The sequence below is a fragment of the Megalobrama amblycephala genome, linkage group LG1 (genome assembly GCF_018812025.1).
Source record: "Megalobrama amblycephala isolate DHTTF-2021 linkage group LG1, ASM1881202v1, whole genome shotgun sequence".
NCBI lineage: Eukaryota > Metazoa > Chordata > Actinopteri > Cypriniformes > Xenocyprididae > Megalobrama > Megalobrama amblycephala.
Window position 1 is genome coordinate 58,297,465 of NC_063044.1, and position 72,089 is coordinate 58,369,553.

Here is a 72,089-nt window from a genome sequence, read left to right on the forward strand (position 1 = left end):
AAAAGCGCATGAACTTTGCTCTGGTCCTTCATGTGCAAACCCACTGAACCGTGCGAGTTCATTTTGCCATTCTAAACTCAACGTTTATTAACATTACATGTACATGAAAGTGGGAGGGATGGAGAATGGCTCGGTGTAGGAAAGGATTACTGAATAATTCAAAAAGAGAACAAGCACAGATGAATCAAGCAGGCTAATGCCTGTCTCACACACAAGCTCTATAAAATGGAGGATGCTACTCTTTTGTTGCACAAATCTGTCTCATATATTTGCCAGTGAGCAAGGCAGTGTCTTCAAAAGAAGCAAAAGCTTGGGTCACTAGATCTGAGTCAATAGCATGAATTGCATGTTGAGTTCTCTCGTCACCTACTTTGTTACAACTGAAGACTGTGAGGTTTATAAATTATTAAGTCTGCACCAAGGAATTCATGGTGTATGTAAGGTTTTTGGATCCTACGTTTTTTTTTCCGCAGTGCCTCAAAGGTTTAGCCTTTCACCGCCTCACTCTCTATCCACTGCCTTGCTGCCTGTGTCCTCGTTATGAAAAAAGCTGTTCCACTTGGCTTCAGAGTTAACCCTCTGCTGACTGTTGAGAAAAGAGAAAATGGGTCATGAGTGGGAAAAGGGGATGAATGGGCAGCAAGAAGCAGAAAGAAAGTGGACAAAAAGTCAAAAGAGAACTGGGGGATGAGGAAGAATCAAAAGCACTGTAAAAGGCAAAAGAGGCAAAGGTAAATACTAAACAGTTTGGATGATAGAAAGATATCAGAATGAGTTGATCATAAAAAGTCAATAAAGTCTTTGCAGCATTTCAGCTATGTCAGAGACTGCAGAGAAAACCTGTAAGACCTATAACCTTCAAGAAATATACTGGTAGTGCTCTTTCAGAACATTTAGGAAGCTTAGCTGGCTTCAATGGTGGGGTTGAAAAAAGGAAAGACATTTTATAGATTCTTCAGTCATATTAATCTCCTGATATTACTATTCAAGGCCAAATTGACAATATATATACACTGCCCTCCAAAAGTTTGGAAACACCCCTGGCAAAGTGTGGTTTTGGACAATATCAGCATAAATCCTTATCATTTTTTTGGTGCAAATACATTACAGTAACTTGACATTATCATTGAAGACCAGCAATAATAATTTTCATTATGATTACATAATAATGGCAATATATACATGTCAAAGTCAGACATGCCCCTTTGCCAGCTGTGATGCCTGGTTACTGGTTTAAACTTGGCCCAGGTTTGTAAAAGATTTTTGGGTCAGCTCACCTTAATAGCTTCAACAATTGATTGATAATTAAGTTTAGAATACAATGAACCGATTAGAACCCAGTTTAGGTCAGATAGCTGCTAATGGTGGATATTTTGATGAATCGAAAATTTAAGTTTTTTCTATGTATAAACTGTTTATGTAATAAAATATGTCTTCGTAGTTTGTGTTGTCCCTTATCAGTGCAAAATTATCACAAATTAAAAAGGATTCATGCCAATATTGTCCAAAACCCTACTTTTCTAGGGTGTTTCCAAACTTTTGGAGGGCAGTGTAAAAGTACACTTCCATAGTGTACTTAAAGTGCTCTATTTTCACGCACTAATTTTGTACCTAATATACTTAAAATTCTTCTTTAATACTTAAGATAATCTGAAGAAAATCTAAGTGTACTCAACCGTGCTATTTTGAGAGACCATGAATATGAACTATAAATGTGCTTTTAAGGTACTATCTCTATTTAAAAAAAAAATTATTTAGTTACCACTTGCAGTATACCATGGGTTCAAATGTACTACAAGTGGTAACAATACATTTTTGTGTGTGTAATAATATACATATATAATGTGTATATATATATATATATATATATATATATATATATATATATATATATATATATATATATAATTAGTGTACTTTTTCCCCCCACCTGGGTATGATAGATAGACAGAAAGACAGAAAGAGAGATACCAGAAACTAAATGTCAGTGTTAAATTTCAGTATGCTAAAATACCAAGAGCAGTTTCTTTTAAAATCATTTCATTTTAATTGCATTACTTTCGTTTTTTTACAATTATACAGTGGAACATTACAATTTAAAATTTATCTCAAATGTCCTAAGTAACAAACAGGATGGCCATACAAGACATACCGGAAAAAAGACATCTGAATTGTAGATATTAAAAAACAGTAAAATACATTAAATTCAGTACAATCAAAAATTAAGTTATATTGAAGCACCATGTTAAGAACATATTAAAATAAATATAATGAATACACTGGCTTTTTATAGACCAAGGCAAGGCTTAACACAACTATGTCAAAAACATGTAGGACAGCCCAGGGCTCTCATGTCTGCAACTGTTAGAACTGAGAAGAAGCCAATAAATGCTTCCATCTCTGACATGGACTGGGGAGGGAAAAATAATAATAAAAAAATAATAATATAAGTTCAGAGGTGATGTCAGGTTTGATGTCTTGGTGACCTACAGGGCTACAGTACATTATCGTAACAATATTCTATCAAGTGTTAAGCGAGTCTGATTAAGGATCAGCTCCAAAAGGACACTAAACATCTCTCTAGAGTAATACAAGTGGTAACTATTAAATTATGCATTTGCCCAATGTACCAAAGCAATACCCAATATGATACAAAACCCCATGAAGCTGATATAGACAAATGTTTGGAGTAAAAAAAAAAGAAAAGAAAAAAAAAGCATCAAACAGCAAAACACATTTGTGCTTGCAAAGAGTGTGTGATTTGTGTGGAAAAAATGGGATGCTATTCAAATACATTTATTTGAATAGCATCCCATCTTTTCCACTTTACGTCATTACATCCCAGATGGCAAGATCCAGAAATTTGTGTGATTTGTAAGCATTTAATGTAGCAGCTACTACAGTTCTCTTATGTGACATGCAGGAATCCAAATACAGGACACCTGAGAGCTGCTCTAATTATGTGTCATCATATGCACCATTGACTGCACACTCCTGTTCAACTTGACAAATCAAAAGCACATGAACTTTGCTCTGGTCCTTCATGTGCAAACCCACTGAACCATGCAAGTTGACATACACGCTTTTTTTTTTTTCCTCACATTTGATCGGACACATGTTCTTTTAACAACAGCAATCTAGATTGCTAACTCTGAACAGAAAAGGCTAGGAGGAAATAGAGTTTCCACATGGTGGAGAACCACATCCCCATCATGTGGCAAGTCTTATGTACTACAGGATCAACAGAATATCTATTTTCCTTTGTTTTTATACTTAGAGGAACCACTAGCATGAAAATATTGTATTCTATAATAATGTACTAAACAAACTCATTAAATGTAGCATACAAATAATTAAGCAAGTGTGCTAATAAAAATAAGTCTTTAAATATTTCAAGAAAGTTTTGATGCTAAGAACAGGACAATTTCCATAAATCCATATAAGTTTAATGAAAACAAAAAGAACACCTTATTACAATGAAGTTTCAAATAAATAACTTCTTAGCATATCAACAACAAAAGGACGTTATTAATCAGTATATTGTAGGTCCAGATCCACTGTACCGTCAGTCACCACAAGCCTCAGTCTCTTAGGCTTGCGATCCGTTATGGTGGTGCTTTGTGAGTGGGAGGTGGAGAAGTGTAGGGAATTATATGGGTGAGTTCCAGGCTGCCCCTGATGCTGCTGAACCTTTCCACTTTGGCCTCCGTGGACTTTAGACCTACTCACAGAGGGAGAAGGTGTGAAGTTTGAGGGACCACATGCTTCTACAACCAGCCTTCCTTGTGTTCCTGAAGGCTCCATAAGACAATGATAAGTGTAATTTGCAGGTCCTGAACCAGTGTAATTTAAGCTTTCACCATCGCCACTGTACCCCAGAGTCACAGAATGATCTCCAGTAAAGTTCACCACGTAAGACTGGTGAGGAGGCTGACTGTGTTCAAAGGTGGTTGACTGAGTTTTAATCAATGGGACCTCATTGATTGAGGTTTCTCTGCGTCCCAGATGAGGACTGCTGTGCTGCGACAAAGGAGGTGAAAGGGAGGAGCTGAAGTTGAAATCAGAAGAATCACAGTGAGAAACGTTTGGACACATCTGGTTCTTATTGGGCTGAACAGAAGACACTCCAGAAAGCTGAGTGTTTTGAGTGGGAGCCACAACAGCATGGGGTTTCTCCAATTTTGAGAGTTTGCTTTGTGTTGTACTGTAACATTGAGAACTTTGAGATGAGGAAAATAAATATGAGGAGGGCAGGGATGGATCTTTATCATTTCTTGAGATTGTAGGTTTCATACCTGCAATGTTCTTGAAAGCATTTGTTGTAGTTTTGCTAGAGCTAATGAAATAGACAGGGTGAATGTGATCACCTTGCTGACCGGGATTTGCAGGGTACTGTTTGGAAAGGATGTTCTTTGGGCTTTTTTGCAGATTTTCAGTAAATCTCGAGAAACCAGCATTAGGACATCTAGCCGAAGAATCTTTTCCACTGTGAGAACTTGATGGTCCGGGACAAGTAAAGATGCTTTCCAGGTTGTTGTGAGATTTTGAGCTGCCTGCAGCCATGGAACTTTGACAAGCATTTTGGCCTACCTCTGATTTTGGGACATTCTTGGGGTTTGGAAAAAAAGGAAGCTTCTTGTCATTGCTACGAAAATGTGCATTACCAGAGTTGAATGCACCTGAATACTCGCCAAGTGAGGTTGATTTATTTCCTACGTGAAGGGAATGGAAGGGTGTAACAAGGTTACTCTGAGGTCCAGCACCATGTAGGCTTTGCATTGACTGGTTTGAAACGACAGATTCGGACTTAGCATTTGAGCTATGCAAGTTGAGAGGTCCATGAGTTTTGTCTTTAGCATCAACTTTAGCAAGGCCTGACTGAGAGGACTTTGTGTTAACAATGGAATCAAGAAAGTTTAACTTTTTATCCTGAGGATGCAAGCGCACAGTTGAGTGTACAGGCTGTTTAGCACTTGTAGAAGCATTGTTAAACATGGTCAGGTCTTTGGGGAGAAACTGTGTTGCTGAATCTTCCTGCACCTGGAGATCTATGGGACTTTTTGACAACTCACCATCAGACAAGTACAGATCTTTCTCAGGGTCTTGAAGAGGAGCAGAACCTGTGGCTGTATTACATAACTTATCTTTGAAGAGCAGTTGAGGCGCACCAATAGATGAGGATGTGTCAGATTGAGCAAAGACAAGATCAGGGAAGCTTAAATCTTCACCGCTACTAAAGTTACTCACTGGGCTTGGGGATCCTAGGTAAGGGGTCTCTGGATTCCATGCATCAGTGGGACTTTGAGAGAAGGGGCTGCTGAAGGATCCCGTGTTATGTGGTTCACCAGGACAGTAATCTATCAAAGAGCTTGCCAAGCTGTTTTGTGCAGGCATCTGATCGTAGCTTTCAAGATTTAAACATGGAAAGTCAAGCACATCCTCTGAATAGTTACTAAAGCTGCACTCCGTGGTGAAGGGAGAGATCGGAGGAGACTGGTTCTGAGAGGAGGTTACACTAGTGTTAGTAGGAACACTTTTCTCGGATACCTGCGACTGGCTCAGAGCCTGGAGTTTTGACAGACTTTTATTAATCTGAAACAAATTGTGACTCAAGCAAATGTCATTCCTTCCTTTATTCTCAGTCCTACTAACTCCAGTCTTAAGAGTATTGGAATTGTCTGACACAGGCTCTCTTATATCCTCTTTTGCTTCAATACTCCTATTGACATTACTAACTCCTGTCAGCCCATCATAACAGGGAGAGTAAAGCGATAAAGGTGAAAGGGATAATAGTAGAGGTGAAGTCTCAAAACTCACTGGATCTTTGAAGGTCTCAGTCCCCTTGGTACAACTACGCACAGCCATTATTTGCTGGCACGGAGATGGGTTTTCCTCTTTAACTTTGCTGAGAGGCATCTGTTCCAGTATTGCTGCTGTAGAAGAGACAGATGTTAACTTCTTTGGCTCCCTGTACACAGTATTAACGCTCCCATCTTCATTTTGAACTTCTTTCCATTCCACCTCCCACTTGCCTTCAGCTCTCCTGCACAATCTAATCAGAGGTAACGGTTTAATGTCATCAATGTCCGTTTCAATTTTTGGACCAGATGAGTTTTGTTTGAGTTGTGCATTGGTAACATCGGGAGTGTCTTGAACAATTTCTTTTGGTGTGTGTTTGCTGCTTTTTTTGTTGATGCAAACTTTTGATTCTTTTTTTTTCTTAGTTGCACATTCTTTTCTGCAATGCTCCAACACGTCTTGGACTGCTTTGGTGGCTTTCTCCAAACCTATGCCTTTATCAGCCTCCCCATGACCCCGAATCCTCTCCATTTCTGCATTTAAAATTGAGACAGAATCCAAAATGGCCCTAAAAGGGTCACCTAAAGACAAGCATTGTTGTGGGCTTGATTTGTCCACAACACTTTCTGCTTCATCTGTGCTCTCCATTTCCCACTCCTTCCCCCTTTTCCTCTTAAGGCGGATTCTGACATTTAGCCTCTGGTCTTCTTCTGTCTTATCCAAATCCTCTGAGGTAGACAACTCATCTCTGATGGCATCTTCTATATTATCCATAATCTCACAGACCCCTGGTCCTTTAGTTCTTCCTTCTACTCCTTCCTCACTTTCCGCTTGGTTCTCCTCTCTCATGTTGCATTTAACCATTTCTTCATTAATTTTGGAAGTTTCACTCTTAAGGTCTTTGATTGTCGTCTCACAAACAGGTACATTACTTGTGCTATTCCTGTATTCAGAAACTCTGACACTGTTTCTTACTGGTCCACGCCGAGCACTCTGAAGACCTTTACAGCATTGTTTCAACTTGGATGGGCCACGCTTTTTGGACCCAACACCAACATTGCCTTTAAGAGTTAAACTTGATTCTGGTAATGAACATTTCAACGATGTTGTCTCCACACTGCTTTCACTTGGCTTAGGTAACAGATTGTCCAAATTGAGTTCTGTGTCGTTATTGACATCCGTACATGGTTTTGCAGGTGCATTAACATCCTGTTCTGGGTCTGTATCAAGTGATTCTCGAAATGCTCGCTTCTTTAAGGGTATACTGCTCTGGGGACTGTGATCCAGACAAACCATGGGTGGAGGCTCTGAGGAAATTGAAGTGTTTTCTGACTGTCTCACTTGAGCATCTCGACGTACATATGGCTGATCAGCTGCAGTGAGTCCCTGAATAGGGTGCTCATTTCTGTTAAGTGCATCATGCTTGTCCTTTGTCTCTTTGTCAGCAAGTGATAGTGTCTTCAGGTTATCAACTTCTCTGTTATCACTGTAACTGCATGGAAGTTGGTGGTCATCAGCATCTTTATCTTGTTGATTAAACTTGTCACTCAAACTCTTTCTAATATCCGTCAAGAGTACCTTTGCCTCTTTAACAACAACAGTCCTGCTGCCAAAACGTGCTGTTAACACTTTCTTTTTCAAGTAATTTCCTTCTCCCTGCTTCTTGACTCTTTCTTTATCTTGCACCTCAGCTATACCCTCAACATTTGTTTGTTTCTCATCCTTGTCTGCTCTTTTCCGTTTCTTTATAGAATCTTCTGATTTTTTGGGAATTGTGACCTCAACAGATGCAACAGTTACAACGTTATTATCTTCCTTACCATCAATTTCACGCTCATTGCAGCTATCCTTACCGTACACATCCACGAGTTCTTTCACAACAGGATGTGTTTTGCCAATCTCTAAATCACAAGTTACTTTTAAGTACTTATCTGCACTCTCCATATTTACTGGTGTGAAATACAACTCCTTTACCCCTTTCTTACCTTGTCTATTGCTTTCTTTGCTCCCATTTAACTTTGTGCTCTGCTGTACTGATGCTGCTGGTGGGGCTGTACCCTTGTCTTTTCTACTGTCTGCCTTCCTCTGACCTGTACTTTCGACTTCTGGTTTTCCTGGGATAGCCACCCTGACCAGACTTACTCTGAGGTAACGATTTGACCCTGAGAGGAAAGAGATAGAACTGTTAAGAGATGGTGAAGACAAGGAGGGTGTGACGCTTACAGCACCAGAAGAGACAGACTGCCTGTGGTTTTGCTTGTTATCCCCTGAGGTCTCTGAAGCTACACAAGAACTAACATCACCTTCCCTAGGAGTAATGGAACTGCTGATGTGTTTCCCGTCGCCAGCCACTTCCCTGAGGCGATCCCTAAAGACTCTCTGCTGCGCCTTTCTGATCACCATGCTCTCTGTTTGTGATGATTTGTCACTGTTAGCTCCAGCGTCTCCATCAATATGTAAATTTTTATCAGGACACGGTTTACCAGGAGAGATTAAAACAGCATTAGTAATGTCCTTGGACTCAACCTCACTTCCTTTTTTCCCAACTCTGGTCTCAGAGCATTCATTTCGGTCTGTAGAAAGTTTAGAGTTCGATTTGATCAGTCTGGTCCTCCTTTTGTTGAATCTGGAGAGTTTAGATCCAGTCCTTGCTCGGAGACTGCTCCAACGACTACGAAGAATATTCCTGGTCCTTGAGGAAATGCCCTTTTGGACAATTCTAACAGAAGATGCATCATTATTACGTCCCTTGGCCTTCATACCGTTTCTTTCATGTACACTGGAAACAGATCCAAGAGTGAAGGGTTTAAATCTAATGACAGGATCTGCATTTAACATTTCTCCATCCTTGCCCTTTCTCTCCTCTGGTCCATTTATGTTAGCACTGCTGGCTGTTGGAGAGACAAATTTGCTGTTCTTTGTGATCCTCTCTGGTTTTGGTCGCTCTCTCTCAATTAGGTAGAGCAGGGCCCTTTCTTTGCTCAAGGGGTCCTTACAGCTTAATAGGAAATTTGTGCTGTGCCGATAGAGGCAGATGCTCAGCTCCTTTAGCTCAAGGTGAGGAAAAGATAAGAGGTTCTGTGTTCTCTTTTCCACCTGTTTGCAATGCTCCTCCCTCCTCCGCCTATCAGTCTTTCTCATCTTGCTCAAAACAAGGGCGTTCCTCTTCGTCCGTTGGGAAAATGTATTCCTCATTGGCAAGACTGACAAAGAATCAAATGAGAAGAACAGATAGCCAGAGTTAAGTGGTTGATAATAGTGAGATTAGTTGACAATACTAGACAATACTAGCTTTTTCACCAGATTATTAGGAAATTGCATGGTATGTTTAATTATATCCTTTGTGATTGTACACTCAAAACACATACATTTTACTCTGGGACACAAATAATATAAGAAAAGAAAATGTGAATCGTATAACAAGCATACCAGAGTTTGATACAGTGAGAAATGGCTTTGGAGTGCCATTTCCCCTATTCCTGTTAAGCCTTAGATCGGTCTCTCTGAACTCATATTTCTGTCCTGAAGGATCCCCGGAGCAAGCCTCATCTGGTAACTGGTCTCTCTTCTTAAATGATCCCTCCCCTCTCCTGCATAGATTGGCATCATTAGACTTGTGATAAAAGTATATTTAAAAGGCTTTTAAATGGATTTCTGTCATTAGAAACCTAATTGACATTAAAAACTTAATACAGCTCAAAATAATTACATGCATCCATTGAGATAATTATGCATAATAGATCTAACATCACTAAAATATCAATAGCAGATGGCCTTAAAGCAGTATTAACAGATTTACTCTCACCTCTCACATGTGCAACATTCACACATTTCATTATTCTCCCCAAAAAAGCTGTCCCCATAGTAACAGGTAATCTCTTCCCCTGGTGAGATGGGCCGCACCACTTTTACACAAGCTCCATTCTTATCTCCCGGGACAAACTAACAGGAGGAACAGAAACAAACATTATGAGCAAATTACTTTTCAGTATAAACTGTTTGACTGTAATCTATTTAGTCATATGCCAGGAAACAATAAAACAAAGTACGTAAATAGGGGGGGGGGGGTGATTTCTGTGGAAACTGTGATGCATTGTTTTCAGGATTCTTTTATGAATATATGTGTTAAAAGAACAGCATTTATTTGAAATGGAAATCTTCTGTAACATTATAAATATCTTTACAGATACTCAATATCAATTTATTACATCCTTGCTAAAAAGTATTAAAATCTTACTGACTTTTGAACATTAGTGTATTTTTTCTATATACATCTATGTATAAGTTGTCTACATTTAGGACCCAGACTTTTGAAAATGATTAAAGACATAAACAGCAACAGTTCTATTAAGCTGCATTTACATTGCCAGACCGTATGTGCAGATCTATTGTGACTACTCTACAGAGGAGTTTAACGCATTAATTGTATAAATGTACATTTACGCTGCAAAATACACTACATATATACAGGATCTTTATACAACCAAGCAATTCAAAATATTCCCCATGAAAGCAAGAGTCATAACTTTGTGTCTTACCTTACAGTTGGGTCTGCAGTCTTCTCCAAACAACAAAAATCAAAAAGAGAAAAAAAAAGCACAATCAGATCATGTACTTTACCAAAGACCACATTTTGAAAAATTAAAGGGGCTCTATGTAATAATGACACCCAGTGTTCAAAATAGGTACTGCAGTCCAAATTCAAAATATTGTTTGGCCCGGCCCCTCGTTCAAAGACGCGGGTTGCCAGCTTTTACAGCATATGTTTGCCAGCAACAATAGGGAGCGCAATTGACAATGAAAGCTGAGGAGACTTGCACACTGTAAGCTGATGAGTTGATTTATCTGTTTGATATGCTGTTGTTCATAGAGATTCCGATTCCGATTTCCAATTTTTTTGTTAGTGTGATCGGCCGATACCTATTTTTTGCCGATTCCGATTTTCTTTCTAAGAACTATAATTGACAACATATACAAACAAAAATCTACTTTTCTTCAATGCAGAGTTTTATTTTCATAAAAACAAAACAAGTAAAAGTCAGTAATAAAATATAAACAGCTCAAATAAATGCAATAGAATAAAGAGAGCTATGAAACTAAGTTTTTCGGGTTAACTGGGTTTTTATTCAAGTAAGAAATACTACAGAAATTAAAGTAATCAAATGTAAACTAACACATTGTGTTATTTTGCATTGGTTACCTTAATTTCTGTAGTCTTTATTGCAAATAATTCTTACCATTAAAGTTATACAACGTATTCAGTCAAGAGCAGAAAGTGATTTTCTTTGTCTTTTGTTCTTTGATTAACATGACAGACAGCAGCAGGAATACTGGACTGCTGTCCCTTTAAGAGTTTATGAACGGTGTTCAACGGACCCAATACTGTTACACACAACATGAGTTCACTTTCTTAGCTATTTAACGATTAAAAACTGACTGTGTTTATCTGTGTACTCGCCAAGATTGCCTGTGCCGCTGGTTTTGACATATTTTTGTATGTATTTGACAGTTTAAGTGCAGGAAGGCGCTTATTTGGTACTTGTGACTCTGTTTGACTTCTGTCTCTGTTTGAGACTGAGCGTGGCTTGTTCGCTTCACTTATATAGATCAGTAGTGCGCGCGCTTTCGGTGTGAGCACGAAACCTGCGGGAATGACTAAAATTATGCGTAATACAAGCACTTAACCGGAGCGAATGAGACGAGAGAGAGAGAGAGAGAGAGAGAGAGAGAGAGAGAGAGAGAGAGGAGGCGCCCAAACGGGTGTGTGCCACTTCACCGTGACAGAGAAGAGAGCGGGAACATGCAGCTGACGTTATTGCGTGATTCTCTGACCCAGTTTGTTTGCTGGTTTCCATGGTTGCAATACGCTGTGTTTTCCGCCAACTGGCAACCTGTGATGTCGAAATACTATTGGATAAACTGCAGCATGAGGTTTCGCACAGACCAAAACAAAAAAAGACATTCCGACACAGAACGCACATTTTCAAAGTAGAATATCTGGCTGTAGCATTGTTTTTCTGAGAAACAAGTAGGTGAACTTAGCATGTTTCCTAAATATCTGCAAACATATTGGGGTATTTTTATGCTTTATTAAAGTAAAAATCTTACATAGAGCCCCTTTAAATATTACTGATGAGTAAAAGTATACAGGCTCTCTCACCATGATTAATGAAGGCAGCGGGCCCCAGCCAAAGCTGAGCACATCTCTTGCGCGTCGAGTACATGACACTGAAGTCATTCACTCCTGCTCTGAGCACGGCACTATCTTCAGGGCTTAATTCAGCTATACAGCCCTGCAGTACCTCCACCCGTTCTCCCACAAACCTGGAGAATTCAACATTATCATATCCTCAAATATAGTGGTCAACAAAAATTAAAAAGTTATGATTACATGTTAAGACATATTTATTTTTATAGCACTTTATACAATACAGATTGTTTCAAAGCAGCTTTACATTGATCAACAGGAAAATAATGATGATTTAATGAACATTAATTAAATCATTATTATTATATTTTATGATATATATATATATATATAAAAAAAAGTGTTTCTAACCAGTGCCGGGTGGATGTGATTTTGGCTCCATTAGTCTCAGAGGAATAGCGGTTACACGGCTCAATGTTCACTCCACTGTCCAACAGAAAAGCTGTCATATAGCGATACATCTAAAGAAAAGAGATGAAGTAGTTTTTAAAAGCACACTGCAACATTCAATAATTACCATACTTTGAATCAAACTAATGCTGTGCACTGCGCTTGTCTTTAATCAGACCAAATTCTAATAACTTGCATTACAAAAGCCAAGCCCTCACAGACACTCAGAACGTTTACTACTGGAGCATTTGGAGATTCAAATTCAGGGAGTCAAATTATGGTAGAGCATAGTAGGTACATTTCTGTTGTCTTTCTTAGGGCAAGGTATCAGTGTAGTTTTTTCAAGTTGATTAAATTCCAATTGACCCTTCACCGGAAGTTTGATTGACAGGCGATCTAACCAATCATAACGCAGGATCCGCCATTTTATCTGACAAAGCAGTCAGGTAAGTTAGTAGATTAACATTGGTGGACTTGAACTTGAAAAATTATGTGTACTGACATCATTCTGTGGTTGAAATGTGGTTCAATTATGTTTATTTGATGCCATAAATTAACTAGTAAAAAGAGATGATCGGTTCACGAGCCGCTTGATCTGAGGCGCTACAACAATCTGTCATGACACATTAAAGAGCCACAAAACGGTATTTATCGTTTACATTTCTTTGTTTCAAACATTTGGGGTCAGCAAGATCTTTTCATATTTTAAAAGTATTTAAAAGGAATTAATTTCTTTCAAAAAAAATCTTACTGACCCCAAACTTTTAAAAAGGTATTTTTGGTCCATTTTGCTTATTTACGAAAGAGATTCTCCCTCAGTAATCCTGTAAATTATACAGGGAACACACGCACACAGATGAATGAATGGATGAATGAATGAATGTCTACAATACATGTGTACAGAGAGACTGTACTCATCAAGATAGCGAACAAGTGATCCAGCAAAGACAAACATTTTGAAGTAAAGGCAAACCAATGTTACTTCACTAAACACAATAACAGCTGCACATTCAAAACTCATTCACACATTCCTATTTGGTGATGGTGATGACACACGAACAAACAGGGAAAGGTGAACGTTCACCAATTCTGGATAATATATTATACTCACATGCTGCTTTAACAACTCCTGTCTGTGTGAACCCAGCTCAGTGAAATAGCCACTGACCCATTCCCCATCCAACAGAGCATCAAAGGTGGCCTGGAAGTCATGTGTGCGTTTGAAGCGCAGAAGGGTCTCTCTGAGGTAGCCCCATCGCCGGATCTCAGGGGGAGGACTTAAAACATTCACAGAGTGAAAAAAAACAAAACAATTATAAATGGAAGAAATAAACTACAGTTTAAAAGTCTGGGGCCAATAAAACCTATTTTTAAAAAGAAATTAATATTTTTATTCAGCAAGAACACATTAAATTGGTCAAAAGTGAGAGTAAAGACATTCATAATGTTACAGAAGATTTCAAAAAAGTGCTTCTACAAAAATATTAAGCATCATATAATATATTAAAATAGAAAAGTTATTTTAAACTGTAGTAATTTCACACAATAGTACCATTTTACTGTATTTTTTTTTAAATAAATGTAGCTTTGGTAAGTAAGTATAAGAGACTTCTTTCAAAAACATGAACCTGAAAATCTGACCCCAAACTTCTGAACAGTAGTCTATTGCTGCATCCCAATTTGCTGCCTACACTATGTCCTAAAAGCATGTACTGTTTTTGTGAAGAAAAAGTACATGCTTTTGAGTGTGTAGCAGAACAGTAAGCAAGCTTTGGGTCATACTACTTAGTCATAATTGCGTCTTCAACGGACAGCTCTGTCACTTAGTAATGTGCATCCTGTCACCGTTTAAACTGCCCTGTCAGTCATCTTGTCACAGTTAAATTCCTCCAAATTCAATTTAATTTAATTTCCTGCCATATCTGAGAGAAATGTAGTAGCACGTTGATCTGCCAGTCGCTTTCATGTGGAGAACCCTCCTTAGTTAATAACCAAACTTATCTTTATAAAAGTTCACAATGCTGTTACAGATGAAATATAATGTGGATAACATTAAATAAATAACTTAGTAACACTTTATTTTAGGGTCTATTAACTAGTTGCTCATTAGCATGCATATTATAGAATATTTGCTATTTATTAGTACTTATTAAGCACATATTAATGCCTTATTCTGCATCAACTTATTCTACATTCTTAATCCTACCCAATACCTAAACTTAACAACTAACTTACTAACTATTAATTATTAAGCAGTAAATTAGGAGTTTATTGAGGGAAAAGTCATATTTTATATGCATTACCAATATCTTTTCATCAAGTTAAATACTGATTATAAATCACTCAAACCCCTTTATCTAAACCTCTCTACTACTTACATATCCACCATGTTTGTAGTTTTTTAACACTTTTTATTCAAGTTTGTAGTTCTAATCAAATCCTCGTCCAACACGCAATGGGTTGTGGGCAAGATTAGCTGTGAGAGTGTGCATGGATCTGCACTTCGGATTGTAACTGGAAGTAGTAGACCATATCTTTGGAATCCACATTTCAACATACTTCGATTTGGGACTAACTAATTCTAATTTCAAATACTTTTCAGGGCGGATAGTATGCAAATTGGGACACAGCATATGTTTTACACATTACTATGTAAAACAAACAGATTACATTTGAGATTTTATTACTTATCTGTATATGAAAATACTATCAGAACAACAAAACAAAAATAGTTTTTCTTTAAATACTGTGCATAAAATCTGTCCATCTTGTATACAGCAGTAGCACATAAGAGTAGAGCTGAATAAGTACCTTATGTTCATCTTATGGGTGCTGAACCCCAGTAAGGGATCCAGCACCAGACTCGTGGCCAGATCATCTGTCTCACAAAGCTCTCTCACACTCATTCTATAAGATCCCTCCATGGTCGCCCACCATCAACATGCTGGAACAAAATGAAGCTGGTGAGTTACACATTCGAACAGCTGCAGGTCATTCAACACAAGCATAAAGCATAGAAAAGAAGGTGATTTTTCCTTTCTACAAATATGACTTCATCTTACTGTAAAAGAAATCTGTTTACAGTGGTGTCCAATAGTCTGAGACCACTAGTGAAAATATTTCCATTTTAAACAACTTCATTATTCACAATTTGAATGAAATGTGATTATTTTGCCCTAATGACAGCAGTATGATGTGAGAGAATGTTCAAAAGAGCATCTTAAGCTTCAATGCAAGCAAGAACATCTGACAATCTGTAATAAGCCAGATGATCAGTGCAGCAAATCTACATTTTTTGATGTGCATTTTTAGAGACCGAGAAACAGAATCTGAAATATCTACAATTTATTTTACATCAAATGTGTTTGTCCACCATAAAGCTTTGTTTATTTCCAGATTTAAATCAGATTTTGAAACCTTAATGATTAATGCAGTCTCAGGCTTTTGAACTCCACTGTATTTTTCACAAATTTAAGTATCTCTTAACTTAATTGCAGTGAGAAAAACTAGACTGTAATACTGAATTTATTACACAGTGTTACTGGGCCTACTGTAACAGCAGCTGTGGTCAATAACATTTAAAATATTGACAACCCATTGTATAATAGCACACATCAATAACAGGCCATAGATTTTGACTGCATGAATGGGATTTAAAATTAATTGGCTTAAACATTTTCTAACAGTTTTTTGTTTTGCGTCCCTAGGAGTATCTTTATAAGTGTTGGTGGAATTGAATTCTTATTACGCTGTGACTCCCTCTCAAATTGTCAGAATTACATAAGCAAGTTCTTTTATACTGGAAGTTGATTTCCCCTCACAATTTACCAATTTGAAACAATACGTATTTTTTATTTAGGAACAAGCCACTTTTTATAAGCGATTGGTGGGAGAGGTATCTGGTCTGTTGTTCATCTTTTTGGTGACAAAGGTAATTTTATGAATCACAGGACTTTCTGTGAAAAGTATAAGTTTCAGTGTGGTCACAAGCAATATGTTAAGGTATTGAATTGTATTCCAAAGGGTTTTGTTCTGTTAGTTAGAAATTTCCAAATCAAGTTAGTCGAAATAATGTGACTCAACTTTTTCCAAAGAGCTCTATTACTAAAGGATTAGTCCACTTTCAAATAAAATTTTCCTGATAATTTTCTCACTCCCATGTCATCCAAGATGTTCATGTCTTTCTTTCTTCAGTCGAAAAGAAATTAAGGTTTTTGATGAAAACATTCCAGGATTATTCTCCTTATAGTGGACTTCAATGGCCTCCAGACGGTTGAAGGTCAAAATTACAGTTTAAGTGCAGCTTCAAAGGGCTTTAAACGATACCAGACGAGGAGTAAGGCTCTTATCTAGAGAAACAAATCACTCATTTTCTAAAAAATACAAATGTATATGCTTTATATAAACAAATGATCACCTTGCACGTGCTTCCGCTTTCCGTATTCTTCAAAAAGCTTACGTTGTATGTCCTACACTTTCCCTATTCTACTTACGGAATGAACGCAGCGCCAGTTCCATTTTTTCCGTAAGTAGAATAGGGAAGGTGTAGGACATACAACGTAAGCTTTTCGAAGAATACGGAAAGCGGAAGCATGTGCAAGGTGATCATTTGTGTTTATAAAGTATATACAGTTGTATTTTTTTTAGAAAATGACCAATGGTTTCGCTAGATAAGACCCTTATTCCTCGTCCGGTATCGTTTAAAGCCTTTGAAGCTGCACTGAAACTGTAATTTTGACCTTCAACTGTCTGGAGGTCATTGAAGTCCACTATAAGGAGAAAAATCCTGGAATGGTTTCATCAAAAACCTTAATTTCTTTTCGACTGAAGAAAGAAAGACATGAACATCTTAGATGACATTGGGGTGCGTAAATTATCAGGAAAATTTTATTTGTAAGTGAACTAATCCTTTAAGAATTCTGTATCTTACCTTTCCTATACTCCCAAAGCAAATGAAATACACTTTAAAACTTTTAATGATATTTACCCATCCTTAGAACTTCTTAGGCATAGATTCAATATTGATCACAATAATTGTACTTTCTGTGGTTCCGAAATATAAACAACAGGACATTTAGCACTTTTTTTTTTTTTATTGACTGTATATTTAGTAAAGCCTTTTGGTCTGACATTTACGAGTGGCTTAAAAAGACAGTTAATTTGATTTTTTCCATTTTCTGAAAAGGACATAACTTTTTGTATAATAATGGAAGATGTACAAATTCAATTTCTTCTGAACAATATTTCCATTTTGGGGAAATTTTATATTCATAAATGCAAGTGCCTGAAAACAAAGCCATTGTTTTCTGTTTTTCAGAAAGAATTTTGGATTTTCTGTAAATCTATAAGAATCGTAAAACTGAAAAGTGGAAGAAGACTACTTGGTTTATTGAAGAAATTTAAGCTATTAGAAGACCCTGATGTACAATTTTTTTTATTTGTATTCCTTTTTTTCCTTTTTCCTATTTATGTTTCCTTTTTACAAAATTGTGCTACTAATACTGAATTCTGAATAGTTTATAACCTAAATCCAGAAGAACTGTGACAACGTTTCCAAGATGCTTGAAGAAACCTCCAAAGCCATTTAATAAAAACTACATGCAAGTGTACCTAGGACAAAAGCGCTTTTAAACGCAAAGATCAGATCAGATGTGTGGAGCATACCGGCTGTTGACAGACTCCTTGTGCATACTAAAATCTCACTGGACTATTACAATTAATGACAAAAGGAATGTTTGGAAATGTAAACTGATGTTTCCTACTGACACACTACAGCAGGGGTGTCCAATCCTGCTCTTGGAGGGCCACTGTCCTGCAGAGTTTCGCTCCAACCCTAATTAAACACGCCTGAACCATCTAATCAACGTCTTCAGGATTACTAAAAACTTCCAGGCAGGTGTGTTGAGGCAAGCTGGAGCTAAACTCTGCAGGACAGTGGCCCTCCAGGACTGAGTTTGGACACCCCTGCTCTAAAGCAAAAGATGTAAATGGCTTAAAACCATTTTTTAGGGAAAATAAAATACCAAAGTGGCTTTTTCATTATTATTTGATAAATAGGAAGTTCAAAAGAACAGCATTTATCTGAAAAAAACAAGCTTTTGTAAAGAAATGAAAGAAATTAATACTTTTATTCAGCAAGGATGCATTCAATTGATCAAAAGTGACAGTAAAGACATTTATAATGTTGCTAAAGCTGTAGATTTCAGATAAATGCTGTTCTTTTGAACTTTCTATTCATCAAATTGTAGACCACAGTTTTCAACATTGATAAAAAGGTTTCTTGATCATCAAATCATCATATTAGAGTGATTTCTGAAGGAAATTTCTGAACACTGAATGCTGAATGATGCTGAACATTCAGCTTTAACATCGCAGGAATAAAATTACATTTTAAAATATATATACGAATAGAAAACAGTTATTTTAAATAGTAAAAATATTTCACAATATTACCCTTTTTTGCTGTATTTTGGATCAAATAAATGAAGCCTTGGTGAGCAGAAGAGACTTCTTTAAAAAACATAAAGATCTTAGTGTACTTATGGATATATAAACCAAAATTATAGATCGGTTACTAATTAAAAATTTCTTTAACAAGACATCTTTGATAAATGTATTGGCTGAATGTAGCATTTTGCATTTAGAAAACATACAAATCCAAATTTACTTATAGTTCAGAGAATCTAAAAATCTGAAAGCATAAGGTTTTTTTTACAGTGTATAAACAGCAGAAGAGCAAAAAAAATGTCTGGCAAAGCGAAAGCATTCTTATTTCCTCAGGAAGAGACTCTAGTTGGCAAATGCAGAATAAAATGCCATCGATCTAACTTGTTAATGACAGAAGACATTTAGTTGTAGATTCATTGACCGAATGTACATATCTTATAGTACACTGCATCGCATAGTGTCTGCACTGTAACCTGCTGATTGTTGCAAGCAAATCTCCTCCTCTGGTGGATTAAAATACATATAAGCTTGCTCTCCGCTGACAGGTCAGGAGTCGCACTACAAAGCAGCGATTGAGTCTGAAAACACTTCAACACTTGAGTTGTGATCGTGCCTGAAAACAAGCAGCTCAGCTCCACAAATCACAGCGCCGAAGAGAAAATGAAAGTCAAAATGGGTAGTAAAAAAAAAAAAGAAGATTAGATTAGATTAGATTAGACTAGACTAGACTATAGTAAAAATAACACATTTGGCGACATGCTCTCGCGGTGATACCCTCATCTGTCATCGAGCACCTTTGATCGCGCCAATTAGTCGTTATTAAACAGCACACCTGACTAGAGGTAAAAGGGTAATTGATTTCGCCAGTTCATAAATGCAGGTTATTACTGGTCACAGCAGCGCGAGGGGCTATATATCAGTTTCGGGGGAGTCGAGTTAATGGACTTCATCCCAAACCACCGAGGTCCGGTTAGCTCACTGGACAAACACAGGCAGACCCACACGGTCCAATTTGAATCTCTAGACATTGTATATTCCTCATTTTGAACATTATATGATTTCAAAAGCGGCGGGAGCATATCCATGTAGTATAATAAGCAGCCCAGCATATTTACCTGACGGGCTTTCCTTCAAATTTCTGGTGGATTTGTCCGTAGTGAAATTCGCCTGAAAGCTAGCAGGCTAGCTCTTCCTGTTGGCTACGAGCGCCGCAGCCATCTGCTCCTGCTGGACCCATTTTCCATGATTTATACCTTTCTGCTGCGGATATACGATCACCAACCCAAAAATTGACAGTCCCGTTGAAAGGATTCGGGAATTATACTAGCATTAATTTTTCTATACTGCGTTTGTTTTCGAGCGTAGAAGTGTCGTCCTGGAGTCGAGATGAATTCAACCAATCCTTGACATCCATGGTCGCGCTCCTATTGGCTAGTGTGACGAGTGGCAGGGATCTCGGCGTGCTTCGCCTCCGTCTATTAGCTGGTGAAGTTACACGGCGTTGAGGTTGACCTATAGGAGTGCAGATGGAGAAAATACCAAACGCTTCTACCATTCAGTGCTCGATAAAGAAGCTCCGATGCCCGCCTCATCTCTGTAACCGTGTCCTGTTGACCTCCTCGAGTTACGCAATTAAACAGCAGTCTGTTTGTTAGGCAAAATGCATGTTTGATGGGATTAAGACTTTCTGTTTTTTTTTTTTAAATATTCATTACCCTCACTGTGTTCTTTGTGCTGTTTAAATGTACTATTTGTTGTTGCACATTGTCTCAAAACAATAATAAACACTGGTTTTGTGAATGCTATTTAAGCTCCAGTTATCATTTAAATATTTAATGTTGATAAATCTTAAATACCCAAATTAGGATTTCTAATCCTTTTAACCAACATGTGAATAACTCACAAATTCCCAAAACCTTTTCCCATGGGTTTCGCTGTTGTTTTTTCTAACCGTTCTCAGCTGAGCGAGCGCTGTCAGGGTGGAACACATTTTGTAGAAAACAAAACAAAGCACTTTAAGCAATTCAGAAACTGTTTTTTTGTTTTGTTTTTTTAAACAACAGCTTGGTAACGATTTACAATAAGGTTCATTAGTTAACATTATTTAAAGGGTTAGTTCACCCAAAAATGAAAATAATGTCATTTATTACTCACCCTCATGTCATTTCACACCCGTAAGACCTTTGTTCATCTTCAGAACACAAATTAAGATATTTTTGATGAAATCCGATGGCTCAGTGAGGCCTGCATTGAGAGCAAAGACATTTCTTCTCTCACGATCCATAAAGCTACTAAAAACATATTTAAATCAGTTCATGTGAGTTCATTGGTTCAACCTTAATATTATAAAGCGACGAGAATATTTTGTGCGCCAAAAAAAAACCACAATATTGACTTTTCATCAATATAGTGATGGGTCGATTTCAAAACACTGCTTTTGAGCTTTACGAATCAAATCATCACTCGGCGTGCCAGTCACATGATTTCAGCAGTTTAGCCGTTTGATAGGAGCTCCGAATCATTGATTCGATTCATAAAGCTCTAAAGCAGTGTTTTGAAATCGGCCCATCACTATGTTGATGAAAAGTCGATATTGTGTTTTTTTAGCGCACAAAAATATTCTCATCTCTTTATAATATTAAGCTAGAACCACTGAACTCGAACTGTTTTAAATATTGAGAGAATAAGTGTCATTGCTTTGAATGCAGGCCTCGCTAAGCCATCAGATTTCATCAAAAATATCTTAATTTGTGTTCTGAAGATGAACGAAGGTCTTACAGGTGTGGAACGACATGAGGGTGAGTAATGACTGAATTTTCATTTTTGGGTGAACTAATCCTTTAACATTACTACAGCATTTAATATTCTTTGTTAATGTTGATTTCAACATTTACTAGCACATTATTAAAACCAAGATTAGTATCCGTTAACATTTTATGTTTATATTGTATGTATTTGTTAAACATTTAATTCACTGTGAAGTAACATGAACAAACTATGAACAGCTGTATTTTTATTAACTAACGTTAACAAAGATGAACAAATACAGTAAATGTATTGCTCATGGTTAGTTCATGTTACATTAACTAATGTTAACAAATGAACCTTATTGTAAAGTGTTACCAAAAACTTTAAGCTGGATCAATTAAAAAAAAAAAAAAAGTCATTTGTCATCTTTTCAATTAGTCTAGTTTACTGAAAGACACCCTACTTAGAAGTGGAAAATCTTTCACATTAAAATGCCCAATTATTAAAAATATAGAAGGAATATCAAAGCAGCCAGTACAAATACACTTTTTTGTTTTATTTTTGTTTCCAGTAGCTGAGAAACAGGATTTGTGGTTGGAAATCAAATTGCATTGAAAAAGCAAAATCGTGAGACCATTTTTTGTTTTTTCTTGAAACCTCTAATTGGCTTATTTCTACTTATGGTACAGTTGAAATAATGTACTACAGTGCATTGAGGAAAAACATCCCTGATTGCTTTATAAGAGAAAGAAAAAAAATACATCATCTAAATATCCTGCTCTCTGTTAAGTAAAACAAATAAAAGTACAATTATATATTAATAAACAACAATAACTCTACTACTAATAAAGTCTTAATCTCAGTGTTGCTGCAAAGCAAAATGTGCACAATCTACCAGCCTTGCTGAGGAGATCAGAGATAATAGAAAGGCCATCAACCAAAGGAAATACATTAACTTTTTTTGCTTTTTTGTTTTTTTGACGGCACACATACTCCATTCAAAATCCCCCCCAAACATATACAAGATCTATCAGAAAAGAGCAATATTGTGATTATATTATGGTTATGATATTTGATTTGAATCTGACCATAAGATGCTAGATGAGGAATGGCACAGATTTCTGTTACGTTGCCACTTTGTGTTTTGTATATGACAGCCAGTTCTGTGATGCAAGAAAGCAATTAGTGTGTGTAGGAGTGCGGTCACTACATCCGTCTATTACTCATTACTCTAATTTTTCAGGGCTAGTCTCCTATAGTGGCTAAAAATGTTACATCAGCAATGAAAGAAACACTTTGACCTGAAGAACTCAATTATGGGATTTCTTTGAGCATCTAAAGCATAGTTAACCATAGATCATTATTTTTTTATTTTTTTTATTTTTTAAAAAACTAGGCCATCATATAGGTTACATCAGGGGTGTGCAGTTCTGCAAAGTTTAGCTCTAACCCCAATTAAACACCCTTAGTTTGGACACCCCTAGTTTATAATCAACTTTTAATCTACATGCTTAACCAAAGATGACCTGCTTGATTTAAGCAATTTTAGAGGTTGCTACCCTGCTTTAAATTACAAAACGATTCATCTCAGAACATATAAAGCAGGCCACTACAGGGAGAGAGAAAAAAGAAACTAGCGTAAGTGTCTTTGAGCCAGCAGAGGACACTAGTGTATTGCTTTGCAATATTCTTATCCCCTATGAACACATTGAAGAACTAGTGTCTTGTGAAATGCGCCATCTGCTGGAACTAGTGAGATGAGTTTGAGGCAAACAAAATTCTTAAATCCTAATTACAGTAGCAACTCCTCTGAGATTTAAATGGATCAAACTTTAAATCCTGTCTGGCAACTCAAAACACACAGTTTGAAATGGAGGGAGGGGAATGAAAAGGACAACAGATCTCTAGAGGAAAAGGACAAGTTGAGCTGGCAAAGCAAGATCCAGGAGCTGAGTGAGACACCCAGTGCTTTAAAACCCAGATAATGCTAACCATGAGCAAAAAGTGAAAAGAGAAGGACAGACCATTAGGACAGATAAGAGTAATATTTTCGTTATTAAAAATGTCAGAGGAGAAAAGCATAATTGGAAGGCAAAGGGGAAGAGACTGAGTTTACTGTTGAGAGGAAGCAGACAGAGAGAAAGCAGCACCAAGCAAGTTGGAGACAAACAGAAAATGATTAGGTGCACAATCTCGGTCCTTCTCAGCAAATGTCAACTTTGGTCAACCCTAAAAGACTACATTCAATCCACTTTAGTTAAAAAAAAAATAAAAATAAAATAAACAAATACATAAATAAAATGAAAGAAAAAGAGAGAACAGGACAGATTCGCAACAGTAAACTTACACCTGAGGAAGAGAGTCGTAACTTGGGAGAACGGGACACAGTAAGATAAATAGTACAGGATGTTTAAATAAAGTTCTCTTTATTGATAATTGTCTTTCAAAAAAGACACTAAAAAAAACACACATAGTAAGCAAAGAATTTCAAAGCTTTTGTTGTGATCCATCTACAAAAAAAGTAAAAAGTTCCAACATGATTGATTGTTTTAAATCACTGGATCTCTAAATGGAAATTATGCACCTGTGACAGTCTCTCTCTACCTCGCGCTTTCTCTGCACATCCATTCTCCCTGCGTGTGTGTGTGTGTGTGTGTGTGTGTGTGTGTGTGTGTTTGTGTGTACATTTATCACATTTCACTCAGACTGGCTCTCTAACTAATGCAGGATGTGCAAGTTCTGTGTTTAAAACAATGCAGGAGGGTGTCAGGACATAAACAGTGAGGGGGGACTTCACCCGCACCTCTCGACCCGCCCCCTTTGACCCCTCTGTCCGTCTCAATCTATCCCAGAGCCTGGCTGGGCGTTCAAACAGAGACTTCGTCGGAGGCTCCCTGACAGAGACAGGTGGAGAGATGGGGGCAATGAGTGGTGGAGGGGAAGGGAAGGATGGGTGGAAAGACAAACACAAAGAGCCTAACAAACGTAACCGATGCTCACACACGCAGTTTCATATATAAACACACATTTGTAAAGTTACATGAAAAAAAAAAAAAGATTAAAAAAAAAAGAAAGAAGGAGAGAGAGAGAGAGAAAAAAGGACTTCAACCCTGGGTACTGTTTTGCTTTATAGCCGTTTGGAGACGGAAAGAAAGTAGGGAGGTAGAGAAAGAGTAGGGTGAGAACAGGGAATTTTCAGGAGAGACGACGTTGGGGGTGGAGGGGTCATCCAGCGGGTGTTATTTCTTGGCTTTTCCACCCTTGGCTGAATTTCGTGGCGGGGTGACTGGACGTCCTGACCCCATTCCACCTCCTCCACCGTAGTACAGCTTCTTATCAGCTGGCTTAAGGATCTGAAAAAAAGACAGAGGACGAGCGTAAGCAACGGTGTACGACAGCTAACAGACTTCCAAATATAGACACGTCCTCCCACAGAGAGAGCTCTTCAGTACATATAAGCTCTGTTCCAATACCTAGTGAGCTACCTACATAGTAGGGGTGTAACGGTACACATAAGTCACGGTCCGGTTCGTACAGTGCCTTGGTTTTGGGGTCACGGTTTGGTAAAAATAAGGAAAAATGGTCACACTTCAGTTTTAGAGTTCAATTCTCACTATTAACTAACTAACTAACTAACTAACTTCTGCCTAAAACCTCCAATTACTGCTTATTAAGGTTAAGTTTATGTATTGGGTAGGATTAAGGTCATACAGAATAAGGCACTAATATGTGCTTTATAAATACTAATATCTTAGTAATATGCATGCTAATAAGCAAATAGTTAATAGTGAAGGTTAGGGTTAAACTAAAGCGTTACCTGAAAAAGCAACAAATCCACAACGCTAGGTTTCTTTTTATTTATTAAAAAATAAAAAAAAATAAAAAGTACAGTAGTGCAAATTACAGTTTGTTCCACCTAGTGGCATTTAGTCCCCTAGTTTATACAGTACATCATCCTTTAGTGTACTAAGCACTAAGCAGTAAACAGAATGCATACTTGCAGAAATAATTTTTTTGCAGGGCTGATTTAAAAAAAAAAAAAAAAAAAAAAAAAAAAAAAAGGTATCAATTAGCTACAAAACTGAAAAATCATCTCTTCCGCTTCTCCGGTCATGAGTATGAGGTAATGCAGTTCTGTTTATTAAATTAGATACATTTGAGCGTGTTGAAAATGGCATTATAATGTTACTCTGTGCGTTCGCTCGGTGGCTGCTGTGAGACACTGTTGCACAGTACAGTAAGATACAGTGGCAAGAAAAAGTATGTGAACCACTTGCAAAATCTGTGAAAATGTGAATAATTTTAATAATATAAGAGATACCATACAAAATGCATGTTATTTTTGATTTAGTACTGTCCTGAGTAAGATATTTTACACTAAAGATGTTTACATTTAGTTCACAAGACAAAACAATAGCTGAATTTATTAAAATAGCCCCATTCATAAGTATGTGAACCACTGATTCTCAATACTGTGTGCGATTATCTGGATGATCTACGACTGTTTGTTTGTTTTGTGATGGTGGTTCATGAGTCTCTTGTTTGTCCTGAGCAGTTAAACTGAGCTCAGTTCTTCAGAAAAATCCTCCAGCTCCTGCAGATTCTTCAGTTTAAGCATTTTTTGCATATTTGAACCCTTTCCAGCAGTGACTGTATGATTTTCAGATTCATCTTTTCACACTGAGGACAACTGAGGGACTCGAACACAACTATTAAAGAAGGTTCAAACATTCACTGATGCTCCAGAAGGAAACATGATGCATTAAGAGCCGGGGGGTGAAAACTTTTGAATTCAAATATCAAGGTAAATTGTACTTAATTTTTCTTCCAGGAAATATGCAAGTATCTTCTGTTGCTTCCTAAGAACAGTACTAAATGAAAAACAATGATATTTAAACAAAATAAGAAAAATTGTGACATCCTCATCCTGTTCAAAAGTTTTCACCCCCCGGCTCTTAATGCATCGTGTTTCCTTCTGGAGCATCAGTGAATGTTTGAACCTTTTTTAATAGTTGTGTTTGAGTCCCTCAATTGTCCTCAGTGTGAAAAGACGGATCTAAAAATCATTCAGTCACTACTGGAAAGGGTTCAAATATGCAAACAATGCTGAAAAACTGATTAATTTTTGGGAACTGGAGGATTTTTCTGAAGAACAGAGCTCAGTCACGGCTCAGGACAAACAAGAGACTCATGAACACCATCACAAAACAAACAAACAGTCATAGATCATCCAGGTAACCACACACAGTATTAACAACCAATAGTTCCCAAACTTTTGAAGCAGGTTATTTTAATACATTCAGCTATTGTTTTGTCTTGTGAACTAAATTTAAACATCTTATGTAAAATATCTTACCCAGGACAGTACTAAAAAAAAATAACATGCATTTTGTATGATCCCTCTTATTTTATTAAAATTATTCACATTTTCACAGATTCTGAAAGGGGCTCACATACTTTTTCTTGCCACTGTAGTTCGATTTTAGAATATCATATTAAATGCTGGATGGCTTGTGTTGATAAATGGCATGCAATTAAAACATATTGTATGATGGAGAAAATGCTGTATTACTGTTACTAAAAATAAAGCTGCATCTGATTCTGCTATGTTAGCTATTTCACAAAATAGTGTGTTTCTCTGAGGCATGATAAAATCATGGTACTCACAAAAAAAAAAAAAAAAAAAAAAAAGAAAAGAAAAGAAAATTAGATTTTATCAATAAGACTAAACATGTTGAGCTATATAAACAATTAGTTTTCTGTCTATAAATATATCAAAACAGTTGTTCCCTTGTCTATTAAAACGTGTAAATATTAAAGCGTCTTTGGTGTTTCCATGGTTTCTACAAAATAAAACCGGAAACCGAGGGTAACGCGGGTATGACGCAATTGACAGGCGACTCCTCACACGTCCTGGAGCCTTGGTTAAAATTGCAATTTTCTCACGATTTACAAATAGTTGGAAACATTTGGGATATTGTAAGTACTCAAGTGAAAAAAAAAATTTATAACAACACTGGCCTAGTGGTTTTTGGATATTTTACTGCAAAAATATTACATATTGCACCTTTAAACATTCAGAGCTCAAAGCCCAACCCTACTTAATTTTCCACATTCCACTCCATTTCATGCACAGCAGAGAGCGCGAGCCTTTCAAAGTATTCTTTGTCTGCGAGCACAGAAAGACATTCGACGAATTGTTTTCAAGCAGTCATTTGTACATGTGCTGTTCTTCTTCTGCTCCTTTTCCTGTTGTGCGGGTTAGCCAACAGTGTTGCCTTACCATGCGCACCCCCTTCTGGATTGGAGTATGGATCGCCTGTGACTGACTGCATTCGTCATTTAACTGCATGAACCGAACAGTGACATCTGTACTGTACAGTTTGGGACAAATACATGTACAGTTACACCCCTACTACATAGCGACCATTCTAACCGCCATGGAACCTCACAACTGACCAATTCAAAACACTCTACGCAGGTAGCACCACTGCGTGAGACTCGACTAACAATTGATTTGACTGAGGACTGATATTAGCAATAAGCTATTATTTCCACAACTGATTTAAAGGGGTGGTTCAGTGCGATTTCACTTTTTTAACTTTAGTTAGTGTGTAATGTTGCTGCATGAACATAAACAGTATCTGCTAAGTTACAGCACTGAAAGTTCAATGCAAACAGAGATATTGTCTTTTAAAGTTATGGCAGTTTAATGCCTACAAAAATGACCGGTTTGGACTACAGCGAGCTTCTTCCCGTGTTGGTGACATCATAAACCCTGCAAAACATGCCCCCGGGAACACACAACAAAGTTGGCGAGGCCATGCGGCGCGGCATAATGGAAGCGGAAGAGTTGTGTACACCGGACACAAGCGACGCATCAAAAGATAATATAACCCATTATAATCAGTGATATTGTCTACACTGGATGCGGCGCTGAAGACTGCTCCCAGAATCTACACGAGTTCAATGCTGGATTTAAACCAAGGCTATTACTGAAAGATGAAGCAGTTGCCACTTTAAAGCAGAACTAAGTAACTTTTTTTACCTTCATAAATAGTTTTCTAAGTCCTTACGATGGTTAATTGACTTGTAGTGGTGTGTTTGAGGCGAGCACTAACCCCCTCTGGCACGTCTACGCCAAAAAACAGCACTTGCAAGTTGAGCAGCGCCGACCCGAAACAATCTCACCTCATGTTCACGTTCATGCGAGAGTGACAAAATGTTTTACGGCTATTCAAAAACAATGTATATATTATGACTTTATAAGACAATTTCTAAAATTACCCACCTCCGTCGAGATTTCTTGTACTGTATTTGCAAAACTACTGCGCTGGTGAGTATTGTAGTCGTTGTAGTCCAGAGCTGCGCTTGGAGTATTTACGACAGTGTGATTCACTGAAGGAACCTGTAGGGGGAGCTTCGCAAATCTTACTGAGTTCCACTTTAAAAGCAGAAGCTGCTGTTTATGTGCCCCAAACTGCAAGTATGTTTTATTGTTTGTACATGTCTTTTAAATGTATTATGTTGCCATTTTTTGGTTGCATCAAGGGTGTAAACAAAGACCAAAGTGTTTTTGCTTCGCTAGACGGTTAGATAAATTCTATTGCATACTTCAACAAACGCCAACAGACTTATGTTCATAGACAAACAGTTGTTCATGCTATAAATTAAACGCTACCTTTACAAAAATGCTACTACTCAGTCATGTATTCGCCTACAGTAAAACTTTAATCAGGATAAAACCGTATATTGAAAGATAAAACAGCAGTGACAGCATCTAAACACTTTGACACAAATAAAAAAAAATGAAATACCATTCATAAACATCCTTTAAAACCCGCAATTGCAGAGGTTCTGCTTGACTCTCTTCATCTGGGTCTGATTCGGGCTCAATTTGATATAGCAATATAGACGCCATTATTTACATTTCCACTGAAGCGGTTGTAATAACGAATGGTAAGGGGCGTGGCGTTTCCAGACGCTTCAGCGAATCACAATACACTGGGCCAGCTACCAACCTGCTAACCAATCTGAGCACATTGCGTATTTTGGAGGGAGTGGCTTCATAGAACCAGGAAGTCAAACGAGCCGTTCAAATGAGAGTGGAATAGAATAAAGCAACATATGAAAAATACAGCATTAAAAAAAAAAAAAAAAAAAACGACAACCACCCCTTTAACACTATGCCAGCTTCTTCAAATATTTTAGTAAAAACTATTTTTTTTTTTTTAAATTTTGAAAAACTAAAAAGATATTTAAAGCCCATTTTTCAAAATTATAAAAATAAATCAATTAAATTGATAAAAAAAAAAAAAAAAAAAAAAAAAAAACACCACTACAATACTGACAATAGACAAGCTATTGTTTCCCCAACATTTTGATAATGTGACTGCACATTTAGAATGAGCTATCTTAGATTGTAGCATAATTAAGTTGCCTAGCTTTTTTGGCTTTGTGCTGAGAGTGTGCACATGATGTCTTAAAAAGCATCTGTAGGCAGCGCACTAGGTTTTGGAACAGAACAACAGAATCATTGTAAATGCATGATCTAATGCAAATCTACAGAGGGAGTTTGCTACATCATCAAAGTATACTTTATGTATTGGCAGAGGAACTTGAAAGCCTTGTAATCAGGAATAGGCAAAAGAAAGGGAGGAAAATAACAGCTCATCTCTTACCTGGAAGGAACACATGAGTGTCTCATCCACACTCATCATGGCCCCGGCGTTATCAAACTCGCCACAGTAGTTCGGAGCGGAGAACAGGGTGACTAACTGTCTCTTTGCGAAAAACTCATAACCGTCCTCCACCACCTGCACAAAAAGATAACGTCACATTTTGTGGAGTCTATTAATGTTGCAATGCTTTGTTAAAGGTGCAATATGTAAGAATTTTGCAGTAAAGTATCCAAAAACCACTAGGCCAGTGTTATATATTTTGTTCACTTGATTACTTACAATATCCCAAATGTTTCCAACTATTTGTAAATCGTGAGAAAATTGCAATTTTAACCAAGGCTCCGGGACGTGCGAGTCGCTGCCTGTAAATTGCATCATACCAGTGTTACCCTTGGTTTCTGGCTTAAATTTACAGAAACCATGGACACACCAAAGACGCTTTAATGTATTACATGTTTTAATAGACAAAGGAACAACTGTTTTGATATATTTATAGACAGAAAACTAATTGTTATATAGCTCAACACGTTTAGTCTTATTGCTAAAATCAAATTTTCTTGATTACCATGCTTCAGAGAAAAACACTATTTTGTCAAGTAGCTAACATAGCATAATCAGATGCAGCTTTATTTTTAGTAACAGTAATACAGAATCATACAATGTTTTAAAATGAATTGCATGCCATTTTTCCAACACAAGCCATCCAGCATTTAATATATTCTAAAATCGATCTATCTTACTGCAGTGTGCAACAAGTGTCTCATAACAGCCACAGAGCGAACACACAGAGTAACACTATAACATTTTCAACACTCAAACGTATCTAATATGATAAACAGTGATGCGTTACCTCATACTCGGGTAACACAAGAAAAGCAGAAGCGACGCCGGCGACTGTGGCATAATAAAATTTCCGCTGCTTATGGCGTTGCATTTGTCTCTTGTTAACAATCGCTCCAGGGGCCTCGTTCAGCTCCCACAACACTCGGTCCTGCTCTGCTTCATACTACAGTAACGTTAGTAATCGCATCCATGAACATGATTTCTTCCCGAGTACTATCCCGATTCGTTTCAACCGGCTGTGAGGTGAAGACCACATGTCCCAAGATTCCGCGCTCAAACTTGCCATCATCAAGCTACACCTTTGTTTTGAACAGGCCTCTAGCGACCTCTAGTGGACAGAAAATTCTACATATTGCACCTTTAAAGCATTCCTACCACAGCATAGCATATACTAACCTGATGTGCCCTGCATATTAGGTCCATGTCATGTTTGTGAAGGAATTTGGCCACCACGTCTGCACCAAAGGTGAAGGACACACCACGGTCATTCTCTCCCCAACCCAGCACATCTTTGTCTGGGTCAGCCCAAAGCAGGTCACAAAGCAGCCCCTGGTCAGGCACATCCGTGGGCCGCATGACGCGCCGCACCTGCTCCATTGACTGCAGGTCTGGAGAGAGGCCTGGAGCAGAAAATTCATTATGTTTCACAGTGCATTTTTAGGGAGCAACCTTTTCTTTTTTCTTTAAAAAAAAGAAAAAAGAAAAAAAAAAAAGGCAGCATCCAGACACCGTGGGCTGCAAAACAAGCACAAGAAATGACAAAAAAAAAAATTTTTAAACAAAAGTTCTTTACAAGCAAGATTAAGAAATTGTGTAATAATGACAGAATCCTTCAATACAGACTGGTGAGCCAAATTTAAATAAGGCAACAACTTAATTATAATGAAAAATAAAATATAACTTTTATAGAATAGATATATAAAATGCTATTAATTTCTTGCTTTCAATACAAGACATGACTAAATGTAAAGGTTTGCGATTCAATAAGAGTCGAATGTTAATTTAGTAACCACGATTCAGGATTAATTTAGGATTTAGTGAGTTCACTCACTGAAGGAATCAGATAACCAATAACTAAGTCTTTATGAGATTCATTTAAAGAACCAACTTTATGAATCAAACTACACTAGTCAAGCTGCATTTCCTGTATTGTTTTGAGCGCAGTCAGTGACGACAACTCAACAGAACTCAATTCAGACTGCACGCTTACAAAATGATATTTTTTTCTGTGGTGGTGATGCAGGAAATGCTGGTTTGTGCAATTTCTCCCACATATGCATTCATGACATCAATCAATAGTCTAGCGAACCCTTTAAGTTTAAGCTCGTAAGCACAAACAAAACGTTTATATGAGCACTACAACTGGGTCTTTGTTTACAACAGTTCAGTTATTGCATTTCATTGCTAAGCACAGCAATTATTTTGAGGATAAGATGACTGTCACCAAAATAAATAATTAAACTAAATCAATTATGGTTCATTTCCAGGGAAGATTACTCCCACATCAGATTACTCACGTCATTTGCAAACCACACTGCATGATGTGTACACTAAGTTCTCTTTTTTTGAGGACTCTAGTTAGTCCCCTGGTGTGTCCCCGAGATTCATACCAGTCAAATAAACCAAACTTTATGGTCTCCCAGTGATATGGCTATAAACAGCCATATTTTAACTTCTCCAGGGAAATTGCAAAGTCAACACACGAGTTATGACAGAACATTAAAATTGCCATGGGGACAGAAGACCTCTGCCTGCACTCACCTCCATGGCAACAGAAGATCTTCTCGTCTACAATGGCAGCCACAGGTAAACAATTGAAACAGTCTGTGAAGGTCTTCCACAGCTTAATGTTATACCGTCGCTTACCTGACAGGACAGGGGGAAAAAAATAGCTTTTGAGCATTCAAAACCATAAACTGTGTATATGCAAAAGTTGTTATAAATGTTAATGTAGTTGTAAAAGATCAAATTCAGAATTTATACTGATACCTACACTCATCATAGAAGCCATATATACGGTTGATAGAGGCGCACTCGTGGTTGCCACGCAGAAGGAAGAAGTTTTCAGGATATTTGACTTTGTAGGCCAACAGGAGGCAGATGGTCTCTAGAGACTGTTTCCCTCTATCCACGTAGTCCCCCAGGAACAAGTAGTTGCTCTCAGGAGGAAAGCCCCCATACTCAAAGAGACGAAGGAGGTCATAGTACTGACCATGAACATCACCTGCACAGGCAACAAAACAAATAAATAAAATGTAGGGTCAGTATAATAATTTCTACTAATTAAGATCTAAAGTCCTTTTAAGGTCTTCCATGATTGTGGGAATTATACGAGACACATACCACAGATCTTGAGAGGTGCTTCCAGCTCCAGCAGGATGGGCTGGCTGAGGAAAATTTCCCGAGATTTGAGACAGAGACCACGGATTTCGCTCTCTGTCAGCTGTACGTTCTTTCCTGGCCTGGAGCCTTTAACTGGAGAAAAAAAAAAAAAAAAAAAAAAAACCACACACAAGAGACCAACTGAGAATAGTTGGAAATAAGCCAAAACAAACAAAAAGCAAAATGTGCCAGATTAGACCTAGTTATCAGAAAATAAAAGAACTGGAGGATGAAAAACTTGACACGCATAGACGTCAGTGCACTTAAACACCATATCATGAGTCTCTGAGGCAGGCATCCCAACCGCACAAGACCCGGCACAGGCATTTACAGAATTTAGCAGGTTTGTTAAAGCATTCCCTTAGGGTTTGTCAAACACACACCAGCACAACCACACATATGGCTTTTAACAAAAACAATACATGGTAAATATATTTCTTCTGAGGCACAGCTGGCCAGCGTTGAAGACCATGTGCAATTTAACTTCAGACTAGGGCTGGACCCAAATATTCGTTCAGTGAGTTGTATTCGATTTTCAGTTTTGGGATTTGTATATTCGTTGTTTTTTTGTTTGTTTGTTGTTATGCCATCCACAACGTTACTTAACAAAAAAGGAAATAACTTTAAATGAGCAACAGAAAAACAGATATAACCCGCATACATGCAGTGCGCGAGTCACGCATACAATGCAGATTGACAGTTCAACCGGGAGCGTGCAGTTCTTAAAGGGGCCACACCATATTTCTACTCGTTACACTGGCTTTATTAGAGAGAAGAATATGTTAAGCCCCCTCCTTCTGAAGCTTCAAAGCTCAAAAAAAAAAAAAAAAAAAAATGAAAATGGTATTCAGACCAGCCCTACTTCAGACAGATTTAAATATTCATGACAAACAACCAGACATGGGTCAACAGATCCTGTACTCATCCTCACAGTTCCTCCACCTTCACCCCAAAAAAAAAAAAAAAAAAAAAAAAAAAAAAGAAGCCCCAAAGTGATTTGCTGCCGTGCTGTGACAGAAGGCTTGCGGGGTCTAAACAGACTGTCATCTCACACAACACAGACCTGCGGTATTATTCAAACATGCCCTTTTAGACTGGCTGCACGACACGCTGTTCAGGGAGTTTAGCTGGCAGCAGCAGATGAAAGAGAGTGCATATGAAGCATCTGCAAAAGGAGAAATAGCCGCCTCTTTGGACAGGGCTGAAGAGGACATCTTCTAGGTCACAATGGCCATACATCAGAAGAGATCTATCAGTGCTTGGGATGTTCAGAACAGGAAGATCAGAGACCCAAAGGCAGCCCTGCAGTTGTAGTCAAGCAGTTGCTGGGTTTTAAATATACATTTCACATGGCTTGCTTCAGGCAAGAAATATTGTAGCGTATACCGAGCGTATCCTGGTGACTCACATAATCGGGCAGTTATGCAAGGATTTGGACGATGGCTTATTTATGCAGTCACAAAATCGATCCAACCAGCCTACACCTCTAAATAAGTGTTTAAACATGCGGTTTTACACAAATGAACCAAGGACACAAATAGTCAGTACAGGAAAAAAAAAAAATATCATGACATCACAATGCTGAACAATGTTACCGCCAAAACAAAATTTTACAGTGCATGACAAAATGCTTCTTCGCATCCACCCATCTCTATCAATCTAAAGCAGCAGTAAAGAAGAAGTCTCCGTCCACAGAGAGAAACAGCTGGCTGGCTGACTGAATGTTCATCCACACTGAATACATATTCGTACAGCTGTTTAAAAGACACCTACAGCACAATCCTTCACAGTGCAAAGAGAAAAATTTCTGCATGCCATGCAGTGCCACAATTCTCAGTATCAATTTTCATACCGCAGCAACTACAACATTTTTAACATACGGATACTGTATATAAAAAATTAAATGTAACTGACAACTTAAATTACATCACTATAATAAGTTACTATTTAACCAAGAAGTGTGTTTGTACATTCAAGCATGTACTCTACTATTCAAAAGGGTTTTTTTTTTAAAGGAATCAAGAACATATTAAAATCAACCAAAAGCTACAGGAAAGACATTTATATTATAAAAGACTTCCATTTCAAATAAGCACCATTCTTTTGAACTTCCCATTCATCTAAGAATCTTGAAAAATCTATCAGTTTCCTCAAAATATTAAGCAGCACAACATTAATACATAATGAGAACTGCTCTGGAGCAGCAAATCATCATATTAGAATGATTTCTGAAGGATCATGTGACACTGAAGACTGGAGTAATGATCCTGAAAATATAGCTTTGACATCACAGAAATATTACCATTTTAAAATACATTTACATAATATAAATTGTATTAATATGTTCACAATATTTTAACTATTTTTGAACAAATACATGTAGCCTTAGTGAGCATAACAGACTTTAAAAACCATTTATAAAAATTGTACAGACAGTACTTTTTAAATGGTATTGTAGTTTGTTTGTTTTTTACCACGAGGTTTATTTACAGAGCATGAATGCAAACATGCATGCTACAGCACACAGGCACTGAATGCAGTCTGCATATGATGCTTCTAATACTGCAGAAAGATTGTATAAATTATGTAGATGTATTATATATGAAATGAAAAAGTATTGTTACATTTCCTTTATTTAAATATTGACTTGGTGCTGAACTAACCGGTGTGTTTGACATTGTGTGCACAGCTTATTTGAATAAGATCTATATTCATCTTCCCTCGGGTTAATTGTTTGAGCATAATGATAATGCATATGGTTGCTACTGCTCTGTCATGAACAGTGTGAGTTTGTGTCAAAGTTACCTGGGAAGCTACATTTCACTTTGTCCCATGCACAACAAAGGAAAAACAATACTCTGAATTTGACTTCCATATTATAGAACAAGCACTTCGCTTTTTTTGTTACTGATAACTGATGTTAAGTACCCTGGTTTCATTTTAATAGGACTTTTGAGCAAACAAATCAGATGATGCTCACCAAATGGTGTACCATAACAGTTAGGTGGGGTCGCTAAAAAGGGCTTCAGCACATGAGTGATCTGAGGGCCTGGACGGTGACCGGAGGCCTGTCAGCTCAGCCAGTGAAAAGTGGGTATAAATAGGATCCTGCCGCTCGTCACTTTAAACCCAGATTAAGGCCGGTTAATGCCCTAACAGCACTTGCTCTAAAGTTAGTCACGGGGCCAATAAGCATCACAGAGCTTAGACTCAACACAAGGTTGGGGGTGGATCTATATGACAAACAAGCAAACAAACCACTCAAACGATAACCAGTAGGTGTTCCAAGTTAGGTGTGCTAAATTCCATAAATAAGTATAAATAAACAACGGTGCAGAGAAGAGGTCAACCGCCCACCAAAATGGGGGGTGTACTTGGTTGATAATCAAACCATTCGAACTGTAGCTAGTAGGTGTGCCAAGTTCTAACTTAATATCACAGAGAACAACAAAGGTAATCAATGAAATTTAACTACAAGTTTGCATCTAGCGGCCTCATGTGATGGGGAAATAGTCATGCTAACAGTCCAGCGCCTAATCGGTTTGGCACGTAGACGGGCATCACACGGACATCCATGTGTTTTCCCTCGAAAGCTTCAGGTTCTCAGAGGTGATACCCTCTACACTTAATCCAATGAAGGCAATGAGATAGAGGGACAATCTGAGGAGAAGAAAACAACAACTTATTTATGTGACACCTCAACAGAATGACAAATGTTAGCAGATGCTGGGAAAACACAGCAACCAGCATAAAACAACCAAAGGCAACGGCCTATGTGCACAAGTTTCCTTCATGTCACCTGTAATCAGTACAATTGATTTTCCGTTGGTTGGCCATGAGGCTTCAGGCACAACAGCTCTGCAGTACAGAACAGCATGATCCGAAAGGATCTAGACTTAAAAGCTGGAATCTCCGAACATTCCAACAAACAAGTCTTGGGATCCGGATAATAATAATAAAAAAAAAAAAGTGCCTGCCTGTCAAAAGAGGCAACGCTGTGTTCATTAAAAAGGGAGGATTAAGTTATGTAACATCTTGTAATTATTTCCAACCTACAAGCACAGTAACCCAAGTACACAAGAAAACTTTGGTAAATAGGGCACTCAGATTCTGATGCGTTCTATTACACTTGTGTTTTGAGTGCAACCTGCCTGCATACAGAGTCTGACAATATCTGCATGTCACAGCAATGGGCCTTTTTTTCTCCTCTACCCTAAAAATCACTGACAGCAACAACTCGGGTCGAGAGAACAGGTAAACAAATAGCTCTCTACTCACTAAATACTCCCTACATTTTGTATAATAGCAGAGTAGATATGATCATTATAGTCACAATAAATAAAAATATATATTATCTATACGTAAAACATACAATATTTTCTATATTATAGCGATATCTGTGTAATCTGAAGAGCAGCCATCAAAAATATCATCCTCAGGAGAATCAGGACTTTGGATGAAGGCATCAAGCTTTGAGGGGAAAAAAGGACAGCATGATTACATAAGGAGATTTATATGTAACCATTATCTGGCTTGTTTATTTTTTTTTTACACTGCGATTTGCAGAAAGAAAAAGAAAAAGAAAAAAAAAAAAACAGGTTTACACAGCTGTGCTGCCAAGAGGACTCAAAGCCAATAGGTAAAAGGTACGACGTATGTGGAAATCTGTTTTGTTTTTTTAATGACTGTGTGTGTGTGTGTGTGTGTGTGTGTGTGTGTGTGTGTGTGTGTGTGTGTGTGTGTGTATTTTCTATTTTCTTTACATAAAATGGTATTAGATTTCTCAAATGACCCAGCAGCATCAGTAATTACCATGTCTAAACTTCACAACTACTCATGACCAGGCCCACACAGAATCTGCAAATACAGTAATTTTGTGGAATGGATTCAAAAAATAGTAAACTGCTAAACAGAGCTGAAAGCATAACCAATCAAGCCAAAAATATTTAATAATTTAATGCGCATGGGGAGGAGATTTGCATGATTTTTATGAATGACAAATTCCACAGAAACTAAGGCGGTCTCTGTGGAGTTCTGGGGGCTCAAGTGCCGTGTGGGCCTGCTTACCACCTTACTCAACTTCCTTTACTATGGAACCGGCTGGAAAGATGGTACATAGTTTACAAAAAGGCCTGAAGCATTCCCATTATGCAGCAACACATGCTTGATGTGATTCAGATTTTTAATAAACTGCTTGCTTAGGTTTATAAAGCCCATCTGTGCTATGGCTTGCAATATTTACCCTCAGTAGACATCAGTAAGCATTAAGTACAAAAGTCATTACTGGTGTAACTAAAGAGACGAAAATCTGTTCCAAGTGTGAGGGCTACATCCTTACTTGATTCAAACCTCTACCATTAAAGGGTTAGTTCACCCAAAAAAGGAAATAATGTCATTATGTACTCACCTTTATGTCATTTTACACCCGTAAGACCTTCGTTCATCTTCGGAACACAAATTAAGATATGTTTGTTTAAATCTGATGGCTCCGTCAGGCCTCCATAGGGAGCAATGACATTTCCTCTCTTAAGATCCATAAAGGTACTAAAAACACATTTAAATCAGTTCATGTGAGTACAGTGGTTCAGTATTAATATTATAAAGTGATGAGAATATTTTTGGCGCGCCAAAAAAACAACAACATGACATATAGTGATGGCCGATTTCAAACACTGCTTCATGAAGCTTCGAAGCGTTATGAATCAGCATGTCGAATCATGATTCAGATCAAGTGTCAAACGGCTGAAATCACGTGACTTTGGCGCTCCGAACGGCAGATTCGACACGCTGATTCATTGTGCTCCGAAGCTTCCTTCGGCCATCACTAAATAAGTCGGAGGTTTTTTGGCGCACCAAAAATATTCTCGTTGCTTTATAATATTAAAATTGAACCACTGTACTCACATGAACCGATTTAAATATGTTTTTAGTACATTTATCGATCTTGTGAGAGGAAATGTCATTGCTCCCTATGCAGGCCTCATGGAGCCATGGGATTTCAACAAAAACATCTTAATTTGTGTTGTCTTAATTTAAGTCGTGTAATTTGTTAAGATTAACAAAGGTCTTACGGGTATGGAACGACATGAGGGTGAGTGATTAATGACATTTTCATTTTTGGGTGAACTAACCCTTTAATTACAACAAAGTGTTTTCTGAAATATTTAAACTTTGTAGAAATATCAATTTTCTCTTGAACAACATTGGGCTTCCAAAAGGATGAAACTCTGGCAGGGATTAAAAAACAAAACAAAAACAAACAAACAAAAACAATACTGCATTTTCACCATTTGTTTAAGTACAAAAATGTTCTCTTCATGTAATAAAAGTTTAAATGTAGAATCTCAGCAGAAATTATAGCAATCAAGTTTTCCACGACTTATGTCATGTTCTGAAGGCCTCTATTGTGAAGATCACATTGTAATGCACTTCCACTAACTACATCCTCATTAGTTAAAGTAATCCTATTGCTGTCACTTTTAATTAGTCACAGGAGGACTTCCCCTGCTGAAATTCAAGGTAACCAAACAGCAGGTGTGAACCTGACACAGACAGAAATGAAAATAACTTTAAAACACCAGCAGTCATTGAATGAAATACTGGCAGATTTTCCGCTCACTTCAACTCATAATCTTAAAGTTACGAGATTATGAAAAAAAGAGCATACAATTGTCATCTACATCTCTTCTTTAGAATATCAGATATGCGACTTTGACGATGAAATCGCAGGCAGAGTTTTAGTAAATTAGTGAAGATGGTTGGCTAGTACCTGCTAATTCGCTCCACTTCCCCCGGCTTTTTCCGAGCACAAAATATGATTACAATAATACGACACACATGCAATACAAACACATATGCACAAGTATTTGTTGGCTTTACACATTTGTTTTCAGAACAACAGTTAATGTCTAAGTGATATGTGAAGTTCCTCTCACCTTCCAGGAGACGCTGTATTATGGAGTCAATGTTTAATTTGTCCGGCTCCGCCATTTTAGTGGATTTTTGTAGGGTTTATTCAAACAGGTCGAGACTGCCGTTTTCTGTTATCTTGGTGATTGGTCAAAAAATAAGGCCCCAATCCGAATTAGCAAAGCGTATAAAAGATATCGTTCTGGAAATGTGAATTTACTGGCTATATTTCCTTTGTCGTTTGGTTGATCGCTAGCTGCTAACGCCGTTAGCCTGATGGCGCTAGCTATTGCCTACCCGTATTTAAACACCAGGAAATGGTTAATATGGTACAAAAAACGCCCAGATATACCCCTTCACCTCTTCTTTTGATTCTTTTTGTGTCCCGTGAGCATTTAAAATATTCAAACTGTCCCTATTTTCCGTATCCTCACAATCCCCCTTCTCTCATCGTCTACGGAACTTTAAAAAAAGACCGTGTTGATGAAGAGCGAAATCAACGGAGGCTGATAAGGCCCGCCTTCGCCTGTAGACGCGTGGACATGATTGGCTCACACCTCACATTTGAACTGAGGGTGTGGTCGCTCATTGGCTGATGTTCGCACGCAGCTCCGCCCCGCAGTTGTAAAGTAATGACGTCAATGAGGTGAAAAAATGAGAGAGCGGGCGAGGGGATGTTCAAGTACTGTGAAATTGCTGGCACTTATAATGTACTTTAGGTTTAGGGACTGTATGCATCATGATAAATAAAAGCTCAGGGCCACATTATTATATCGAGGCGCTCGCGCTGTGATTATCATGAAGTGTTTAATGACAGGTTTGCTCATGTTTCTCAGGATCATTTTCTGACACACCAGCGCCCTCTATTAGACGTTAAAAACACCACATATATTTTTTTTTCTTGAGAGAGTTTCCCGTTTGCAAGTTGCGTTGTTTATTTACCTTTACAAACACCTGATTGCTGTAAAATTAAACAAATCAGGTCTGGTCAGTTTCAGTCTAGATTTTGTTTGATTGATGATGTTTTAAAGTTGAACCAAACCTATAGGTTATGGTGAGTGCTTGGGCGCCTATTTCACACCAGTCTCGTTTGACAAAGAAGAGTCTGCAGCTTATTGTTATTTAGTGAGGATTTATGCACTTCTCAGCTGGCCAGCACGTAAGACCAGTAAACCTTAGGTTGGCTTTTTTCAGCAAGGATGGAGCTGCACAAAATTGGTATCTTTCCTGAAACAGTCATAGCCTGGTTAACTAATATATATTTCACCTTACTATATCTACAGACCTGCAGAGAGAGAGAAAGAACATTGGGTTGGTTAATTTAACCCTTGTGTTATGTTGCGAGTCAATTTAACCCATTTTGATTTTTGAGTTGTCGGAAATACAGGTTTACCTAGGCTATGTTTGATTTTTCTTGACATTTTGTGACTTTTTCTCATTTAGGGTCATGAACATGCATGCAACATTTGAACACGCTGATGTGTTTTGACATATAATTCATATTATGTTTGTGGGTTAATCTGACCCATGTATTTTAATGCACAGACTCAAAATAATAACATTTCTTGGTTATAGACCAACTTGGTTATTTTTTGTTATTTTGTTTTTTTACTATGAAACTAAAAAGGAGCTTTTTCCCCACTTATTTCAATACAGAAAAAATATTTTGTCAGCCACAGATGGTAAAAAATTAGCTATATTCATTTTTTTAAGCTGTCTGAAATACTATTTAACCTATGTTGTTATTCTTGAAATTTTGTAACTTTTTCCCATTTAGGGTCATGAACATGCATGCAAAGTTTCAACATGCCAAGGTGTAGCGAAATGTGCATACATACATTTTTATGTGATTTTGATGTTTGTGGTTCAATTTGACCCATACACTATATTGCCAAAAGTTTTGGGACGCCTGCCTTTATGTGCACATGAACTTTAATGACATCCCATTCTTAATCCGTAGGGTTTAATGTGGAGTTGGCCCACCCTTTGCAGCTATAACAGCCTCAACTCTTCTGGTAAGGCTTTCCACAAGGTTTAGGAGTGTTTATGGGAATTTTTGACCATTGTTCTATAAGAGCATTTGTGAGGTCAGGCAGTGATGTTGGCAAGAAGGCCTGGCTCACAGTCTCATCCCAAAGGTGTTCTATCGGGTTGAGGTCAGGACTCTGTGCAGGTCAGTCAAGTTCCTCAACACCAAACTCGCTCATCCATGTCTTTATGGACCTTGCTTTGTGCACTCGTGCGCAGTCATGTTGGAACAGGAAGGGGCCATCCCCAAACTGTTCCCACAAAGTTGGGAGCATGAAATTGTCCAAAATGTCTTGGTATGCTGAAGCATTAAGAGTTCCTTTCACTGGAACTAAGGGGCCAAGCCCAACCCCTGAAAAACAACCCCACACCATAATCCCCCCTCCACCAAACTTTACACTTGACACAATGCAGTCAGGCAAGTACCGTTCTCCTGGCATCTGCCAAACCCAGACTCATCCATCGGATTCCCAGACAGAGAAGTGTGATTCGTCACTCCAGAGAACACGTCTCCACTGCTCTAGAGTCCAGTGGCGGCATGCTTTACACCACTGCATCCGACGCTTTGCATTGCACTTGGTGATGTAAGGCTTGGATGCAGCTGCTCAGCCTTGGAAACCCATTCCATGAAACTCTTCTTAGGTTGAATCTAATGCTATTTCAAGCATTCTGACTTATTTACACTGTTAAAGAGTTGCACATTATAAAGGGTGGAATTCCTTATATGGGCACTTCTCCCTGATAAGCGTGCACACACACATCACCCAGAGCAAGAGCACGTGCATCAATGTGCTTCGTTCAGGTAACGGAAGCTGAGAGATTTTTCAACAATGTCAACAAAGAAGTGTGTTTTTGGTTGTGTGGGAAAGATTACATTTTTCAGCTTCCCAAAGAACACAGTATTAAGGGAACAGTGGATGAAGTTTTTCCGGGGCAGCAGCGGAGTTGTGCACATATGTTTGTTTGTTCCCAGAATTTTGGTGATGAATGCTTTGTAAACAAGTCCCAGTTCAACACTGGATTTGCAGATCGCAGGTGGTGAGTAAAGCTGCATTAGATGTCTGTGTTTTGTTGGCAATCAGCACGCAAGTGCATATAATGTAAACAACATGAAAGGTTTTGTTCCCTTTTTATTTATAATGATGTCACAGCTTGCAGACGATCTCTATGCAAAAGCTGCATGCACTCATGACTCTTTAGCTCTGCCCATGGCACTGACAGCAGACACGCCTCCAGGAGCTCGGCTTTTTCCAGAAAGAGTCAGTATCTTTTATAAATATAATAAAACTAAAGACTTTTCAGAGATATGAAGGATGCAATATTACTCTATAGGTACTCAAGATTAACATGAGATTGGCAGAAACTGTGTGTGTTATGGACCCTTTAAGTTTGGTATCTTTTTAAAGGCGAAACATCACAGATTATTGTAGAAGTTAAAAACAGGTATATATATATATATATATATATATATATATATATATATATATATATATATATATATATATATATATATATATATATATATATATATATATATTATATATATACAGTACAGTCCAAAAGTTTGGAACCACTAAGATTTTTAATGTTTTTAAAAGAAGTTTCGTCTGCTCACCAAGGCTACATTTATTTAATTAAAAATACAGTAAAAAACAGTAATATTGTGAAATATTATTACAATTTAAAATAACTGTGTACTATTTAAATATATTTGACAAAGTAATTTATTCCTGTGATGCAAAGCTGAATTTTCAGCATCGTTACTCCAGTCTTCAGTGTCACATGATCCTTCAGAAATCATTCTAATATGCTGATCTGCTGCTCAATAAACATGTATGATTATTATCAATGTTGAAAACAGTTGTGTACTTTTTTTTTCAGGATTCCTTGATGAATAGAAAGTTCAAAAGAACAGCATTTATCTGAAATACAAAGCTTCTGTAGCATTATACACTACCGTTCAAAAGTTTGGGGTCAGTAAGATTTTTATTTTTTTGAAAAGAAATTAAAGAAATGAATACTTTTATTCAGCAAGGATGCATTAAATCAATCAAAAGTGGCAGTAAAGACATTTATAATGTTACAAAAGATTAGATTTCAGATAAACACTGTTCTTTTGAACTTTCTATTCATCAAATAATCCTGAAAAAAAATATTGTACACAAATATTTTGTACAATTGTACACATTAAATGTTTCTTGAGCAGCAGATCAGCATATTAGAATGATTTCTGAAGGATCATGTGACACTGAAGACTGGAGTAATGATGCTGAAAATTCAGCTTTGCATCACAGGAATAAATTACTTTGTGAAATATATTCAAATAGAAAACAGATATTTTAAATTGTAATAATATTTCACAATATTACAAAGTAATATTACTGTTTTTTACTGTATTTTTAATTAAATAAATGTAGCCTTGGTGAGCAGACGAAACTTCTTTTAAAAACATTAAAAATCTTAGTGGTTCCAAACTTTTGGACTGTACTGTATATATATAAGTAAAGTTATAAAAGTTATAGAAGTTTAAGATTATGAAAAAGAAAATTTACTATATAAAAAAATATATATGTTATATTTTATACAAAATATATATTAAATAAATAATAAATAATCTTTAAAACTCACTCTGAGATCTGTGGAAACCTGCCCCCATGGACCAGACTGAGCAAGGGCCTCAAGTACCAGGAACGCCATCAGATAAGACACCATCAGATATGACCCGAAACTATGCAGATATGCAGAACTCTGAAACTCTGACAAAAGTTATTGTGAGTTAGGCCCATAGGAAAGACACACAAAACAGACCTTTCTGCATTAATTTATAGACAGACTGTTCTATAAATGAACATGCATATCCCCAGGACATGGTATCCATTATTACTGTTTGTGTATTATCTCTTGTATTGTATTCAGTATTGTTATTCATATTTTATGATAAGAACCAATGGTTAACGTAAACTGACATATACCAAGTTTGGTGTCTACGAGTTTGTATTTTGAAGATTTAACTGATTGTGTATATGATATATTGATACCTGTGCAACATATCAGTATTCCAAAAATCTTTAATAGTTTCTTTAAAACAACTCTGCCAGTTTCATATGCAGATGGCCTGCTAGAAACGCAAAGACTAGTAAAAGCCCACAGAGGAATTTTGCCGCTCAGAAATCCTACCCATCTCATTGGTTAGGTCAACCCTCAGGGGTGTGACTTCTCCCAGCGCACAATGCTCCTCCCACTCTCTGGCTTACTCTGACAACACTGCAACTGTGGGGTGCTGCCTGTGGGCCAACCAATGAAGCGATTTAGTATTAATTTGTGAACCACCATTGTTAGCAAAGGTGCTTTATTACTGAGAAAAATTGATGGTCTTTCCAGCTTGTTTAATTGACTTTCCCATCGCTCCATTCCCCTGTTATGATACGGTTCCAATTCTTTTCCACTCTCTCATTTCCTATGTATGCGTGAATTGTATGTATGCTTTTGTTTGTTTAGTTATGTCTTCGTGATTTAGTTAATGAAACTTGTGCACAATACATATTTGATTCTGACTCCCTGTCTGCAATAAATTGTCTTTTAATCTAGATCTAGATTTTATTACCAGCTCTAAGCACTGTAAATGCTAAGAAAGAATTATTTTTCTGTGGTCATAAAAAATACCCTTCTTTAGAATTAATTCATAATCAATACTGAATGTTCACAGAATGATCTGATTGATTGTAATTTTAAGCTACATCAAGTTAATCTAATTAACAGCTTTAAATATCAATGATTAATTAAAATGTTATGGGGTTTTAAATCAAAATATGACTTTCTGTTATGAAACAGGGCATTGATTTTATACATGTCCACTGTAGAGGACACCAGGACTTAAAGCATGTTTATCAGGCATTTTGGGAGACAGAAATTATAGGTAAAGAAATTATATATCAATATTCCTATGAAATATTAGATATTATTATGAAAATCTTGCCAATTATTACTCCAATTGTAATACTTCTTTTTTCATTACATATTGCTCCAAAAACACATTCATATGCAAATTACACACAGCATGTAGATACATTGTATATAATGGGAAAAAAACATTTATGGCCATTTTACACACATATTGCATAAAGCAAAATCAAGTCATTCTGTTATATCTTTCATAACATGGTTAAGAATCATCTTTATACAAACCTAAAAATTTATCCCATTGTTTCTGCCTTTTCATGTCTATTCATGTCTTAGCATAACATATGAATAAAATATAATTTTTCAAAAATTTTATTATGCTCTAAAAAATGTAATGGCATAAAAAATACTAAATTCACAAAACATTTTTTTGGTAGTCAGGAGGATATGGTTTGAGTGATCTGAACCATATATTTCCATAATTTTCAAAATATTTATGAGATATCCTATTCATAAGTACTATGGACTGTAATCGTAATATTTGATTTGAATTCAATCTCTAAAACACACATAAAAACCAGATGTAAAGAACCAGAGCGTTATAGTTGGGCACCGTATAACAAATCTATCGCTATTTATCTACTCCTTTGTCATTTCTTTTGAAAAACAGCCACCAAATATGAAAACTAGAGTCTGAAAGCTTTCAAATGATATATAGTTTGTCAAGATTACACTTTTAGATTTAGACTAAGATATTATTGTTATACATTTTTAATCGCAAATTTCCCAGGTGCGTGGGAGTTTTAAAAATACTGGGCAATTTTAAAAATAGTGGTTAAAAACATTTATCAATCATTAATTCAGATATTTATTGATTTCAGTATTGATATTAAAAGTTAATATTTTGTACCTGAACAAGGCCATACCCAGAAATCGAACAGTGGTTGGTTACATATTCCTGCCAAATAAACTGTTAAGACATCGCATAGATTCAAGATTCTTTTCATTTTAGATTTTATCAATCAATGCATTTTTAGGCACTTTTAACTAAAACTCATAGTCATTAAGTTTGCTGATGACATTTTAGAGTAGAGCAATGTTCATTGCAAAATTTTTCTATTTTTTGTTTTCACAAAAAAAAAGAACAAAAAAAAAAAAAAGAAAGAAACGCAATGGTGAAATAAAAGTCAAATAACTGGTTTCAAAATTGAAGTAATTGGTGCATAGGATTTTTCCTCATTATATTTTTCTTGCCCAGCATCAGAACTGCACATAGTGTATTACATATCAGTGCCTCATCAGTTCACAAAAAAATTCCCATGATTCCCATTCCATCTTTTTTTTTTTTTAAAAAACAGTTTTAAAATGAATCAATTCCCTAAGCCAGCTGTGTTATTATTATGATGCATCTCCCAATCCTGATGTTTCACAATTTAAAGCCCACCCACTCTAACTTGTGACAGTTTCTATTCGTCATATCTGGTTTCAGCGGTGACTGGGCAGAGCTTACGAGGAGAGGGTATGAGGTTGTTTTTGAGATGTCATGATTATGACGGAAGATTCAAAGGATTTGTGATTCATAGTATCATGATGCTGGATCCAAGTTTCCATTTAGTTGCACAGTAACATGATGTACAGTGGAAAACAAAATATGATCAATGATATTAATGATATTGTATGATATTAGAGTACAAGTATGAATACCAGTTTTCTTTCTATTTTTTAAGAAAAATATCAAACATTGACCTTATCTATATAAAAACTTGAGGGAGGTGATATATAAAGCGATAAAGAAGAAGCAGAGTGAAAAAGAACAAGTCCAGTCTGGCCTTTTCCTCTTTAGCAACCTGCCTCTGTCTGATGTCTACCCCACCCATTGCATTCCTCTACAAAAGCATCCCCTCATCACAACACCTTCATTAGACGTAACCGTTTGGTAAGGTGGGAGACTAACTTAAAGACAAAGCGAAAAACAAATTTTCTTCAAAGAGCTACAATAAAAGGTAAACTTTTTCATTTTTGCAAGGCTATGCAAATTATTTTAAAAGAAGGATAAATGTGTTTTTATATATATATGGTTATAATTGTAAGGTTACAGTGTGGTGCCTTTGTGTATTGTGTTATGTTAAAGAAGTATAAGGCCTGGCAGATATCCATGTTTAGATGGATTTTGAACTTTTTTTAAAAAGTATACGACATTGTTTAACATTTATCATGTTGTCTTTGTATGTAACATAAAACATTATATTACAAAATTACTAGAAGGTTTCATATTGTGAAACCTAAGAGACAGATAGTGTTTCATATATGGACTGTTAATATTGTGTGAATGTAACGGGACAGCATATGAATACATAAAACCCAAAATTTCTCAATCATTCATGATTTGAGCTCAGTTAAGAGCAGAATTATGATTGCTTAGATGGAAAGAATACAATTTTGAAGGAGCCGAACAGCATGTTAATCGCTCAGAGAGCTGTTGAATGATTCACGGTCAACTAAAAACAGCCACAATTACCGTTAGTCATTTTGCTGGTGCCCACACACCACCTGGTCACCCCTTCTAGCTCTTCACCGATCCATGACGCTTTGTGTTGAGTAGGAAGATAATACAGTGCACTAGAGTGGACTACGGGGTCTAACTACAGTCCACACATTCAAACTGTATATTTTTATGAATCAGCCAAGTGCAAACCCTGGAGAGATATAAGAGAAGTTCAGAGAGATCAACATGAATAAAAAGCCACAGACATTTGGGAGCAGTTCACTAAAAAGCTACACAATGTTTTTTTTTTTCCCTGCATCCAAATAGAATAGAATAGAATAGAATAGAATAGAATAGAATAGAATAGAATAGAATGAGCGGGACCTGAGATAGGTTCTAACAATCTGTATCTGTTCTTAGCTACATCAGTGAACTGCCACTCCCTGAGAGCAGATATAGATTAGTCGAACTTGTTGAGACTTGAGGCTTTTGCTTCATTTTGTGGGTTTACTTGGTGATGGTGTTTTATTTTTTCCTCTTTAGCCCTAGGACACAAATTCTTGTATGGGCCTGTCTTAAGGGAGGAGCCATTGAATTTCTAGGCAAATACATAAACACTATAGAATATGTCTTACAAAACATACCACTTACTAATGACGCAAACAGGAAGAAGTTAAGACCTCAATCTTCACTTCTGGTTTTGCAGAGTGTATGTTTTTTTTGTCATGCCATTTATTTATTTTTTCAGTGTTAACAGCATCTCCCTCACTCACTCTTTCAGAATGGGCTCCTCTGGTGTACAGATCGTGTGTGTGGCGCTGGGAATTATAGGTCTCATTGCTACAGTCGTGACCATTGCTGTTCCAAGATGGAAGGTTTCTGCCTTTATTGGTCAGAACATTATCACTGCACAGGTAAACATTTCAGCTAAAAGAATAAAGAATATCACAAGCACAAAAAATGTCAAGCAAAAAAAATTATACAAAAACACCATAAAATGATCTATGAGAATATGGTATATTCTGAATCTCATGAAGCCATTATATAGTGGTGTATGAGGAAGAGACTAAAATTTTCACTGTAAATGGCCTGACGGCCATGATCACTATTCACCTTAAAGGGTTAGTTCACCCAAAAATGAAAATTCAGTCATTAATTACTCACCCTCATGTCGTTACACACCGTAAGACCTTCGTTCACTTTCAAAACACAAATTAATATATTTTTGATGAAATCCAATGGCTCAGTGAGGCCTTCATTGCCAGCAAGATAATTAACACTTTCAATGCCCAGAAAGCTACTAAAGACATATTTAAATCAGTTCATGTGACTACAGTGGTTCAACCTTAATGTTATGAAGCGACGAAAATGCTTTTTGTGTGCCAAAAAAACCCCAAAAACGACTTTATTCAATGATATCTAGTGATGGGTGATTTCAAAACACTGTTTCATGAAGCTTTACAACTCTTTTGTTTCGAATCAGTGGTTCGAAGCGTGTATCAAACTGCCAAAGTCACGTGATTTCAGTAAATGAGGCTTCATTATGTCATAAGTGTTTCGCAACATTTCGAAATTTCAATGGTTCACGTGACTTTGGCAGTTTGATACACATTCAGATTTCATCAAAAAATATCTTAATTTGTGTTCTGAAGATGAACGAAGGTCTTACGGGTGTGGTCATTTTTTGGGTGAACTAACCCTTTAAAATAACTTAAAAAAAAAAAAGCTTAAACAAAAACGAGAAATGTTGCTTTGGCAATCAACTGAAACAAAATAATTTTCTAAAATTAATAAAACTGAAATAAAAATAAGTAAAAGCTAAATAGAAATTTTTTTTTTTTGACAAAACATTACAAAAGAACTAAAGTATCTAGCTAATGCAAATATGGTGTAACTTCATCCAGCATGTATACATATTCACAATTGTCCTTGACGTTGTGTGCACCCTCCGCTAAACAGAAGTCAGGCGTGATGTTTATTTAAATTCGGAATGAAACAGAAGTTGCGATAGTCTTTCTTCCCATATTGTGACATAGGCTATATCCGAGTGAAATGGCTTCTCGAACAAGAAAAATGTAGGCGGGACTTAATTTTGTCAACTGAGAACTGATTGGATCATTGGATGGGCTGTGTTGTCATGTGAGTGACAAGTTGTGCCAGTAAACACGTCATCTGAGAAGAGATGCAAGAGGGAGAGACATTGACTTTAATCATTATAATATTAGATTACATAATGTGTCATGCATAGAGAGATGGAGTTTGATTATTACTGCACATGTAAATGTAGCCTACTTAGTGTATGGAAAACAGCGACATTCGGTTATAGATAACTCCTTTTGTGTTCCACGGAAGAAAGAAAATGATTTATTCATTATCCTTTGAAAGAATTATGTGGATGGGAGGGTATATTTGATTTTTTTGAAGATTTGTGTAGGCCTGTCTAAAAGTAGCTTCCCCCAGCCAGGCTATATTTTCCATTAATAACCTGTATAAATAAACCTAAATAATTGTTTCTTTCCTCACAGGTTCAGGAGGAGGGCTTGTGGATGGAGTGTGTGGTTCAGAGTACCGGACAGCAGCAGTGTAAAGCCTACGACTCGCTGCTCATCCTGGGCTCTGACATTCAGGCGGCCCGTGCCATGACCATCATCAGCTCTATGCTCACAGTCCTGTCCCTGCTCATTCTGTGTGCCGGAGCCGACTTCACCACCTGCATTGACAACGAAGATGTCAAACCCAAAGTGAGTCTGGTGTCCGCTATTGGGCTGATCATCGCGGGCTTGTTGCTGATCATCCCCGTCAGCTGGGCGGCCAATAACGTTATACGCGATTTCAACAATCCACTGGTCGCTCAGTCTAATAAGAGAGAGCTGGGAGCGTGTATCTTCGTGGGCTGGGGAGGAGGAGTCCTGCTCCTGCTGGCCGGAGGCCTTCTGTGTTGCTTCAGCAGACCCCGCTCTGGAGGATCAAGCGGAACCGCCAAATACTACAGCAATAGCGCCTCTGCACCAAGCAAGAATTATGTGTAGATAAATAAAAATGGGTTCAACTAATAAGTAGTCACAATAATTCTAGCTGTAGTCTAAAATGGGTTCATGTTAGTAAGTAGTCCTTAGCAGGCTAGTTGGTGTGAGGTCAAGATCTAGAAAAGTGTAAATATTATTTGTTTGGAGCATTCATAGAAATACAGTCTTTAAGCTTTTTAATGAATTAACATTATATTCACTGCTGCAATTTCTTTGTGCAACTAATAAACAATGCACTTGTGTATTCAAATTCAGGGATGGGCCAAGCTTGTGTCCAAAATACTTTCAGGTCATTATATCTGTGCCAGAAAATGCTATTTCAAAATATGCTTCTGAATATTTTTGAGTTATAAGGAACTTTTTAAGAACTTTTAAAGGAAATGGGAATCTACTGCAAATAGGCTACTGTACAGTTGTTACACACTTTAGATTTTTTTTGTGTGTGTGTGTGTGTGTGTATTTGGTCATAATCATTTCTATTGCCTTTCACGTATTTTCAATAAAACTGACTGATTTTGAAAAAAAAAAAACAATTGTGTGTGCAGAATGGACAATGAATTTTTGACACGTAAATAAATCTTAGTTAAAATAACACTGGTATTTATTTCAAATTCTATAAAACATATATTAAAATGGGCTTCAAACAAATCTAGTGACATTAAAACAAATTTAAAAAAAAAAAAAAAAAAGCTAAATCCCTGAAGAGCAAAATTTGGTCTGCAAAATAGTTTCCAGTGAAAACTTTTCACATAATTCTACAAATATATGCACCTTTGCAATTTCATTATTTACACATCCTGTGTGTGTAGTTTGATATTTCTCATTTTACTGGGGTCTCTCTTCAGCTACTTGCTCTCCAGTTGGCTCACTCGCTTGGTCAACTCCTCAACTATCTCTCTCAGCTCCTTCACCTCATTCTGCAAGGCCTGCACTTCCTATATGTGAAAGAGAAATAAAGGCAGGATGAGTTTATTTGTGACAGAAACTCAGTTTTATACACAATTCACTGTGTTTGGGGTTAAATAAAATGCATTAAAAAGGCTGTTCTCGTACCCCGCTGTCAGACTGTCGGTTGTTCGAGGAAGAGGATGTTGTGGCCATCAAGCTCTTGATGACTTTGAACTCTTTGTTTTTGGTGGTAGCCACAAAACCGTCTTTCAAGGAGATCAGAATTGGTTCCCCATCTTTACCAGCAAACCAATCATCTGCCTCCACCGATGGCTCTGGACCAATCGTGTCAGGGTAAAGGTCCTCTTGAAACAAGTCAGACTAAAGAAAGGAAATGATAATGTTGGATTAAGACAGTAAAACAAATAAGCTGCACTAAGTCAACAATGTGGCATTCATACACTACCATTCAAAAATTTGGGGCTGATATGATTTTTTTCTGTTTTTAAAAGACATTTTGTATGCTGACCAGGGCTGACATATTCATTTATTAAATTTAAATAAATTCAAAGCTTTACAAATCTTTTGTTTACAAATCAGTGGTTTGGAGCGTGTATCAAACTGCCAAAGTCACGTGATTTCAGTAAACGAGGCTTCGTTACATCATAAGTATTTCGAATCTTTTTGAAATTTCAATGGTTCATGCTCCGAACCACTGATTCGAAACAAAAGATTCATAAAGCTTCGAAGCTTCATGAAGCAGTGTTTTCAAATCTCCCATCACTACATAATGTTGAATAAAGTTTTTTGGGGTTTATTGGCGCACGAAAAGTATTCTCATCGCATTAACATTAAGGTTGAACCACTGTAGTCACATGAACTGTTTTAAATACGTCTTTAGTAGCTTTCTGGGCATTGAAAGTGTAAATTATCTTGCTGTCTATGCAGGCCTCACTGAGTCATCGGATTTTATCAAAAATATCTTAATTTGTGATCCGAAGATGAACGAAGGTCTTTGGGGTGTGGAACGACATGAGGGTGAGTAATTAATGAATGAATTTTAATTTTTGGGTGAACTAACCCTTTAAATGGTCAATTTTTCTTGTTAGTTTGCAAAGTTTTAACTGCACAATACCCACAGTCTGATTTTACCGGACATGCACAGGTGAAAGATGTAGGCTGTATATGCAATATCCTGCAAAATCTGTCCCAAGCTCAAAAAAAAAAATCATTATTATAAGTTTATCAAAGGGTATCTGCGTGAAGTAAACACATGATTTGGAACATGGTTGTTTTTTATTAATCAAAAAAGTTACATAGTGTAGCTTTAATGCGTCCTTCCTGAATCAAACTATTTCTTTCAAACAAACAAACAAAAATCTTACTGACCCCAAACTTTTGACAACATTTAAACTGATCTTTGACTTTAAAACCAAACTTACCTTGCGAGGCACAGTCATGACAATAGGTTCACACTTTCTCTCGTGAAGTTTATAGAACCTAAAATAAATATAAAATAATGAAGATTTTTTAATATGTTTTGTGGGACAAAGCAACTACACTATAGGCATTGGTGAAAGCTGGGTGTGTTTACCGTGCAATCTCACACTTGTTGACTTCCAGGCCTCTCTTAGGCATGTAGCCCATGCCCTTCTGACTCTCTTTACTGCTGTACATGGAGAGATAATGGACGTACGGAGCCTCGTCTGTCACCTCAAAGTATCTGATGCTGCTGTCACCCTGTCAAACCATATACGCTGTTTAACATATAACTTCATGAACAAATAACTCTACATGATCGTAAAACTTGTGTTAGTTCCTTGCCTTGCCACAAAGGTAGACTACACCAGTGTCAGGGTCAAAGAAAGGTAAGAGAACTCCACTGCTGGTGTCCAGCTCCTGCAGGGTCAAGGGCTCAGCAAAGTTGTTCTGCAACCACAAACAACACACTTTTGTGAGTCACTTGATTGTAAAACTGAAAAAGAGAGCTTCTAAATCACATGATGTACTCACAGGATCCCACAGCGCCACCTGCCTCTCACTCATGCGGCTGAAACCGGTGGTCAGGATCTTGCCATCAGACACAAACACAGCTCTGATTGGCCTGGAACCTTCGTGAGCCTTGTCCTTCTCCTGAAACACACACATATACACAGAGAGAGGTCACATGAGCAGAAAATAAGCTGGCAGAAAGGAAGGCGAAAGAAAAAGATGTCTAAGCTATAAAATATAAAGGTTAAATCCATTCACTGAATGTAAAATGATAAAAGACAAAAATGCAGTCAAGGATGAAATCTAAGTAATTTCAAAAAGAATTCAAGTTGGTTATGACGATTCAGAAGCTGCTTGGTTTAATAGCAACTTCCATGTGAGCTGTGATTGCTAAATTACTGAAATACAATGGACCTTTTTGTCTGCAAAATGTAGCTAATGTGACCGCACCTTAAGAAAACGTTAAATTAAAACTTAAAAGATTTCCTGTTATTTACTATGGCTTTAAATTTTCATATTAGTCTTATGTGCTGATATTCATTAGTATGAAATGCTTTAAAACGGCATAAAAACTACATGAAACCTTACTACTTCTAATCTTTTTAAGTGCAGCAACAAATGCATCCTAAAACCACAAGACAACAACTTACTAGATGTGATCAAATTAATGTGGCGATTCTGGTGAATGGTAAACACTGCAAATACATTACTTATTTATCCCCTATGCATCCTTTTTTGGTTAGCATTATCATTTTTTACATTGAAGGCATGCACGCACAGAGATGACGGTGCCCTTGCGAGGATCGAACACTCGTAGTTTCTTGTCCTTGCAGGCGGTAAGGATCTGAGAGCCGTTTCTGTTCCAGCAGGCGCTGTAGATCAGATCAGTGTGCACTGAGTCAATGCGCACCACTGACTCTCCACGAGCCACATTCCACAGGATGACCACGTTATCACAGCCTGCAGACAGAAACCAAGAGAGAAAGAAAGAGAGAGAGAGGGCCGACAAGGTAAATCAGGTGTATAGGGGGAAGGAAGGAGGTTGAGGTGGAAGACAAAGAGAAAAGGAAGCAAAAACTTCAAAGATGTGTGTAAAGAAGTGTTTGTGAAGAATCAGCAGAGGGCGCTATCATACCATTTCAGCTTTAAAAGTGGCATGCTTGCATGAGTGAGTGTGCCTAGCCATGCATACATAGATGTAGCTCAAAACTGTATATAAATGCACTTTTGGCTGTTGGGTGGATGTCAGATGTTGGTTTACCTGCACTCATAAGCACATTGTGGGCCGTGGGGTGCCAGCTGAGGATGCCCACACGTTTAGAGTGCCCGTCCAGCTTCACAACTGGGTCCTTCAGGGGCGATATGAGACCTCCTTCTGGAATCTCCCAGATCTATTACATAACAACATTGACCTTATGTTATAATAAGTAGTGGGAGTTAAGAGTTAAAAGACAGAATGTGTTTTTTTTTTTTTTTGTCTATGAAAAGTACAGGTACACGTGAGTATTATTTAATGTTTATTTGGAATGATATAGGCATTTTCATTCATAATGTTCACCCTTTAAACCGATATATATTTTCATAATGCATATAGCCGAAATTACCGTATATTGTAGCAAGCCTAGTATGAGCTATTTTATATACATAATATTATTACTTAAGCAAGATAATTGTATTATTCATTAATTTATTAGATATTTATGATAATCAGTAGATGTGGATGGCACTGGTCCAATAATTATGGATTATATTAGAGTTTTTGATGAACTGTTTTAAATGTCATTTGATCAAACCATTAAGCTAATGGCTCAAGTCACTCACCATGACACTACAGTCTTCAGAGCCACTGGCAATGATGTTGTCATTATGTGGGCAGAATTCAATGTCCAATACGGGTCCGGTGTGACCGCAGACAGTGGGTTGGGACATGTCGATGCGACCCGTCTAAAACACGAATCAGAGACCCAAAAGGGACAAATGGGTTACTATTAGGTAAACATTGGTATGAAGGAGTGGAAACACAAACATACACAAATAGACTCATGCACAAGTCGTTCAGACGACTAAAGATAGAATATGAAGTCTCTAAAACTTTGACAAACAGAGCAGAAAAAGAGCAGGAGAGATCTCAGACAGATGAGGAGGGCTGTGTCAGCTGATCTCAATTTTACAGCTATGCCTTCAATTACGCCTAATAACTACTAACCCGTTTAGAGAGGACAGCACCGTGCAGGAGTTCCCATCATGCACACGGAGAGCACATTCACTCTGCAAAAATCTTATTGTTAAATGCGAGTGTTGTGTGCAAGTCCATAAACAAGAATAGGCTATAAATTATGACTCTCTCACAGGGGCTGCAGTAAGTAAAAAAAAAAAAAAACATGAAAATTCTTGAAAAATGTTGTTATTGTTAACTTAATCTACATTAATATTATTAGATGAAAAAGCTCAACTTAAAAACCTTAACTGGAAAATTAGAAATGTTGCTTTGGCAACTTACTATAAGAAAAGAAATGACTAAAACCTGAAACTGAAATAAAATAAATTAAAGCTAAATAATAATTTAAAAAACTAATATAAATCTCAAAAGCACAAAAAACTAAACTTAAGATGAAAAGTGAACATCTAAAAATAATAGACAATTCAAAATATTAATAGATACTATGCTAACATACAATGTTACTGATACTATTTATTATGTCATTGATATTACTGAATAACACTAAAATAACACTGGGCTAAAGATGATTTAATTATTGTCAGAGGAAGTGACTGGTTAAGTTCAAATAACAACAAATTAATCTAACTCCTGGTACAATGGGGTCCAAAAGTCTGAAACCACTACATTAATATTTAATTTAATAAAAAATATGAATTACAAATTGTATTATCGGCATGAATTGAAAAAAAGAAAAATATGTGAATTTCATATTATTCCCCCTTTCATGGCATGCGTGACTTTCAGTAGTGTGTACAAAGGCTGATGATCATGTTATCAGTCTCAAAACTGAGCTTTCAAAAGTTCCTCATGCCACCCAAACAAAATGAAAGGGCTTGACTCGGATTCTCGTGTTCATTGGGAAACAATGGCTGCCATTGAGCAACGCACCGAGTGTAAGATGCACAGCAGATTGAATATGACAGAACTCCCATTCATTCTCTAGTGTAGGACCCAGAAGTGCAGACAGAGTAACATATAGAAACAGAGGACCTGAGATGATGGACTGAGAAGAAAAAAAGCATGAAATGACACATGAAATAAACTCAACAAGGACAAAAAGAGGAAGACAAAAAATAGTTTCTGCCATATTTCTGTTTTTGAAAATATCAGAAAGCTTTATGAAGTAAAAACTACATATTCAAATTTTGAACCAAGCTGATCACTTGAAAAATGTCGGCACATCAAGTGGCAGCTGTCATTTTCTCATAGTTTTTGTCACTCACTCAATCTGCAAGCTGTCACCACATCCTGTGCAGGGCTGACAGCAGCGCACTCCAAATATGGCAAAAACAAGATGCAAGAGAGCAGAAAGAGAAGAGATGCTAGGTCTGGTGACACGTACATATGAAACTCAACCTTGAACTTCCTTATTTAGACAAATGCTGCATGACATATCTAGAGTTCAAAATTCAAAGAACTCAGAGGATCATTTGAAACAGGTAATGGTAACTTAATATCGTAATATTGCCATTTATATATATGTGTGTGTGCAACCTTGAATGAGGGGCAATATACAGTATACACCCACTGCCCAACAATATGAACACTGCAATTAATTTGGCATTTAATTTCAGCTTAATGAGTGCTATCTGTATGCACCTTGCTCAGGGGCAAGACAATAAAAGCTCCTCCACCACTGGCATCCACAATCATGGCCACAAACTTGGGGTTGACGGAGCAGAAGTTGCTGTCCCAGGTCATCTGGGAGATCCTGATGTCATCATAGCACTGGTCTGCCTTCACCGCCTGGCCAAAGACGTGGCGGAACTTGCTGGTCCTGACCACCTTCCTAGACATGATGACCTGAGGAATGACAGGGGAGGAGGAGACACAGGGATGGAGAGAGAAAACACATCAATATGAGAAACAAGTATCAAACAGTAGAGCATGCTGCTAGCAATGCTAAGGTTAGGGGTTTTAAATGCATGAACTGATGAATCATACACCTTTTATTGCTTTAGATAAAAGTGTCTGCCATATGAGAAATGTATGTAAATTATGTTTCCAACCATTTAGTTGCAAGTTTTCTTCTTGAGGGTTGAAAAATGTGTATCTTAATATAGGATGCATGGTTATGTATTCATTACAGGAAGCTGTTTTTTGAGGTATTTCTACATTTGTGATTTGTGGTGAAAATGGCTGACTCCAATTCCTGCTCTTGATGGTGATCTTAACACTTTGCTGGGGTTAAGTATGTTTGCACACACGTTGTACTGGTTTAATAACTAAATTGTTTTGAATTTGAATGAATTCCTGTAAACGAATAGTTGACGGGTTTTTTTTTTCATCTGTCTATGTTTAAAACAGTATGTAGGCAATAAGCCCCAAGAAAGAGGAAGGAAAGAGGAAACTAGCAAGAAGTAACTGAGAAGAAAATACTCTGGCTACTTCTCCAAGTCTGATGCCACGTTGTCTGCAGGTTTTTAGTAATAGTGCACTTTGCTGTATACACTCTTTTCATCTATCTCTTTCTTCCTATTGCCGTTTTTCCTTTCTCATCACTATATCAAATGCAGTCTCATGCATATGCTTAATAAGTTCACTAACAAATGTCACTCGCTTTTGCAATGCATCACTGAAGCCCTGTATTCTCACAGAACTCAGTAAACTGAAAAATGAAAGATTCAAGCATTAGATAGACTGAGAAAGGAAACTTGTAACTGGACTAACACCGCAGCAACTGTGGGAGCGCAGGAGATGTTCAGAACTTCAGTTACACCACATCCTTTCACACAAACACGCTGGTTCAGAAAGACTGTGCAAATGTTTCCATTCATATAACTTCTCACAATAATTGAAGCGAATGACACAGTGTAAAACTTATTAGTTGAAACTTTGAAACTAGTTTTTACATAAAGGCTTTTTTTCTTTGGAACACAAATGGATATTTTAGGCATAAATTGAGGGACTGACACCTCTTGGTCACGATTCATTAATCGTTTTTATCGAAAGTTAATCCTGACTGAGACTGTCCTTCAGCCAAACATCTCCTTGATCTGATCAGCGGAAGAAAGAAAATCATGCAGGTTTGGAACGACATGAAGGTAAATTGTGACAGAATTCTCTTTTTTGGGGGTAACTATCCCTTTAAGGATTAAAAAAAATATATTATTTTTGATGAATTTAAACATTTTTACAGTGCTTTATTCTTTTTCTGTCTTTATCTATTTCTTCCTAGTTCATGTTGAGCAAACTACACTATTCTATGCAAATATCTGTGAGAATGAGTGAAGAACTCAGTCATATCAGCTTCACCTTTATCTGGAAATACTGTTTAGTTCTCTTACAAAACTTCCTCAAATGTTTAACCGTGCCTTACCACAGTTCAGAAAGGCACAGACACTTTTAGCAATGGAAATTCTCAACATTAAGGAGCAGTACTAAACCGAGTTAAATGACTGAATGTATAAGGAACGATCCGCAGATTAGGGCTGCGTCTCAAATCCTGCTTTTCTAAACAACATTTTAGGCCGTATAGGAGCGTTTAGGCGCGCCCAACATGCTGTCTAGATAGTCAGTTTACTAGGTTTTGAAAGGCGGGCGAAGATGCAAAGTTATGCACGGTAACCAAAAACACCGGACAGGAGCACAACACACAATATGATGGGACGGGGCACTGTACCTGAGAACTGTGGCTGGGGAGGGACTCTGGCTCCTGAGGCGAGAGGATGAAGCGCTGGGCTCGTTTGACAGATGGAGAGAAGCGGATGAATGCCAGCAGTTATGGCCAGATCTCACTCTAAATCATGGAGGAAGTGAGAGTTTAAGATGTAGATGAGAATGGGAGGTGTCCTCGCTTTATGTTTCCTTTTAAAGTGATTTACGTTGCATGAAGCTGAACCCCTCTTGATCTCACATCGTATCGTGGTCATAGCAACACAAACGTGACGTGCGCTGGCATAAAGTTTGCGGTTTTTGTCGACATGTTTTCTGAATGTTTATCTCTTTATCGAACCTACGCTTTGTTTTATAACAATAGGCAACTAAAAAGCCAAAGGAGTTAAATGCAGCATTAAAGTAAATGCCCTTAACAAAAACATTTGCATGCACCATATTTCCGCAATTCTGCAATGTACAAATAAAACTTTGGTAACTAAGCCACAAATTGTGTCATCCAAAATAAATAAATAAATAAATAAATGTTGCGAAAGCTTCTTGCACCGGTTGAAAGAGATCCACTTGTTTTGCACTGTTTTACAGCATAGCCTAGTTTGGTTGAAACTAAATTAGTTTATCATCTGTAACCTTACTCTAAAATCCATATGTGGGCCACAAAAAAATTTACTTTCTATAAATAGAAAATCAGTAATAAATATATATATATTTTTTAATTTCTTTTAGAGAACAATGTTTTCATGTCTGTAAATGTTGGCAACATTACATACAGTCAAACCAAAAATTATTCAGTCATTTTTTATATATTTTTACTAGTGGGTGCAGGACACTATAGTTCATTTATGTAAGTGAGGATAGCTAAATAAAGTAAACTGTGACATATTATACCCAAAAATTCTTCATACAGTGGACTACCAGTAAAACTGATAAAAATTTGGAACCAAAAATTATTCAGACACTTTGACCTGACCATGATTTGCTTAAAGGTGTGCCCTATATTCAAAATTTGAATTTACCTCAGCATAGTTAAATAACAAGAGTTCAGTACATGGAAAAGACATACATTGAGTTTCAAACTCCATTGTTTCCTCCTTCTTATGTAAATCTCATTTGTTTAAAAGACTTCCAGAAAACACGCGGATCTCAACATAACACCGACTGTTACGTAACAGTCGGGGTGTACGCCCCAATATTTGCATATGCCAGCCCATGTTCCCAACATTATAAAAGGCATTAGACAAGGGCAGCCAGTAACATCTGGATCTGCACAGATGAATCAACAGACAAGGTAAGCAAGAACAACAGCGAAAAATGGCAGATGGAGCAATAATAACTGACATGATCCATGATAACATGATATTTTTAGTGATATTTGTAAATTGTCTTTCTAAAAGTTTCGTTAGCATGTTGCTAATGTACTGTTAAATGAGGTTAAAGTTACCATCTTTTCTTACTGTATTCACGGAAACAAGAGCCGTCGCTATTTTCATTTTTAAACACTTGCAGTCTGTATAATTCATAAACACAACTTCATTCTTTATAAATCTCTCCAACAGTGTAGCATTAGCCGTTAGCCACAGAGCATAGCCTCAAACTCATAGAGAATCAAATATAAACATCAAAATAAATACTTTACTCACATAATTCGAAGCATGCCTACAGCATGCATGATGAACATCTTGTAAAGATCCATTTGAGGGTTATATTAGCTGTGTGAACTTTGTAAATGTGCTGTAATATAATCGAGAGCTCGTGTGGCAGGGAGCACGCGAATTAAAGGGGCGGCGCGCTGAAAAAAATCAGTGCATAGTTAATGATGCCCCAAAATAGGCAGGATTTTTATTTAAAAAAATCTATGGGGTATTTTGAGCTGAAACTTCACAGACACATTCAGGGGACACCTTAGACTTATATTACATCTTGTGAAAAAGCATTCTTGGGCACCTTTAAGTGTTATCTGACATAATTAAGATTAATTTATTCTGACACTCTGAGATCTTGTCATATTTTATTACCATTATTTTTTAAACTATAGTGAATAAACTGTAATAATGAACGAAATGTTCAAGGTGTCTGAATAAATTTTGGTTTGACTGTATATCATGTGCATGTTGATTTATATTTAGTAAGAAAGTAAACTGGCACTGGCATTATGTATTTTGCACAGTAATACAGCATTTAGCATTATGTATTGCGACTGAGAAGTGTTATAAAATTATATGCATCTAATTATATATATACATATGGATCCAGGGGGAAAAGTTAGATACAGTTCAAAGGTGGCAGATTTAATATAAAAGCAGTATAATAATATTAATTCAGTCACACAAGCACATCATCACACAAGTGAGAACAAACATGGCAAATATGAATAACCCGAAGTGGAGGTCAAAATATAAAAGCAGACATATCCTGTTTACATCAACAGTCCATTTTCAAATGAAATTAAGAAAGTCAAAAGACACAATATAAAAATATAAACCTCAATTTATTGCACAATCGCTGCAGGAGACCATGGGGTTTGGAAGATCTGTCTGAGTGAACAAATGTAACCGTGGGCACAAACAGACTGAGAGAGAATTATAGGCCCATATAATAAACAAACAGAGACACACGCTTGTAGATAAAACCATTTTACAACAAGAAATGTTTATGTAAAACCAAAGTTATAACAAATTTTGCAATAAATTAGTTTAGGAGACCTAATAAAACAAATGGCCAACCGTGGCTTAGTGAGTGGCCTATGTGACTGACTTCATCCAGATTGTCAGCACGGTTCAAATGAACATCATTTATGCTGTTACAGACATAAAGAGCCAAGAGTGCTGTGGCCACCAGATGGAGCTAAACAACAACCAAAATAAACAGAAACATTCAAGCAAGAGTGGAAACGACAGATCTTTCAGAGACCTCCTGTCATCCTATGTGCATTAGTATTCTCAGCCTTTGTACTTAAATTAAGATTATCATTGATAGTGGTAATCCATCTCAGAATAATAATAATAACAATATACCATTATCATAATAATGCGAAGTGTAACTAACGAGTAGTTTTTAAATTATCATTAACAGGCTATCCAGCACCTGCATACTAAGAAAAAAAAAATGTTATTATAGTTTCATACATCATGTCATTTTTTTTTTTTTTTTTTTTTTACCACAGTACATTAGAATATACAGACAGGAGAACATCATCCATGAGAACATCATCCTTGTTCCTCCTCTAAAACATGGGTTATGATGCAATCCATTTCCTTTAGGGCTCAATGTAACATGCTCTGCACATTCTCACATCACCTAACTACATAAATAAACACATTCTTGATCAGCATTTATGGACACATTCGGCCCCACAAAGGCAATATGCATCAAGAAGGATGCATGGTCCAAATGCTTGATGGCTGACAAGCCATCACGATCTTTGCCCTTAAAAACAGAGAACTGTCATCATGTTTTTTTTTCAGTCTTCAATTTTAACCAGAACAAGCAAAGACGACATGACAGGATGAAAAGAAAACTGGCCCGAAATCAGTTGTTGAGGTCACTCGGTACAAGTGAGCACTGACAGGGCACCCTGAGAAGAGGAAACCCCAGGATGGCATGGTCTGAGCAAAACAAGTTGGTGTGAATACACAAATCTGTTTCTTTTCAGGACTGGTAAAACATGTTGTTTTTGGAATTCACATGTACAAACATGTTTGTGTGTATATATACTTATATATATATGTACATATTTTGATTATGCATAGTTATCCAGTGGGTTTCAGAGGTAATAACATATCAGGACCCCCGTTTTTCAAACCAAAATATCTGTATTGCAGCCTCTCCCTACTTTTCACAATGTAAAAAAGAGATTTTGCCAACCAAACTATAATACAATCCCTTCTAAACTGTTTAAAAACCAAAGACCGTGTTAATGACATTATGACATCATAGTAGTACAGACATTAACCCTACCAAATAACGTAACAGCATCGTTAGCTCTGCCGTCAGGCCTGTCCTTGTGATGTCACAATTTTAGCTTTTTACACGTACACAGATAGATCAAATCACTGCTGTCTTCGAAATGAAATCGGACAATTCATATCAAGTGTCGCCCTCTGAGATGAAATACATTAACATTCAATATATTTTCTTCCGACATTGTTGCTTTAAATATTAATATGAATATATAAAAATGTCAGTATGTATGCCGCTTGCATTTTATGCATATAGTCTACATACAGGTATTTACGTTACCCATATGGACTTTTAAGTTCTTAATTGGTTTTTACTTTGATCCAAAAGCCCTTTTGGTAAAAAAAATAAACAGTGCAGTTAATTACTTGATATGGTTGTATTGCCCCTGGGCTGCTTTCTTGATTTTACTCCCTTTCTATAGACAGATATATTTGATGCATTAGCTCTGTTTCCGCACATTAAGCACAAATGTCAGTGGCTGCATTGCGCAAGCGTCAGGAAATTGCATGTTGTGTTTAAGGGGATTGGTTTACTAGTATTTACATGCACCACTTGATTTCAGAGTCTAATGTTTGTCATTTGATTATAGCATTAAAGGGGTTGGGGTAAATCGGCCCTGTTCTGAGGGACTGTATTTGTGGCTTAAATTTAAAACCATGCTGGTCTGCTAAGATCAGGACCATCATGTATGACACCTGAAGCCCCAAAAACAGATAATTTGGCATAGAGTTTTTAAGTGTTTGTCAGATACATCTGAGCAACATTCTACCTAACATGCACCAGTTCTACACTAATAGGTCTGACCTCGGCTATAGGACTATCGTTGTACTGTGGTTATGTTAAGATATGTGATCCCCAACTGGTTAAAAGAATAATAATAATAATAATAATAAAAACACAGTAGTAATTGCATTCAAATAAAATATCATCAAACATTTCCAAACAGTAAAACATAATCATAAATATAATAAATATAATGCCAGTGATATGGATATTGGAGGTAATTGAACTGAAATGTATGGCAGGCCTCACTGATGTTCATTCTGAAAGCTACATTGATTGTGTCAACAAAGTTATCACCACTAGTGAGGTTGGAAGGGTAAGAAGGGTCATTCTTGGTTTGTTCCTTTCAGTAGTGCATAAGGTAACAAATTCAAGTGTGCAAAAAATGCAGTCGCATAATACAGCCCATTTGGAGCATTGTCAACATCTCCATAGTGCAATCTGCTATAAGAACTAATTTATTTCACTTTAAATCACATTCTTGAGTAGATGTAGATGAGACTTTTTTCTTCAACTCTGTTAAAGTCTTTATCTTAAAGGGTTAGTTCACCCAAAAATTAAATTTCTATCATTAATTACTCACCCTCATGTCGTTCCACATTCGTAAGTGTGGAACAACGTGTTCGACTTAATTTGTTCCAGCAGACGAACGAAGGTCTTACGGGTTTGGAACGACATGAGGGTGAGTCATTAATGACAGAAATTTTGATATAATAATTTGTTATTTCAAATCAAATTCATCCCATTACTAAAGACTTAAGCCTGGAACACACCAAGCCGACACCGACGAACTAGTGGTGACTGCGGGGTTGGCTCACGTTGGCAGTGTCTGGGTCCAAAGTTGCCCTGACACACCAAACCGACACTCGACAGCCGACGGCCAAGTAGCACGTCCGTTCTGCGCCTGCGTAAGAAGAAATGCCTTTTCGTACCAGCAGGTGGCAGTAGCTGAACAGCCAATCAGAATGATCAGATGGCCCGACTGACCGACGAGCTCCGACGCCGATTCAATGTGTCGAATCGGCCGAAAAAAAGCAGACGAGGACCAACTTCAGCCGACGGTGTGTAACACACTGAGAAAACTTAGCCGGTTGACGTACAAAACTGCCCGACGACCGACTGTAGACTTGGTGTGTTCCGGGCTTTAGATAAACCTTACATATATCATTAATTTGGCACAAGTGAGCAATACCAATATTCTCCTAGTCTTTATTGGCGAATTCATAGTGTATCGGCATGAGTAATTTTACTCCATTCTGAAGTCTAATATTCCTCTGCCACATCTGATGAGCGGGAACATCAGTGTGCATTGGTCGAGGATGGCCAGCAGAGAATTAAAGCCTTTGTGCAAACAGCATGCCATTAAAAAAATAATTTGCCTGGTCTTGAATCCAAGGTTACATAGATAATTGAGGTTAAAGTTCAGAAAGAAATTAATTCTAATTTAGAGCACTACAAAATCCAATCTTCCAAACTACAGACTAGGATATTAAAACCACATGTGTACAAGGTTGAATCGACCGTTCGGCGGCACAGCAGAGAAAATATCTTCTGCGGGTAACGTGAAATGTTTCCCAGGGTGTTATTAAAGTCGTGCTCCTGCAAAAAAAACAAAAAACCGCATTGAATAAGTGCCCCTTAGATGCTAACAAACATGATTAAAGTCACAGAGGGCACTCAAAAAATTAAAATGAGCACTCAGCAACTTTAATCACCTAATGAAAATAAAAAATGGCAAGGCTACAACCCAAGGAATGACCGCTTCACCCTTCGCTTACAGCTAATTTGTATGAATGTGAAAAATATGGACCTGAACATAGAAATGGTACGAAAAAAAACACAACAAGCATGATAAAACAAATAAAAAAAACAACTCAAGTATTTCCAGTAAATGTTGCTGTGAGACTGGGCTTACAGTACATTTTGTGTGTGTAGTGTTAGCATTGATATAACATCTGATATGCTGCATAGTCTGCAATAGAGTAGCAAGTTGAAAGTTGGAGGTGGATATATTTCTGCACCAGCGATCTTTGTTTGTGTCACCAGCAAAACTGAGAATAGAGACAAACTTCACAAAAGCCATGCTATTTGAGCAACGAGTTTTAGATTGTGATATGTTAAATCTCGCTTTTTGAGAGCCAATCATTTGAGGGCTCGATATGTTCTTTTATTGTTCAGCTAAAACTAAATTTAGAGGGTTATTTAAGAAATGCTTTAAACGCTGGTGAATATATGACATTGAATAATGTCAGATCCTGTATGTGTGTGTGTATAGTGTATACGCCTATAGAATGTGTAGGTCTCGAACCAAAAAAAATAAATAAATAAATAAAAATTTGCCTTTGAGCTAGTAAGTCTAAACAGTGCCATGCACAGACAATGTTTATGCAAACACGGATATGTACATTCTGGCTACTGACAACACAAACAAGCATGTGTGTCGAAGCTGGCACTGGTGTCTCCTAAAAAACATGTAAAACACTTCTTCTTATGGACTTTCGTGCACACATTTATATACAAAGCACAACAGTCTCCCCCCACCCCATACCGTTCTTTGCCCAATTACGTCGCATTCCCAATCATCTCATTACTAAAAGAGGTCCTTACGCCCTATTACCCACGATTCCAGACTAGCAGGGGCCACTGTCAGTCTGAGGGACAGTGATAGGTATTGATCCACAGTAAGTCATCCAGCACCCCCCAGTGTAGATACAGTATGGAGACCACCACCAGCACATGCATGATCTGATGGCTGTTGCACCAGTAGTCAAAGAGGCCCGGGCGGAACCGCTCGGGGATTCGTGTGATATTGATGACCCCGCCCAACACTGCTAGTGCATCCATGGTGAGAAAGTGACGCAGTGAGGTGGGACTCCCTCCGCCCACACCTACCCAGCGCAGAAGGAAAAATGAGAAGCGGTAAAGTAACTGCCAGGCGAAGGAACGCAGACGCCGCACTCTGCTGCGTGCTGTGATGGCACAGTAGATGGCGTAACTGGATAGCAGGATGTACATCAGCAGAGCCACTGTGCGAGTGAAGGGGTAGCAGAGAAGTGTGCTGTACACGATGGGTAGAGCTCCTGTGAACAAAAACACAGTGTTACTAAGATGACAAGCTCTTGTTACCTAACATACAACTGTATAGCTCACATCATTCAAGCATGGGTGAATTTTAAGTGTATTTAACACAACTGCTGCCCACTGTACACTTTAAAAAAAAAAAAAGGGAATTTACTGAAATAAATATGATAGCAATGTTTCAGGATCGCACTGGGGAACCTGTATATATTACAGATCATAACTGTATATTTCTACAAAAAAAAATGAATAATGTTACTGCAAACATACATGCACTGTCATTTTTAATTATATAATAATATAAAATATATATATATATATATATATATATATATATATATATATATATATATATATATATATATATATACACACACATTATATATATATATATATATATATATAATTAATTTTAACTGATTGTTAATCAAATAACAGGTTTTTACTATGTCATTTTTACATTATTCTCATAAATATGTTTTTTTAAATATGAATTTTAAAGGATATCATTTAATCTTTGTACTGGGAAATGGGAATATATAAAAACTTGATTATTAAAGGATTAGTTCACTTCTGAATTAACATTTTCTAATAATTTACTCACCCCCATGTCATCCAAGATGTTCATGTCTTTACATATGATTTTGAAGTTGGAGGAGAAAATTAGATGAAGTTTTTTCACCCTACCGCGGTACTTCCGCCTTACGGTACGACTTTCCAACGTAATGCGTGGCGCATCGCAGAGCAGTGCAAGACAAGCATTTGTGGTTAAAAATAAGTATATACATTTTTATTTTTTTTAGAAAATATTTTCGCTAGATAAGACCCTTTTTCCTTGTCTGGGATCGGGTAGAGCCCTTTGAAGCTGCACTGTAATTGGGACTTTCACCCACTGAAGTCAACTAAATAGAGAATAATCCTGGAATGTTTTCCTCAAAAACCTTCATTTCTTTTCAACTGAAGAAAGAAAAACATGAACACCTTAGATGACATGGGGGTGAGTAAATTATCAGGAAATTTTAATTCAGAAGTGAACCACTTCTGCCTCATCATAACTCACTCTTCCAGTCAATCAAATTCATCAAAATATCCTTTTTCAACTTTCTACAAAATGTTCCTTTGTTTCTCAACTAAATGTTTGATAACTGTAACAACTAAGAAAAAGCACTTTAAAATGAATGAGATCTTTAACAAAAAAAACTGAGCAAAAGACAGTAGAAGTGCTGTGAAAGTGCCTTATCACTGCTGCTTTACATGTCTTGTTGTAAGGCACTTTGATGCATTCCTTTTGTTTTCTCTTTGATTTTTTTTTTCCTGTTCCAGCATCTTGAGCAACACTGTTTTCAATGTTATAACAGCCTGAATACGTAAATATAAGGGGGAAACGTGCATTTTACTTATCCACTAGGCTGCTGTGACACACAGGTCTCTATCGCAATACAGACAGTTTTGGCAATCACCGCTAAAAATGACCTGATGACAGATCATTTAATCAGGTAACCTTATCAGGTATGAACAACCTGTACAAAATATCAAATGTGAGGTGTCAGGGTAAAAAAATCTTGAATCAGCAGAGGAAAACAGAGAACAGAATTGAAAAGATGTACAGAGAGATAATGTGATGGAGAGCACGGATTGATCTGACAGCAGTTTGAGATGCTGACCTAGCGTGTTGATCATGCAGATTCCGCACATATCTAGCGTGAGCAGGGTTTTATAGACGGGCTCGCCGCCCTCATGGTTCATGAAGAGGTGGTAGACCACTGATCCCAGCTGTGGCGACAAGCAGGCCAGGAAGTGCACCACACCGAGCCACGTCACGCTGATCTGTGACCAGGGGATGTTGAGCGGAAGCAGCACCAGGAAGCAGAGCAGAGGGATTCCTGAGTGAAGAAAAAGAAACAACGAGACAACGAGGCTCAGGAGAGTCATTGTGTACTGAAGACGTGTAAAGTGCTGTTGAAACACGCAAGGCCCATGAAGAGAGCGAGAAGACTGTTACAGGGCATTATGCTCAGACAAGGCCCTGCAGTGTTTTATCGCGTCCCTTGAGTTGAATCGCTGCAGCCTAAACAACACATGGATTTATTGAGGCCCATGGTACGGCCCAGTACAATGAGGGTCTCAGCGGCTTTGCTGAGCTAATTTTAGCAGCAGCTGCCAAAATGCAAACTACACACTAAAACAAAGATCTTTAAAAGTCTTTAGAAGTCAGTGGATTTATAACAGTGACTCAAAGTATATGAAAAGACTGTTGAACAATCTTCTGGTTATTTGTGAATCTCTCTTTCTCTCTAAGCCCTGTCATTCCCCCAGTGTCAAATGATTTACCCTGGTCAGGTAAAAGCACCAATGCCTTCTAGCACATCTATTTTGAGTGAGTTATCTCTGTTGGCTTAACTCTCGCTTTGACAAAGACACTATTGTTAGAGAACATGCACTTTACCCTAGAAAAGTACATGGATTTGAGTGACACTTATGCTTTGTACATACTGCAAATGCAAAAAAACAAACAAAAAAAACAAAAAAAAAAAATAAATAATGGTAAATCATTATGACATAACCCAAAATTATGACAAAAAGTATTATTTATAATAGTAGTATTTATGAGATGAAAAGTCATTATTATGACAAGTCATGCTTATAAAAATTCATAATTTACTTTTTAAAATAACTTTTTATTTCATAATTATCTTTTAACAAAGCATGATTGTTATAGTAGTTAAAGGTGCTAAAGAGGATGTTTTGTTTTATACATTTTTGCAATATTACTTGAAACTGTCTTTACTAACTGATAAAAGACTATTTATTAGGTGCACTGAAAGTAATAATATTAATATACATCATCTGTGCACGAGGTAGGGCCTTAAAAACAACAGCCAGTAAACGACTGGCCCTCTGGCTTGTCAATCACTGCCATGACGTTCCCTGTGAGAGACGTGCGCGGCTGTGCGCTCCAGTAACTTTCCACACTCCACAGGCGCCGCATGCAATGTTTTTGTCAGGAGACAGGAGTAACAACTGCAGATTATGAGTTACCTGCGGTGAGTCCGACATAATGAATCCACTAACGCGACACAGAATGCCGGTGGTAAACACTCGTGTTCCAATACTCGTGCACGAGTTTTGGGAGGCGTTCCCTCGAAATGAGCTGTGAAGGAGGGGGGTTGTTCTTACGCATGTGCTTATTTCAAAAACTCAGTAACAGTCTTTGGTTTCTCAGATCCTCTTTAGCACCTTTAAATAGTTGATGCACACTTTATTGAAAGTGTCAAAAGGTACACTTTCAGTGCTTAAAGTGTTAGTTCATTCAAAAATGAAAAAAATTGTCATCAATAAATCACCCTCATGTCGGTGCAAATCCATAAGACTTTTTCAATTTCAAAACACAAATGAAGATATTTTTAATGAAATCTGAGAAATTTCTGTCCCTCCATTGACATTCCACACCACTACCACTTTGACGCTTCAAAAAGTTCATAATGAGATCATAAAACAAACCCATATGAACTGAGCGGTTTAGTCCAAATAATCTGAAGAGACTCAATCGCTTTATATGATGAACATATTGAATTTAGACTTTTAATCACATATAAACATTGATCTGCAAAAATAAACAAGCTCAACCTTACATGCTTGACACGCGAGAACAAACCTCATTGGTTCTTGCAGAAACTCAAACATGCTGCGTAACACAAAAGAAAAA

General features: G+C 37.2%; 5 protein-coding genes across 6 annotated transcripts in view; 1 reads left to right on the forward strand and 4 right to left on the reverse strand.

Moving 5' to 3' along the window:
- Positions 1 to 2,023: 2,023 nt before the first annotated feature.
- Positions 2,024 to 20,436, reverse strand: kmt5c (lysine methyltransferase 5C). 2 transcript variants are annotated; one of them, XM_048204087.1, is made up of 10 exons: positions 19,960 to 20,436; positions 15,209 to 15,341; positions 13,509 to 13,674; positions 12,359 to 12,468; positions 11,960 to 12,123; positions 10,338 to 10,357; positions 9,605 to 9,741; positions 9,229 to 9,389; positions 8,103 to 9,002; positions 2,024 to 7,961 (listed from the first exon to the last, which is right to left on the reverse strand). In XM_048204087.1, exons 2-10 carry the CDS (start codon positions 15,319 to 15,321, stop codon positions 3,529 to 3,531), a joined length of 6,204 nt encoding a protein of 2,067 aa, XP_048060044.1. In that variant the 5' UTR covers positions 15,322 to 15,341; positions 19,960 to 20,436; the 3' UTR covers positions 2,024 to 3,528. The 2 variants fall into 2 exon arrangements, with proteins under 2 accessions (XP_048060044.1, XP_048060036.1); XM_048204079.1 differs by having other exon boundaries at positions 2,024 to 9,002; positions 19,960 to 20,435.
- A 3,565-nt stretch (positions 20,437 to 24,001) lies between these two features.
- Positions 24,002 to 40,950, reverse strand: ppp1caa (protein phosphatase 1, catalytic subunit, alpha isozyme a). Its single transcript, XM_048204145.1, has 7 exons — positions 40,434 to 40,950; positions 33,460 to 33,591; positions 33,110 to 33,340; positions 32,878 to 32,982; positions 31,513 to 31,736; positions 30,274 to 30,408; positions 24,002 to 24,945 (listed from the first exon to the last, which is right to left on the reverse strand). The coding sequence occupies exons 1-7, from the start codon at positions 40,486 to 40,488 to the stop codon at positions 24,832 to 24,834; spliced, it is 996 nt and encodes a 331-aa protein (XP_048060102.1). The 5' UTR covers positions 40,489 to 40,950; the 3' UTR covers positions 24,002 to 24,831.
- A 7,228-nt stretch (positions 40,951 to 48,178) lies between these two features.
- On the forward strand, positions 48,179 to 52,376 carry cldni (claudin i). The gene is made up of 3 exons (XM_048204205.1): positions 48,179 to 48,338; positions 49,602 to 49,734; positions 51,346 to 52,376. The coding sequence occupies exons 2-3, from the start codon at positions 49,603 to 49,605 to the stop codon at positions 51,847 to 51,849; spliced, it is 636 nt and encodes a 211-aa protein (XP_048060162.1). The 5' UTR covers positions 48,179 to 48,338; position 49,602; the 3' UTR covers positions 51,850 to 52,376.
- A 47-nt stretch (positions 52,377 to 52,423) lies between these two features.
- On the reverse strand, positions 52,424 to 60,733 carry coro1a (coronin, actin binding protein, 1A). The gene is made up of 11 exons (XM_048204180.1): positions 60,570 to 60,733; positions 58,547 to 58,750; positions 56,548 to 56,670; positions 55,988 to 56,117; positions 55,505 to 55,686; positions 54,748 to 54,867; positions 54,559 to 54,663; positions 54,329 to 54,474; positions 54,177 to 54,234; positions 52,900 to 53,115; positions 52,424 to 52,781 (listed from the first exon to the last, which is right to left on the reverse strand). Exons 2-11 carry the CDS (start codon positions 58,742 to 58,744, stop codon positions 52,692 to 52,694), a joined length of 1,368 nt encoding a protein of 455 aa, XP_048060137.1. The 5' UTR covers positions 58,745 to 58,750; positions 60,570 to 60,733; the 3' UTR covers positions 52,424 to 52,691.
- Positions 60,734 to 66,990: 6,257 nt separating this feature from the next.
- The window catches only part of paqr4a (progestin and adipoQ receptor family member IVa), a 15,932-nt gene continuing 10,833 nt past the window's right edge, over positions 66,991 to 72,089 (reverse strand). The window contains exons 2-3 of the mRNA XM_048204192.1: positions 70,048 to 70,266; positions 66,991 to 68,385 (exon numbers count right to left, since the gene is read on the reverse strand). Coding sequence (XP_048060149.1) covers positions 67,952 to 68,385; positions 70,048 to 70,266 — 653 coding nt within the window. The 3' untranslated portion in view covers positions 66,991 to 67,951. The remainder of the gene's footprint in view (positions 68,386 to 70,047; positions 70,267 to 72,089) is intronic.

Coding starts and splice junctions, on each gene's coding strand:
- kmt5c (XM_048204079.1), bottom strand. CDS start 15,321: ATGGAGGGATCTTATAGAATGAGTGTGAGAGAGCTTTGTGAGACAGAT. Junction 13,675..15,208: donor ACCCATAAGATGAACATAAG/GTACTTATTCAG, acceptor GAATGTTTTAAG/TCCTCCCCCTGAGATCCGGC. Junction 10,358..11,959: donor CGCTGCCTTCATTAATCATG/GTGAGAGAGCCT, acceptor TGTTTGGAGAAG/ACTGCAGACCCAACTGTAAG.
- cldni (XM_048204205.1), top strand. CDS start 49,603: ATGGGCTCCTCTGGTGTACAGATCGTGTGTGTGGCGCTGGGAATTATA. Junction 49,735..51,345: donor AGAACATTATCACTGCACAG/GTAAACATTTCA, acceptor CTTTCCTCACAG/GTTCAGGAGGAGGGCTTGTG.
- coro1a (XM_048204180.1), bottom strand. CDS start 58,744: ATGTCTAGGAAGGTGGTCAGGACCAGCAAGTTCCGCCACGTCTTTGGC. Junction 54,475..54,558: donor TAGTCTACCTTTGTGGCAAG/GCAAGGAACTAA, acceptor ATGGTTTGACAG/GGTGACAGCAGCATCAGATA. Junction 52,782..52,899: donor ACCGACAGTCTGACAGCGGG/GTACGAGAACAG, acceptor TTTCACATATAG/GAAGTGCAGGCCTTGCAGAA.
- ppp1caa (XM_048204145.1), bottom strand. CDS start 40,488: ATGGCGGAGCCGGACAAATTAAACATTGACTCCATAATACAGCGTCTC. Junction 33,592..40,433: donor AATACAGCGTCTCCTGGAAG/GTGAGAGGAACT, acceptor TTTTTTCTCCAG/TTAAAGGCTCCAGGCCAGGA. Junction 24,946..30,273: donor CACTCATGTGTTCCTTCCAG/GTAAGAGATGAG, acceptor TCTTTTTTTCAG/ATCCTTAAGCCAGCTGATAA.